The sequence below is a fragment of the Dipteris shenzhenensis genome, chromosome 14 (assembly GCF_047967505.1).
Source record: "Dipteris shenzhenensis isolate YYH24624 ecotype China chromosome 14, Dip_SZ_1.0, whole genome shotgun sequence".
Classification (NCBI taxonomy): domain Eukaryota; kingdom Viridiplantae; phylum Streptophyta; class Polypodiopsida; order Gleicheniales; family Dipteridaceae; genus Dipteris; species Dipteris shenzhenensis.
This window is the reverse complement of record NC_141609.1, coordinates 45,180,834-45,241,781: the sequence shown is the minus strand read 5'-3', so window position 1 is coordinate 45,241,781 and position 60,948 is coordinate 45,180,834. Positions and strand designations below refer to the sequence as shown.

Sequence of the window (60,948 nt, the reverse complement as noted above, 5' to 3'; positions counted from 1 at the left end):
TGGTCAAGTCTAAAATCTCTTGTGGGTCAATGTGCATGATGCCCTATGGACCTCGGAGACACTACAATTGCGTGCGTGTCGATCGGGGCCCAATGGTCTAAAAAAATTGCTTTGTCATCATGTCCCCTTGTTGCCACGAGGCTGGAGAAGAGTGGTAGGAGAACTCAACTCGCTGAATCTCTGTGTCCTGGAGCTCAAGGTGAGTGCTCTCAAATCTATTACTAAGCCAATGAGATCCTCGATCTTGCACCTTGAGCCGCTCTATGGAGGCAAGTTCTCTTGTCAGTGCCCACTCGTGCTCCTCAAGAGGAGTCCTTCGCCAAAGAGCATGAACCTGCAACTCCTCACTGCTCCTCTAGATCGCATCGGCTACCCACAAAGCCCAGCCCTCGCACGGTGCCATCTCTGATTGCTGCCAAATCCCTGCCATGACCTGCTGAATCTCCTTGTCCTACAAGAGGTCCTCTGGAATGCGAACCCCTCTTTGGGGAAGTCCTCCATGGGGTTGCTCTAAGTGAAGTACTATTGGAGAGTGGTATGACATCATGATACTTGCCAAAATCTCCGCCTCTGTGCAGTGACCAATCCCCAACGTAGAAGTGGTCTAGCCTCTCAAGCAGTCCATCAGGTCTCCTCTGTTTGGAAGAGAAGAGGAGGCTATCGGGTATCCTAGTGAAATCTGGTGCTTGCCACCACAGGTCTTTGCAACCACTAATCATGAAAATAAATTGCCAGGTGCTCTGCTCTGCTTTGTTGACATCTTAGAGACAGAGGTGCCTCTCTGTTCGTCCTCCCTCAACTCTAGGTTGTTGAAGTCCCCTCCAACAATCCAGGAATCTACATCCGAGAGCCACTTTGATAGCCTCCTCCAAATGGTCGGGCAGTGCTGTCTGCATGCTGGGGCAAACACGTTTAGGATCCCAATCCTAGACTCTCCCATCCTAACTCCCATCCAAATTGCCCACCGTCCTAGGATAAGCTTGCCCTGATCATAGACCTCTCTTGAATCAAAAGGATGTCCATTGTCCACCCTACCACTGCCATCTGCAACTCCTATTGAAGGATCAGGTACTGCAATTGTCTACGAGCACGGTCATGGAGCTCGTGCATGTTTCAACTCACTATGGTCTAGCTCATGAGGATGAGGATGTAGAAAACAAGCCTCTCCTGTGAGTGGGTGCCTATTCCAAAAGGATTGCCTTATGTGACTTTGCTGAGGGTTTGGAGGGCAAGTAGTTCGTGTCTGTACGTCGACGTACTAAGGTGGACACCAGCACAATGCCAATCTTCTGTGTGCCCACTTCATCATCAAGGAGATTTCCACCGAGAACAAGTCCGCACACTTTTGGAGTGGCCTTAAATATGCCTGATCAGCCTTTGCCTCCAGCAACAATCTGATAACTCCTACTGCCAAACCACACATTGGCTTCTCTCACATGAAGCATAGCTGAAAATTCACCTCTGCACCATGGGCGTGCCAAAGGTCTAGTCCCTGTGGTCCCATCCACTCATCCATCATGCGTGAAATATGATCTCCCATAATAGCATCAAACACCACTAGGGACCACTTCTCTAACCTTGTGGATGCGAACTGGAATCTCCAAACTGGGTGTGTCTGGGAGCCCACTACATTGATCAAACCCCCTTTTTAGGGCTACAAGACCACAAGCGTTACATCCAAGGGTAGAGGGTAAGAGTCCGAAATCTCCAGATAATTCCAGGGTCCCAATCTCCAGAAGTCCCGCAGTAAGGGACACCTAGGCTGGAGCTTAGGAGTTGACCGGGAGGACGAGCCCCTTCCCTTTGGCTCCCTCCCTGACTGGACAGGATGCTATAGTGAGGAAGTGGAAGGGGACGTCATCTTACCCTTGCCTGCTAACAAGGGTGTCGAGGCAGGGGAGGGGTGGGATGCTGAAGAACCTATTGAGGAGGTGGAGAAGGGGGCAGAGGGGGAGGGGGGGGGAGGGAGGCAGAGGGGGGGGGCGGGTGGTGAGGGTAACCATAGCAGGACACGCGGGGGGGAGGAGGGGGGGAGAGGGGAATCTAGGAGGGAGGGGGAGGGTGGAGAATATGGAGGGGAGGGGGGCGGGGGGGAGTAGGGGCGACCATAGGCCCCCCTACTGATTAGGCTCGTCGAGGCTCTGGATTTGCTCCACTGTTGCGCTAACGTCCGTAGCTTCTGCCATCACAGCGTCAGGAGATCCTAGGGCTTGCTGCTGATGCAAGGGTGAGTGTGGATGCTAAACCTCCATCACGGGAGGATCCGCTAGCTGGGTAGTGGCCCCTTTTATTGGGGGAGGTGGATCTCCATGTAAGGACTCCTACTCCTCCTCCTCCATAGGTGCCTCTCAAAAAGCCCTCTCTCTCTCTATCTCTATCTTTGTCTCTCTGCATCTAGCCCTCAGCCTACGACGCTTGTGGGCCTATTTGCTTGGTTTCTTTTTCTTTTTAACCTGGGTCTAGTCCCCTTCTGAGGGGGTCACCTAGGGGGTTTGAGACTCTATCTGCTCCTGCCTTGGGGGGTGCTGGGCTCTAGCCTGCTGACTCTATCTACTTTGCAGGGATGTTGGGCTCTAGCCTATTGACTCTATCTGCTCTGCCTGGGGGGGTGCTAGGCCCTAGCCTACTGACTCTGTCTAATCTGCGGGGGTGGGGGGAGGAGCTCGGCCTCGGTCGTGGGGGCAATCTCTAGCTAGGTGACCCATTTGTTTGCAACGAAGACACTGGCCTGGTAACCCATAAATCTCCACTCTGTGGCTTCGAGGGTCTCTAGGAGGATCAACTTTGGGAGGGACTCTGGGCTCTCAACCACTAGTCTGATCCTGGGGACCCTGTTATCTGCTACCATTGAAGCGGCCGAATCTAGCGGGGCGGAGACTCGAGCACGGTGCCAAATGCCTGACCAATGGAGGGGAGGATGGCTCTATACTCTTTTGGGAGCTCTAGGAAGCGGAGCGTAACCGAAAAATGGGGAACATGGTGTGTCATGTCCATGTCCACCACTGTAAAGCCATGGTACCAAGGAAAGAGGTACACCAAATGCGAGCCAAGGAGGATGGGGCTCTGCTCCACAAGTGTCAAGGAAGTATCAGGGGAGCTCAGCTGGATGAGGAAGATGCCTCTTCCCTAGATGGTGACCTCTTGAATGTGGTCACCCTCTAGTGCCAAGCTCGCCTGGATCCACTCGCACGTGTTGCCTTGTGGGGTGTGAGGCCCACAATTCTGCCCACAATCACCTTGTCCTGGAGGGACTAAATTGCTTGCTATACTTGTTGCTTATCGGCTAGAGAAAGGAGGACCTTAACGGCTATGGGATTCGAGCCTACTGCCATAGAGCCCCTCTGGCCAGACCAAGGGTCACCACCAAGACTTTCTTTCTCCAAACAAGCACGAAAGTTCCCACTGCAACGAAAGAAGAGGGAAAAAATGTAGGGAAGGAGGCGAAGAGGGGGGGCGAGATGAGGCGGAGAGATGGTGACGGAGGAGGCAAAGATAAGGCGAAAGGAGGCAAAAGAAGACAGGTTGAAGGAAGGAGGGAGAAGGCAGGGAGGGAGACGAAGAAGAACCGAGGAGGTGACGGGGGATGGCAGCGAGGAGGGGGCGGAGAAGGCAGGGAGGAGAGTGGAGAAGGCAGGGGGAGGAGGCATAGGGGGGAGGTGAGAGGAACAACAGAAGGGAGCGGGAGAGTAATGGGAAGAGGCGAGGGGTAGTGGGAGGTGCAACAAGAGGAGGCAGAGGTGGAATGAGCATCGGGGGGCGGGAGGAGCAACGAAGGCAGAGGGGGGAGCAAAGGTCAAGGAGGGGCAATGAAGGCGATGGGGGAGGAGGCAGGAACGGAGGGGCAGTAATGGTGGAGGAAGAGGCAGGGAAAGAGGGGCAGCAAAGGCGGAGGAAGAGGCAGACAAGAAGGTGGTGGAGAGGGAGGAGGCGGCGGGAAGGCTGCGGCGGGGAGGAAGATATGGTGGAGGGGGACAGCGGGAGCATCCAGGAGGGTAGCGGAAGCAGAAGGCCCTTCCTGATTGCTCAAGCTTATGTTGATGGTCCTTTTTTACCCCGAAAAACATTGAGACATGGGAGGCTGAAGTTTGATATGCCATTCTCATTAAGGAATTTGGTTGTCGCTATGGTCGAGCCTCTGCAATCAAATATTTAGGGCATCTTGCGGCCTACCAATCCACCACGTACAACCTCCTCGGCATAATAATCCTCTTTTAACTGGGTGCTACAAGCTCTCCAAGACTCACTCGAGTCCTTGGTGAGCAAATTTGAAACAATACATGTAGCATACCTCGAGGAACTTGCCAAGGAGGAAGGCCAAGAAGGCATCGACATATTTAATTCTACCACCCCACCTGCAAAAATCCCACACAAGTATGCAAAACACAAAGGAAGCATGGCGACTTCAATTCGTGGCTAAGGATGGTGACTCCTGTTCATGGTGGTTGAAGATGGCGGCTTCTATTTTTTTGTCAGGACGAATTCTATTTGCAGTTGCTCCAACTCAAACAAGTGATTGCAAGGAAGATGAAGACGTTTTTGCTGATTTTTTGATGGATATGGATTCTGCTAATTCTCAAAGATCCATAACAGTGTTGGAGATCAAGATTAATCATGTTTGATCTCCATGCCATTTTTTCAAAATTCTGCCTTGCCATCACAGATCTCTACCCTAAATGCGCGCTTCTTGATTGGAATTTTGTGCTTGAAGGCGATTAAATCTTTGGTACATTGAGGTTGAGAATTGTCCACCACACATTAAGACATGGATTAATGATCAACAAGATATAGCGTTGCATTCATCTCAAGTTTTAAGTTTCAATGCTCTTCAGCTCTAAGGACACTTATCGCCTTGAACAAGCCTTTGGAGTTTTGGACATAGACATCGACATCGAGGTAAAATCCTTTTTCCTCAAGGTCGACCCATTAGCAAGGAGGATTTGAATTTATGATCACGATGGATGGCAATGCTACTATAAATCTAGAAGAGTTATAGTGCCTGATGACAGAGGCGATCAACGGCAAAGCTTCTGCCAAGGTACTAATGAAATGGGTCAAATAACAAGGCACTAAGGGAGATGTTTGGTGTTTTGGACATGGAAAAGGATGGGGTACTGTCGGTGGAGGATTTAAGGTCCCCCATGAAAATCTCAGGGTGCTGTGTTTCGGAGGGGATAATCGTAGGAGTTGGAGGTGGATCCAATAAGCTTTGCACCAAGTTTGAGACATTAAACATCTTCAAAGTATGATGCAGAAATATCCAAAGCAATCAACTAAGAATTTGATATCCAAAGCAATCAACTAAGAATTTGGAGACAATTAAATCAAGTGACGCACTTATCCAATCTTTAGAAAGACAAGAAAACTTAATGAGCATTAAATACTGTGAATCCTTTTGGCCGGAACAAGCTAGGTCACCAAGTTTTCCTTTGGATATAAATATGTTAGTAGATATGGAGGAAGCAGAGGAATGCCTTTTACCTCAAAAATATTGTGGCAGGAAGGGAGACAAACCCTTACCAGAGTTTATACCATCTAATGAGATTGAAGAGGGTCTATTTGTTGTAGTTTGGGCATTTGATCCAGGTTTAGAGTTGGATGACCAAGGTGGCCCAATTTGGGTTGCAAAGGTTGCTAAGATAGCAAGGGATGACAAGGGAACTCCTATAACATTCACATCTTTATGGTATGAACCAAAGCCATTGAAAATCTCCCGAGAAGATATACAATAAAACAGCTCTATGAGAAATGCTTGCAAAAGGAAGGTGAATGGGTTTCGAATAATGAGGGATTAACAGACGTGGAAGCCAGTAGCATTATTCATTACTGGAAATCGAGGACATGAAGTTTTAAAAAGAAGCATGGATACAATGTTGAAAAATGTATCACAATTCCTGATCCAAGTCGTGTCCATATTAAACATCGTTTGGCAAGACTTGACCCATCAAGTGCAAATACATTACATGAATTTGATGACTCTAAACGAGATTCAGATGCATAAGATAATGTTTTGTATGCTTTTTTCCATACAAATGGTGTATCTATACACCACCAATAAGATAATGTATTGTATGCTTTGTTTTTCACAAAAAGAGTGTATCTATACACCACTTCTATATTGAATTCAACACTCTTTTTTTCCAAAAAAATGGTGTATCTATACACCACTTATTAATTCAACAAACTCTTTTCATATGGTGTCATATTTTCACTTTATCAGTATAGTGTTAAATTTGAAGTGGAGTTAAGAGACTACTATTATTATTATTATAGTTATTAGATGGGAACACCATGCACAAGTTTGGGAATTATAGCTTCATTAAGTCATATTTTTTTAAATTAGAGGTAACCACTTGACTTTTAAGCTTAATAAGGCCATATTTGTATATAAGTGATCCATTTAGTGCTCTAAAAAACCCAATTTTTGAGCTCACTAAGTGAAGTTGAGTGGAGAGAATATGCTCCCAAAAAAAGTCCAAACCAAGAGAGAAAGTCCAAAAATTTTGAATAGTGTGTTAATCTAAGATTTAACGCGACGAAGTGGAAAAATACTATTATGCTCTCACAAGATCACTAACTCAAATCCCTCTCCTCCATCTTTTGTTAAATAAAATGATGTTTACATTACACTTGTTTCAGTCTTTATCTTCTAATGATTTAGATGCAGACATTTTATCTTGTAATTGTTTGATTTTAAAAATTTTATTTTTGAACTCCTCCTCGACCTCCTCTATTTCTTTGAGCGTTACTTATTTATATTATAAAAAATTATTTTCCAAAGGAAGCAATGAGAAATTTTTAAGCCAATGAGAGGAGACTAGAAGATATTTTTGAACGCAATGTAGCTATATAGATCTAAATTCTTTATGCATCACTTCAACCAAGAACATTCGTTCCTAGAGATACATACTCTTGTAAAGTTGAATACAAACATGGATCCCTCATGATACACATTGGAGGGTGTCACTCTTGAACCAAAGATTGAACCAAAGAGCACTCAAAAAGCACTCCCAAGACACTTAAAGAGAGGTATTTGACATTTAAAATAGTTGTTTGAAGTATGTATCTGAGAGTGACAAAGAGTCGTTTGAAGTAAGTCATTAAGAGCCAATGAAGTAAGTCATTAAGAGCTAATGAGAACATACTCCAAAGTATTTCTAAAGGCAATGTAGCTATATAAATCCAAATTCTTTAGGCGTCACTTCTACCAAGAGCTTTCCTTCAAGAGAGACATACTCTTGTATACAAACATGGATCCGTCGTGATAGAGGTGATAGGATATCACCGATGAACCAAAGGGCTCTTAAAAAGCACTCTTAAGACACTTATAGAGAGGTACTCGACACTTATAAGATGTTTAAAGTATGTATTCCACATCATTTGGGGTATGTATTTGCATAAAATGGTTTCTTCATTTTTTTCTTTGTACGATGATAGAATTTAGTGGTCCTTCTGGATACAGCTTGCAAGCTCAACCCAGTAAAACAACCAAAAAGCTAAACTCTAGAATCATGCGGAAAGTGCAGCTGACACGAAAGCTTTCCCAGCAGCTCTTCCCGACAGAGGTCCATGGCATCCCAGAAGCTGCACAGGAAAACAAGCACAAGTCAGACAAATTAGAGCAAGAGCGGATGATCTTTACCTTCGTTGCCCCTCTAGTGAATTTAAACCTATGAATCGTTGAGATCCGCACGGAACACCTATCAGATATTCAAGAGGAAAGACCTTTGCATTCACCCCATCTGGAGCAATCCTGTTCTCTGCCTTCCACTTCAGATAGTCCTGTCGGGAGAATCTCGTGAAGCCCCTGCCATTTCGCCCAACAGTGCATCATTAGCAGTCTGTATCAATTACCATGCATAATAGAAGCTGCAAAGCTTGCGCCAAGTCGAATATGGCATTACCCACCATTTTCTGCTAACGATGATCTTTTGACGACCCGGAAACTTAAACTTAGCCCTCCGGAGGGCCTCTTGTGTCTGAGCTGCGTGAACGTCTCTGCAACGCACTGATAGAAGGACTTGTCCGATGGCCACTCGTGCACAGGTCCCTTGAGGCTTTCCAAATGCGCCCCTCATTCCTGTCTGAAGTCTGTTGATGCAAAACAGCACGGATGTACGTTGTAAAACCTACGTATAGCAGCGGATCATCATAGCTAAATAGTAGTCTGCACCATCAATCGACACCAACCTATCCGCTCCAGCGCAAGAAAGCATCTTGTTGATCCGCAAGACATGAAAAGGGTGCACCCTGACTCGTAAGTGAAATGCATCCTTCCCCGCGTATTTCGTCATATACTTGTTGCAGGCGATTCGTGCCGCCTCCAACGCCTCGCTAGACACGTTTTCTTTCTCCCAACTCACCAGGTGAGCACAAAAAGGAAACTCGTCAACACCCTTCTTCTTCATCCCCACATCGTATATACGTATTTTGGGGTCCGGCACACCCCTGCAGTATCTTGATTTGGGGTATGGCTTGTTTTTTATCTGACGATAGCATCTCGCCGGTCCTGCGACAGCCAAAACCATCAATCACAACTTCACGACTCTACGTTGACAAGGTTATGAATCGCAACAGCGAGCCCCGAAAGTACAAACAGCTACACCTTACGCAGCCCAGACTAGACAATCCAAATAGTAATCCTCTCGCTCCATGCTCAGTACGTAGAGGTTAGCGGAAAATCGTTTGTCACAGGAGAAAATTGCGAACTCATGGGACATAAAATGATCATGGGCCAAACAAGAAGCAACCAGATCAGAAGATCGGGACACACGTCCTCCCAGAAATCTCAGATGCAGAACGGGGTGCGAGCTACATGGGGAAAAGATATGCAAGCGGACGAAAAATCGAACTACTGCGACTGCAGGAAGCCGCGACATGCCGAAAAAAAGAAAGGAAAGTAAGAAAATCAGAGACAGGGAAAGGAGATTGTGTGCTTACGGCGACCCATGTCGGGAAATTGTAAAGACGACGAACGATCGAACGTGTAGAATCAACTGGTGAGAGGGCGGTGCTTGACGATCGGAGTGCAAATTTCAGCTAAGCTTTAACTTTATATAGACAAAAAGACGGTGCTCGAACATACGTGGCAAAGTTGGTCGCCCTAGGACGTTATCTATGGAGTTGCTTCACTCGAAACTTCGTAACTCAGGTCAATCCCCAACCCACCCGTTTAGTCTTCCAAGTGAATAACTTTGTAGCCTTTCTACACTATATACAATGAACTTGCGAAATTTTCATTTTCACTTATAAAATGAGAAAATATTATCTATGGAGTTGCTTCACTCGAAGCTTCTTAGCTCAGATCAAATCCCCAACCCATTGATTTAGTCTTGCAGAGAATACCTTTGTAACCTTCGTCAAAACTCTAAACTATATACAATGAACTTGCGAAATTTTCATTTTCACTTATAAAACAATATTTTCTCATTCGAAAAAACTTGCAACATTTTTTGGTGATTTAGTTATATTTTGGCTACCAAAATCTGTAGATTCTTGAGAAAAACCTTCGAACCCCAAGTTTTGTGATTTGTGCTTTTTATGAACATAGTCCCACACCCCACTTCCTTTGCCTTGGTGCTCCACACCCTTGAACTAATAACCCCACGTGCTTTCAACACTCTCATCATGGCATTTAAAACTAATAATGCCACTTACGCAAACAATAGCATTTCTTTTGATGTCACTTGGTGAACAATGGATCCAATATATAAACATGTAATCAAAATCTAGATGAGCCTAGCCAAAAGGAGTTTCTTTTTAATTAGGAAGTCTCCTTCAATCATTGGCATCGCATACTTAGTGGGTCTCCTCGTTTCTCGAGATTAATAATAAAAATTGCAAAGATATCCCAAAAGAATCTAGAGTCATTGGCAACATAATATGATGGTGATATAAATATAAGCAATTAATTTATGCCTCTCATGAGATTTTATTTTACTCTCTGTCTCTTATAAAATCGAATAAAGGAACTACGTCATTCGAAATGATTTTTGCACTTTTTGTTGCCATGTACAATAACAAATGGCAACCTATGTAGAGTTTTTATACTCAACAAACCCAATATCCATCTTCTAAGAATTTACCTTTTCCTCTAAACCACATTGTTGTCAACTACATGGCCACCTTTTCGCACTCAATCTTTAATTACAACATGATTGGTTTCTAGTATATATGCAAGCATCGATTTCAGGATGAATATTACCAATGCTAATGTTTCTTGTAAGATATAACATTTCTTGCGTGTCACATTTTTATACAAAGGCAATAGAATCAAGGAAAGCTCTTCATTCATTAAGATTATGGTTTGTAGTTCCTACTAACCACCTTGTTGAGTTGGGCATAGAGGTGAACCACGCTTCCTATCGCACACATTATAGGGGAGGGTGAGCGAGTGCTCATTAGACTTTAGGGGGCACTCGAGGGTGTTCACTCAATAATATGCAAGTATAATATGTGTGTTCAAATGTATTCCTTAAAAAAAAAAAAGATAATTTTACAATAATGCATTTACATATGGGGTTTTTAAATTGAATTTTGAAGTGAAAAAAAAAGTTGTAAGTTTGTATATTAAAGAATGATGTGCCTTTAACCATGCAAAATTTACAAATAAGGGGTTTTTAATATACCCCTTACACGTCTTATCTATGGTTTCTTAGTAGTGCACCCCCTGAGAGGGGGTGGTCCCTTACTTTAAATCCTTGCATTTTACTACTATGAACCACCAAATCTTAAGTGCCAATGAATGCAAGTCTTCATGACCCATGGAGGTGGTCCCCTAATCCAACTCCATGCATTTTGGGAAGTTGTGGACCAACAATTTTGAGCACAAAGTATAGGTTCAAAGTGATCCTCTTGGGTCTTGATTGCAAGTTTGTTCTTTTCTTAGAGTGTATTTTATAGGTAGAGATGTCTTGCATTTGTTTTAACATCATGCAGAGGATTGTTTTATGCACTTGTGTATGTGTATTTGGAAGGTGAGCTGTGCTTGTGTGTGTGTCTCTCCTTCCACATGTTGTGCACAACTAATGGACCAAAGCACTATTGATGTAGCCATTTGTTGTGTGGTTTAGGGAATTTATTGCATATAGATAATATGTATGTATGTATATGTGTGTGTGTGTGTGTGTGTGTGTGTGTGTGTGTGTGTGTGTGTGTATGTATATATACTTAATATTTATTTATTACATATCTGTATCCTTTTTGACTTTAGAAGCTCAGCCCAATTTGAGCACCTTCATCAAGGAAGTTTTCTTTATTTGCCTTGTTATTGGGTGGTAGTTCGTAACTTGGCTCTCCACAAAGTGTGGAGTAGCCAATACTCTCTCCTCCCAGATCATTTTAATAGCCAAGCACAACTACTCTATCCACAATTTAGGCAATGGCATATTATAGAGTCTATATCTTGGATTTGACTTTATTAACACCCGAACTCAAAACACATGCAAAGGGTGGACACACTATGGCCATTGGATGTGGCACTCATCTATAATGTGCCCTTGGCAAAACATGCACTGACAACCCTATCACATCTCAAGAGGATAAATTTTGGTTTTAATGTATGCTACTATGACAATCATTGTCTAATTTTTATCACTTACGAGCTATTTTATGATTTTTGCATCCCTCAATTTGAGGTGCATTGTCTAATTTTTCTCAGTTACAAGCTATTTTATGATTTTTGCATCCCTTAACTTGAGGTGCATATACTCTTCTTCACCAAATCCACATGATAGTTGCTTTTCAAAATAGATGTATCTAAGTTCTCTAGCTGTTTTTGAACTTAGCTCCAGGATTGTTAGCCCATGTTGCATATTTGTCACACATGTGAGCTTACTAGAGCTTTGTCTCTACCACTTGGAACTATAACTCGTACCCATTTTGAGTTAAAGGAGAGTTAAAATGATCCAAATCTCAAAAGCTTATTTAATCTTGAGCACTCAATGGTACTCCATCACAATGTGGGATATAATTCCTTGAAAATCTCCTATTACTTGAGCTCTTTGATATCTTGGAATGTGGGCCCATGCTTTTTATGCAAGTTGTTGCACCCTTGTTAGTGGCATTTTTACTGCAAGAATTGAAGGAAAATTTAGAACTCTATAAAAGGTTAATTTGAGAAAATTCCCTTCTTAAAAAAAAAGCAAAAGAAGCATGTTTATATTTTTGGGAAACTTATAGAAGATCCAAACAGAACCATCTTTGGGCGTACCCTCACTTTGTGCTTTTCTTGTCATCATTAGCTCCAATATTATAGACTTAGATGCATCGGAATTGACCTTATTTAGCTCCAAAATTATAGACTTAGATCCACCAAGATCGAGCCTCCTTAGCTTGGCTAGATTTCAAGCATGTTGTCCTAGCTATTGCAATCTCATTAGAGTTGTTCATGAGGCTGCCAGTAGTGAAGATAGACCAAAGTCAGAAAGCTATGGTTTTGGTGGGCATTGGAAATCTTGGATTGTTTATAAGCAATTTGAGCCATTGTTTGGCGCATACTGACATGCACTAGTTTGTGGTGACACACGTTGCAGTCATAACCAAGGTATACATTTATTTTGAATGGAAGTTTTTTGAGTGCATGAATTTGTTAGCATTAAACGAATACTAGTTTAGAAAATTTGCAAGCTCATATGCCAACAATAATGTACATGCATAAGGCCCATCAATACTATCTTTGAAACTTCCAGGTTCTTGTTAGTTTTTAGCATTACAATGCTAGTGTTTGCTTGTAGATGGATTGTTCATTTATGCCGCGACTATTACAATGTGATCTACATTATGCTAGAAGATCATTAAAAATACGGTAAAAGAAAGAAATACATGAAATTATCTAGCTATATGATGAGCTCATAGACATCTATTTGGAACTTTTAGTTGTGTAATTCTTGTGCTTAATGAAATGACTTGAGACTATGTCTTGTCTCTCACATAAGTTTTCTGAATAGTTTCTCCATTTTAGTATAGCCAATCAATGCTTTTGGCCTTAGTAGATGGTTTTAATTTTTAATGATCGCTTTTCTTCCCAATATAGAGCACACATTTTGGTTGAATTTGTGTTTGGGTACATCGACATCTAATGCCGTTTAGCTTTTCATGCATGTTTTCCTATCCTTTGTACATGGATATTACTTCATTCATGGTTGGAGAATTATCTTGAAGTATCCATAATTTTGCATCCTTAGTATTTGCGTATGGACCTATCCTTGTGTTTTCATGTAGACATATCTAGAATTCTATTGTCCATTTTGCTATCCTTGGTATTGCATCTGGACGTATCTTGTGGTATACTTTGTGTCACATGTCCTTTGTATTTGCATCAGGACATATCCAAAATTCTACTATCCTTTTCCTCTAGCTACTAGATGGTTATTCTTTATATTTCCCTAAGTATATGCATAATTAGACCATGAAATATCGATCACCCAATCATCCACTAGTTTAGGATGATGTACATAGTAATTTTTTAAAATGTGCTTGTGAAGGAGTTTAAATAATATTTTTTGAAAGCTACAGATACCACAGGTAGTGCCATGTGACTCAAAACTGGAGACTTTGTACTTTTTATCAAGTAGTCATATTAGGCTATGGTCAATTTGAGTGAAAGTTCTAGTATTTCTTTTGATTGCTTACAAGTTCCAATGTTATGTAGAGAGATTGAATAGAAAATTAGGTCATTAAAAGGTAAATTGCATCATTCCAATCAGCCCATTTTTACTGCCACTTCAAATTTGAGATTTTGTTTTCAATTTAGATTGCATTCACATCATCATTCATGTCTTCTACCCATTTTGATCTTGGTTGCTTTCTATCACCTATTGCATCAATTTTGGTTGCATGATGACACACAATAGCATAAGATGATTAAACCATAGAATTGACTTGTGGTATTATAAGTAGTTCACTCAAAATGGCGCTCTTTGGAAAATTATTATTTAATTGTAAAACAATATATTCTAGGGAGATACTTTGTGTTACTCATAATAACATAGGGATAAAGAATACTATATTTTAGAGCCATGGTAGGAAATGCTATCTTGGATCATGTTTGTTTTTTGTGTAACTCTTAGTAGTGCGCATGAAAATTGATGCCATAATTTCCCTTAATGAGCCAAAATTATTATGACTTCTTTAATATTGATGAGCCAAGATTATATTGATTTCTTTCATATATTGATAGCATCCCTTGTGGAGGGAGATAATAGGCGAGCTCTTACCATTAAATTTTCTCTCTCAAATGGAGTGTGGTACTTTTGATGTGGATTGTTGCTCTTTTATGCATGGTGTTTAAAGTGTGGTTTTTATTTTATTTTTGGGCAAGCAGTGGGTTTCTTATTTTGCAAGACTTATAGCTACAAGCTAAGTATGTGTTTTGGATAAGTTTCCTCTTGAGTGATATGATAAAGATTGTCTTTGGATGTGGAAATATAATTATAAGCCTAATCTAATAAATTGCTTATAAGATTTTGCTTTAGCAATGGACAAAGTTATTTTTCTACTAGCATGTTTGCTCTTGTTGTATAGGATGATTGCCTCTTTCGTGTGGGCAAGCTATTTGGAAGATAATTTATTTCTTTTTTGCAAGATTTAGGTGAAAGGGCAACTTCGGTAGCATATTTTTGTGTGTAAAGTGTGAGTGGTATGATAAAACATTCTTTGAATATGAATCTTGTTTTTGAGATTGTATCTTGATTGGATAGGGAAGCTCCCTTGGTTTTGTTTCTTCAACCGGTAGATTATACCCTTTATAACTTATCCCTCAGCATGCTCTACTCAATAGGTATTAAGAAAAATCATGATTACTAAAAGACTTGCTTAGCATGCCTTTCTTAATAGGTATTAGGTGGAATCTATATATTTATGGGACTTATGAAATTATCCTTTCTTTGTTTGAATTTTGGGCATATGAGAGTTTCCCCCCCCGCTTGAAATTTAGGATACAAGAAGGCCACATGACAGTATTTATTAATCCAATCCTCTATTTTTTTAATTTTCAATGATGTACAGGTTGATCATCACTCATGACATCAAAGCCTCGAAGGTATTTGATCATGGGTCTTGTGAGAAAAAGCTATTGGGTTATGTTAGAAGCATGGGGGGTTGTACTTGTATTGTAGTACACAAAGAGATTATGCGAGACGGCATTGTTAGTGATGCTTTGCAATTTGTCATCAAAGATGAAGAACACTAAATACAACCCAACAAGAGGGATAAGAAGTTGAGAAAAGCAAGTGTATTGATATTATAAGAGAATATTAAAAATGGTTTATGCGAGTGGGCCTTCAAAGCATTTGTGTAGAAATTAGGATCAAGCCATGGAAGCTACTCATGAATGCAAGTGAAGAAGATGATCATAAGAGCATAATCTTGAGATGATAATTTTGAGCTCATTATGGAAGAAGGCAATGATAATCCTTTAATCCATGTGTGCATGTTTCTTTCTTTCAGGCAAGACATTTTTAGATTTGTAGGAGACAAGGATTTGTGTTGAGAATATCTACCTTTTGGTGGTTGAAGCTTTGTGCCATTATACCTACATGAGGTCTATAATGTCTTTTTATAGCTCTACTATCCATAACTATGTATCAAAGTAGAATTTAGCATATATATCATTCTAGATCTTGCGAATGAGTGAGTTAGACCTGAACTCTACCATTTATCATTGCTTGCTTTGCATATAAAAATAATGGATAGTTTGATGACAATATTATTTAGTGCTTTTAGGTTCTTTTGTTGTTCTTTATAAGGAACAAAAAATGTATTTTTGAAATAGCCAGAGCTATAATGAAAAATTATGTGTACTATATATTTTGTAGATTGAAATTTTGTGTATTGATTTTGGAACTAGCCCTTCCATTAATTGTCCACAAGAATCATGAGATATGTACTTATCTCATGGATGCTTTGATAATAAAATCTAGCCTAGTCTACTGTATATTGGGTCCTTTCTAGTCAAATCTATGTGGATACTTGCTCTTTCATATCAAAGAGGTGTGGTGCAAGTGATGCTCTTGTCCATGTGTATGCTAAATGTCATGTGTTGGAACAAGCTATCATTAAATGCAAGCAAGGTGTTGTGAGGACATTAATATCCAAATACAATAACCTCTAACTAAAACTTGAAAGCCTAGGTCATCAAAAGAGCAACACAAACAACCATATAATCCAAGAGTTGTCTTGAAATTGAAATAACCATACAAGCCTAGACTTGAAACTTCCAAAGGATTGCTTTGTGAAAAATAGACATCATAAGATTTTTTATGAGCTCTTGAACACTTGATTCCGATACTATTTAGGGTTTTGATGCTCCATGCATGGAACCCACTCTAAGAGTTATCTTGATTGTATTGCCTTGTTTGCATTATAGCATGTATGGTGTATAACACTTGATCTATTTGCTTTATATTCTTGACAATGGTGCTATATTATATGCACATGCATCTCATTTGATATGATTGATAGGAGTGATTTGGATGTGTATGTATTGATGATGTCTATATAGTTCATGTCTTGTACCTTATATCCTTGTATATAGTGTTTTGATTAGTGGTGGGTACAAATTTTTTATGGTCACACCATATCAAATTATAAGTTCATACATTTCTCTAAAATCATCAAATTGGTTCTAGAGTCAAGGGAACCTCTAAGAAGAAAACACGCATCAAAACAATACCATTTTCCTAGTTTTTCAAGAAAATTTCAGAAGGTCACGGAGTGGGGCACACCCTTATCCACACTTGAATTCCATAAACATCATCAAGTTGTTTCTACAACCGGGTTCATCTCTTACAATAAAATAATATCAAAACAGGGCCATTTTCTGAAGTAGTTTTTTAAACCCACTCAAGAGGTGGTTTTTTACTATTTTCTTTACCCATATAGCATGGGCATACCATATCAAAATCTGAATCTCATACATTTTTTGACAAAATCATCAAGTTGGTTTTAGATTTAGTTGACCTCTCTCAAGAGAAAAGAAGCATCGAAGCAAGGACTCGAGGTGGGACTATTAGACGATATAGTTGATTTATTTGATGTTCCCTTTGCTAGTCCATATCAAATCTTATTACTAGTATGCCATCACATTTTGGACCATACTGGGAGTACAAAATTAAACATACATCAAAATTTGTTAGAAGCTTATTTATAAAGAAAATATGAATGTGGCCAGCCCTCATCTACTAATGAGGGTTATTGTGAATATATTAATGATGTCGATATAGTTGTATCATATTCTTTATGTCCTATTATATGGTGTATTGGTCAATTTTGCATGCAGTACATGAAACCCAGCGAAGGTCTTGATTGTATTGCTCAGTATGCATAACATCTATGCTGTGTAACACTTGATCTATTTGCTAGAATATTCTTGAACTAGAAGCATGCGAGTTACCAAATGAGGAAATGACACAAAGAAAGGTGGTTTGCAAAAAATGATAATCTTGCAATATATTCATGAATATATGCTTGAATATTGTCATCTTGCAATTTGTTCTATGGAAAAACTTGATAATATGATCCGCACTATGGCAAGACTAAAGAACTGATGCTAAATTATCCAGATGTTAAGGAGTAATCTATGGTAGGATTGAAGAGCTGATGTTGAATTATCCTCATGCTAAGGACTAATCTATGATATGAACTGGCAAAAATCGAATCCATAAACAATTCACTATGGCATAGATCTCCAAAATCTAGTGGGGAGGTAAGAGCCTTATGCTGAGAATGACCTCCTATATTTTTAAAATTTCAAGTGTAATATATAGGAGGTTGTTCTAACAAATAGTTTGCCCCCCAATTTTCAAACCACCTCAATATTTCACCGTTAAGCAATGCACCTTCAAAAGTGATGTGTATCACAGGTATTCAAAGACATTTTTAAATGCCTTCTATAACCTCTTTTTCACTATTTTATATATTCCAAAAGAGAATGGATGAGATGTTTAAGGAGCAGGTGAGCATAATATTAGACTTCATTTCGAAATTGCAGAGACTGTGAGTGATGATGTGCCATATAACATGACAGTTTGTTATTGTAGAGATTGTGTGCAACGTTGAGCCATAGAACATAACAGCTTATTAGTAGTATGTTAGGCGTTTTAGACTATGCCGTTTATAATTTAAAAATATTATGCTTTCATTTTTCTTTGTTCAAATTATTTATGCACTTACATTTCTTTAAATTTTCTGTAAAATATTAGGCCAATCTCCTCCTAGGTCTACATGTTCATTCATGCAAAAATCAGCTTCTCCACCTAGCCTTGCATCAACACCTTTATCAATAATTTCTCCAAGCAAGGCCCCAAAAGAAAGTTTGCTCAAAGCCTCTCCTATTAAGAAAGCTTCTTCAAAACGATCTTTAAAAGGATCGTTCCAAGCCATTATTGAAGAGGCATATGCCCAAGGTGCAAATATCAAACTTATGCCTTCTTTTGTTCGTAGAACCTACAACTCATAATAGGTTATTTATTTATTTATTTTCCTCAGTGAAGAAGCTTGTGCGAAGACATTCGGAGTATGTGGACTTTAGGTGTAAGATTAGCACACGTGTGGTTCGCTCGAAAATAAATGAAACTCCTAAAAGTGGCTTGTGCAAAATGAAGCCAACCATTGTTGATGTCATTAATATTGACTCTGATTAGGAAGAGTTTGGCTTTTAAATTAATAGTATTGGAACTTCTACCAATAAATTATTACATGGGAACTCTATCGAATTTGCTTTAGAGTTTGTAATACTTTGAAGTTATTGTGATTGAAATTGATAGAATATTGTTTGAAGTAACAAGTAAACATTTCTATTCTTGTAATATGAGATACATAGTTGAGAAACTAAGTATTGAATAATTTTTCAATCATGTACTTTCATTTAAAGAAGATAATGCAATGAACATGAAAGGATTTGTTCTAATGTTCACAAAAATTTTGCTTCAAAAGTGTTCAAATAAAATTATTGATTTCTTCTAATGTATGCAAACACTCTCCTTTATAATAGTTGTACTTCTAAATGTAGTTAGCAAACAAATTATCTTAAAACAAGATGGAGAAGAGGTAAATTCTTACAACGGAGGCAATTACAACAACTATCAAGGAACCTCTCATGGCTTTTCTCCAAACACAAAAGCAATCATTCCTACGAAAGAGAATTTTGTAGGAGGTGGCAATACATTGGTGTCACTAAGAATCGCGCAATTATCCGAATGTGTGCCACATAGGTTTGTCTTTGAAGGAAAATTGTTATGCAAGTATGGAACATACAAGGTTCCAAATCCAAAATATCCCATCTTGTTGAAGGGGGACTTGATAGACAAGCATTGTTCTCATACTATTACATTGCTTGTACCCTCTACATACATCCACCAATTTGTGAACTTCTTGCAAGTTGGAGAATTTTATCGAATAGAGGGAGCAACTATAGTTCCAAGAGGTGCAAATGAAGGTGGAACCTCCAAGCTGTCCTTGCTCATTGATGCTACCACTTGCATTATTAGAGGAGAGCCATTTGATGGCAACCTTCAATTGCTTCCAGACCATCCTCTTTGCACTTACATCTCTTGGGCTGCTGAAATGGTCAATCTTTCCAACTCCAATGTTGCGAGCGTGGTTGGCACAATTGGCGTTGTCATCATCAAGGTTAGCAACGATGACAGTAATGCTGGTCAAATTATTGTGGCGGATGGGCCAAGAGACCAAGATAGAGTAGCAGTAAGTTCAAACACCACTTTTCCTAACTTTTAACTTATGTGAAATAGCAAAACCATCTAATTGATTGTTTTTTTGCAAACAACAGCTCTCTTTTATCATGGAACGCAAGCCTACACTCTCACATCCTTAATCCAAGAATTCAATGAAGAAGGGGTTGTTATGTATGTTCTAAAAAACATTTCCTTCCTCAAAGCCAAAGGTACAATATGTGTCTTTGATTTCACCATATTAGATGGTCCAGTCAAAGATGCATTGAAGACAACATTTTCTAGCCAAGTTGCTTGTTTGGGCTATGGAACAAAGGTACTATGTCCTTTCTCAACAAAAAAATGCTTGTTAGCCAAAGACAAGCACTCACTTTTTTTCTTGGAGTGTTGCATTTCACCAACATCAATGCAGACTTGCTAGAGTATGAGTGTGACTCTTGTAGTGGATTACGCGTGAGCTGTGACGAGCTTCAACCTTATTGCTACTCATGCAATAGTGTCCAAACAGTTGTACGGGTGCCTTGTTTGACGGGTGATATTTATCAGTGCGATGGGGAGCGGATGCCAGTGCAGCTCAAGGGACCATACGTAGACACAGTGCTATAGTTGAATGTTCCTTTTCTCGACTTTTATGAGGCAGATATTATGCTGGCACGTGGGAAGCTCAAAACAACGAAACCAAGCGGGAGTTTCACAATCAATAGCTCTAGTTTTGTTATTGCGTTCCAAAATAGTTTGTGATTTTTGCTATCATCATCCTTGTACTTTCAATCCATTGTGACAATGAAATAGCTTTTAAAAGACTCTTGCTTTATTATTGCACTTCAAAAAAAAATATCAATGTGTTATTTAAAATCAATGAATTGTGATAGCATGTTGTGATGGAATAGTTTCAAAAAATAAACGTCATTTACATTCCAACATCTTCTTGCATGGGATTTTTGGTGAATCAACTTTGAAACAATGGACTTACATAAAGCCCTTCAATGAAAAAACTTCATTGCTGATCTTGCCTTAAAATTCCCTTCAAATGAAGATTGTTTTTTCTGCCTATTGCATTTTTTTCCATCTTTTACATATCAACAATTGTTAGATACTATGTTCAATAACATTATGGCCATGATATTTGTAGGCAACAATCCATGGCAAATGTTGAGTGTCAAATCAAGCAATTGTGGTTTCGATATTAATAATATGCAAAGAATTCTCACATCTTCCTCATCATACACAATTATTGTTGATGTTTTGCAATGTTTCCATAACTTATTTGAACATTCTTTCAATTTGCTATGCTTCAATGGCTCAAAAATAATAAAGAGGGCCTTGATAGGCAAAGTTGGACAAGCAAGAAAACACTCTCTATTAGTAGATGAGTCAAGACCAACTTGGTTGATTTTTACTTTGGTTGAAGTGCTGTTAGATCGCAAATATTGCAAGTGGACAAAAAAAGATTTGGCCTTGCTAAATGAAGTTTTAATAAAACATTTTGCCTTCTCAGCAAAAGATATTGCTACATTTATCAATCACTTGAACTGGAGAGGAAGTACACTATGCAAAGCACGATAAACAAAATATACAAAATGAGAAGAATAACATGGGTTTGCATGCAAAAAGGCCAAAAGAAGAGCCAAACATGGGTTTGGCTCTCCTTTCCTCTACATGGGTTTGCATGCAAAAAGGCCAAAAGAAGAGCCAAACATTGAAAGTAAAAGATGCTCTACTCAACACAAACATAGAGAAGTTGTTGCACTCCAACATAGGATACAGAGACTTTACACATCTACATAGCTCTGCAGACTACAAGTACCAATTTAAAAAAAATGTATTTGCAATGTTGTGCCAACTTGGGCCACCAAACTTTCTTTGTTACGCTTTCTGCAGTAGAGAAGCTATTACAACCATTACTTCACTGCCTCCATTAACTGAAGGGGACGAGCATTTTCTGAGCGAAATCTTCCGAGCGTCCGAGCGAAGGAAAAAAAAAGCTTCCCACTATGCATAAATATGGCAAAAATCGATCAGAAGAAAACATAGTTTCACTTAGAAATATGCAAAGTATTATAGCAATGCCTATTTTATACAAAAATATTTAGGTGAATCTGTAGGAATGGTGAGAGCATAATGGGATGGCTTTTGAAGAAACCCACATGTAGAGTAGACTTCTCTATGAAAATTCCCTTATGATCCTTCTTACAACTTTTACTTAATAGGGGGTGACATTGAAAACCCTCTCTCAACCTATCTTCATGAAAGAGTTTCTTCAAAGAAAACTCATTGAAGTAAGCCATCCAGGTAGTTTCGCCAGCGAAACCCCTTTGAAGCAAGTCTCCCAAGGTAGTTTCGCTGGCGAAACTACCTTGGACAGCACTTTTAAAAGTGACATAACTTTCATATCCAATGTCCAAATATAGTCATTCAACCACTCAAATTGATCGGAACACCCCATTTGAGCACATCTATTAAATGAAGTTATATTTTCGAAAATCTTCCATATATAGTATTAAATATTACATGTATTTTGTGAGAGTGATATATAAGCCCAAGTTAATACTTATTTATAGTAATTTAAACTTCTTTAGAAACATGTCCATAAATATGCTATAAAAACACTAAAAAGATATTGCCATATGATATAAATGTGTTAATAAGTAATTATATATGCATAGTATTATTACATTGAGAGTGATTATGAGGAATGTTTCTTAAAGGAATCAACACTTTTTTAAGGTAATAACAGGGGTACAAAGGGATGTCTCTAAATAAGAAAATTATGTTGTGTAAAAATGAATGAGTGACTAGTCTGTATATTTTTATGATAAAGGGATCTAGTTCTAGTGAAAATAAAAGTGTAAAAACCATGTTTCCTAAAGAAAAACATTTTTAAAAATCTCTTGAAAAACACGCTCGGATAAACCTGCTCATAGGTTTTTGCTCGTAAAATTGACGCATCCATAAACTGAAGGGGGAACAAGAAGAAGAGAATCAAGCAAATGAAAGAATGGCCACTTGCAATCTTATACGTTCAGATCCGATAACAACAACACAATACTACGTCCACAAATTTCGATGTCTCAAAACTTTGCTACGCAAAGACGCCACTATTTTGGGGAAGTTAAACGATTTTTTCTTTGTTATGAATTCCAACATAGAGGAAGCCAACATGATCATGGGCTTCTATGGATTGAAAATGCCCCTATCCCTAGAATTGTTGAGATATCGAGCTCCACTCGTGATATGTCAGGGTGACCGTTGTGCATTTATGTCACTGACTTGTTAGCTATGGATGTGGTTGGTACACTGCCCATGAATAGTAGCTGGATGACAGCTATCTTTATGTACTCTAGTTAGTGGCTCAGTTAGTATGCCGCCTTAGTTAGCTGAGTTTGGTTTGAGACCCACATATAGGGTTCACCTATTCTTTTGTACTTAGAGTTCTTTTGGCTTTCACAACTAAGAAGAGGAAAACTGTTTTTAGCCTCCACCTTTGTGTATATTCCCCCATTGTGTATGTGAGAAAGCTGCAAGTGAGACTCCTTCCTTCTCTCCCACTCTCTTTACATGGTATCAAAGTTCGGTTCGTGGTAAGGAGCTCAAGAAAGCAAACCAAGTTCGTGGTGTCCTAGTAAGAGGATCAGTGTTTCCTTTTTTTCGAGTTTGGGAGCAAATCTCTACAGGTAGTATAGCCGGAAAGTGCAAGAGTGCACTGTCTCAGATTGGGATGCCTTTCGCGGTGTGGCGAGAGGGCAGTATATGCTATGGGCTGAAGCCCTTTGTGAAATTATTTTTTTGATTCGAGGCCATTTCGGGGCCCGTTTTAGTGGCGGAAGTTTTCGCAAGCACTTAGGAAAGTGCCATGTTTTTGCTATGCAACCACTGTTCTATAGGTCGGTGAAAAGTTATCGCAAAAATTACATTGTATGCCTGTGCACAAAGATATTGGGAGTGACAGAATCATTCTTATTGCATGTTGATGCATAATCGTCACTAGGAAGTGACTGTGTGTAAGATGAAGGATTTGGGAGAGCTACGTTACTTCTTGGGCATTGAGGTGATTAGATCCACAAGTGGGATATGGCTCTTGCAAAGGCAGTATGGATTGGACATGCTATCCAAATATGGGATGGCAGGCTGTAAGCCTATTTCAGTTCCTTTAGAGCAGAATGTGAAGTTGAGCGCAGATGCAGGTGAGCTTCTGGAAGACCCTACTATGTATAGATGCATAGTAGGAAGTTTGATTTATATGACTATCACTTGGCCATATTTGAGCTATGTTGTTGGGTTGGTAAGTCAATTCATGCAGGCTCCAAGGAAACCGCATTTAGATGCAGCTAGACGCATACTAAGGTATGTGAAGTCCACATTGTAGTATGGACTATTTTATGAGACTGGGGTTCAGATACAGTTGCATGGATACATTGATGCTAATTGGGCTTGTAGTTTTTTTGATAGACGATCTACTAGTGGATATGTGTTCTCTTTTGGGAGTGCTGCAGTCACTTGGAGCAGTAAGAAACAGCCTATAGTTGCCTTGTCAAGCACAGAGGCTGAGTACAGGCGTGCAACAATGGCTGCATGTGAGGTAGCTTGATTGCATAAGCTACTTTATGATATGCATTAGTCTATAGATGGGCCAGTTGTCATTTATTGTGACAACATGAGCAGTATTATACACTTGGCAAATAACCCAGTCTATCATGCTAGAACAAAACACATTGAGGTGGATTATCACTATGTGCGAGAGAAGGTTCTAGTAGGTTTTATTGATCTAGTTTATGTCAGCATAGAGGATTAGGTAGCTGACATATTCACGAAGGCATTGGGTGTAGAGAAGCTACGCAAGTTCAGAGACCTGCTTGGAGTCCAGGAATTGGGATTGAGCTCGAGGGGGAGTGTTGAGATATCGAGCTCCACTCATGATATGCCAAGGTGACCGTTTTTATGTCACCGACTTGTTAGCTGTGGATGCGGTTAGTACACCGCCCATGAATAATAGCTGGATGACAGCTATCTTTATGTACTCTAGTTAGTGGCTCAGTTAGTATGCCACCTTAGTTAGTTGAGTTTGGTTTGAGACCCACATATAGGGTTCACCTATTCTTTTATACTTAGAGTTCTTTTGGCTTTCACAACTAAGAAGAGGAAAACTATTTTCAGCCTCCACCTTTGTGTATATTCCCCCATTGTGTATGTGAGAAAGCTGCAAGTGAGACTCCTTCCTTCTCTCCCACTCTCTTTACAAGAATATTATCAAACAACGACATAGAATCCTTTGTCGATAAGTATATATCAGAATACATCACAATATTTATTCAACAAATTGAAATTCAAGCACACAAGCATAAGAAAACCTGCTACAAGAAAAAAAACAAATGTAGGTTTGGCTTTCCTAGAGCACCAATGCATAAAACAACTATATTGATGCCGTTACAAGAGGAAGAAAAAACAAATTCATTAAAACAAAACATGAAACACATTAAGTTAATTCTTGAAGATGAAAGAACGATGGGGATGACTCACGAACAATTTCTTCTAGCAATTTGCCCGACAGAAAATGAATACATCAAAAGTTTGTGCTCGAGTATCTCTCAACCTACCTTGTTTCTTAGAAGAAGTCCCAAGAACATTTTCACTAACAACTTCAACCCTATAATATCAAAGCTGTGGTGTGAAAATACAGACATACAATTTATTTTGAACCCACATGGAGCAGCATCCTATTGCATATCATACATCACAAAAGTAGATAAGGAAACGTCTGATGCAGTAAAGGCAGCGTGCAATGAAAGCATTGCCTCGAAAGCTCCCCCAAATGAATGTATTAAAGTTGGCAATGCTATCCTCAATGCACAACACATAAGCTCTCAACAAGTGGCATACTTGGCATTGTCACTGCCACTAACTAGCTCCACCAAACAATTTCAATACATCAACACAAACATTGCAGAAAACCGAACACTTCTATTAAAAAGGTCACAATTGGAAATGATGCATCCAAAAAGTACTGAAATATTTTTTGATGACATCATTGTAAAATATTGTAAACGCCACTCAAATCTAGCTCCTATATGCCTAGCAGAATTTGTTAGTGAATACATAATCAACAGCAATAATGCCACTAAGAGAAAAAACGCAAAGATTATAAGGTTCAACAACTACAACGAGCATAAGGATCCAGAAAACTATTTAAAAGAGTTGTGCACCCTTTTTCTACCTTTTCATAACAAAGAGCCTTCTCTACAAAGTACAGACCAACATGGCATGATTTGTACATAGAATACAAGCACATATATTGACATACAAAGAAACAAGTTTAATAAGCTCCCAAGAAAAGCTCCTCTTCCACTACTAAAAATAATTCTTCTACCACAAATTCAACATCTAGAGAAATACGATCTCGCACTTGACATAACGAGGCAAATAAGAGCAAACCAATTTTTGAACAATTCCTCCAAAAAAATAAAAATGCTTTCAAATCAAGCGTACTACAACATAGTTAAACAAATGAACCAAGAACAACGCTTGCTTTTAGACGACATAATGTTCAGAAAAAGAATTGACAAAGACACAAAATTCCACATTTTTCTCACTGGAAATGCAGGAACTGGAAATACATTCACCTTGCTAGCCATTGTGCAAGCTCTAATGCGGCATTAATGACTCACACAAAGAATCATCCAACATTGAACTTCCAAAAGTTTTACTTCTAGCCTACACAAGAAAAGTAGCATTCAACATTGGTGGAAGAATAATTCACTCAGCACTGCACTTGCCCCTTATGGCAAGTCATTACACAAGTCTATCTGTTGAGAAACTTCAAGAATTATCTCTTCTCTATCAAGACCTACAGCTAGTTGTGATTGATGAAATTTCGCTAGTTGGGCATAGCACACTAGTAGCAGCAGACATGCGACTAAGGGAGATAAAAAACGTCACACACAACCTTTTGGCGGTATTGATGTACTCTTGTGCGGGGACTTGTGCCAAGCAAGCCCAACAAAAGACTCATGGATATTTGTGAACAATTTAAGTACTACATCCTCATTTTCATCATATCGGGAGAATAATGTAAACCAATATGAATTGCTAATTCCAATGTGATTAAAAAAAGACTAGCAAACATAAACCTCTAAAAAAGTAAGATCCCATCCAATCGGACTCCAATTCAACAAATCACTAGAGAATTCCAAGTTGGGAAAAACAAACTAAACACCATTACACGAGTACAATTCCCAATTTGACTACCTGCAGCAAGAACAATACATCAATCACAAGGCCTCACAATGGATGCACTGGCATTCGATCCCTCTAACACTAATCGCATGGCCTCGTCTACCTAGCATTGTGACGCGTGAGGGATCCAAAAAATCTATACCTTGTAAACAAGTTGGAAAGTAAAAATATAAAGGTAGACAAAATAGTTCTACAGGAAATGGAATGCTTCAGAACATCGCATCAATGGTTGCCAAAACAAATCAACTTCAACAAGCAATACTTAAATTGCTTCACAATACAATCATTAAATACGAGGTCGCTATACACTCACATGGATGACATCTTCACGGATAAAAGCCTTAACAATGCAACTATTTTGTGCCTCCAAGAGATACACACAAGCAATTCCATCCAACATAAATTTCCAAATTTCAACACAATAGAAGATACATTAGAAGCGGGAATAACATGCTACAAAAACAAAATTCTCCTAAAATCTACCAATTCGATTGTTGATAAAAAATGCCAGCTACTTCTCACAACATTCTATGACAAATTTGAACACTTTCGCAATAATCAATGTATACAAGCACCCAACAACTCCAACTATAATATTGATTGAAATGTTGAACATCCTCTTATGAAAATTGGAAACAAATGCAATTACAACTATTCTTGGAGACTTCAACATAGACTACAATACCAAGAATACAAACTATCAAAAACTTCAAGACTTCATGAACCATCACAAAATGACACAATTGATAAAGGACCCTACAACTACACATGGATCTACTCTAGACCATATTTGGGTAAGCAACACTGAATTACACAATATCCATGGAACTAACTACACTTGTTTACACAACACTACATTTACCCAATTGGCAGGCCTTCTGAATGAAATTCAACTTTTTGTAAAGTTGATACTCTTTTCTCCACTTTGCTTTCATTTGCATTGCATATGTGGGGGCAGATATGGAAGTGGAGGTGAAGCTGCGTTTGCCTTGTTACCAAGCTCACCAGCAGGTGGCTGATCTTCTTGCCCCCTTCCACACCATCAGCCATCTCCAAGAAAACATCTTCTTTGATGGCTCCAATGCTCAACTTAGCTCCCATCGCGCCGTCCTCCGCCTTCGATTCTATAATGGTGACTCCAGATGTGTCGTTTCTCTCAAGGGTAAAGCCACCATCATTGATGGTATTAGTCGCGTCACCGAGGAAGAAGAGGACGCCGATGTCGCCCTTGCCCGTGCCTGCGTCGCGGAGCCTTGGAGGATCTCATCGCTTGATTGTAATCTCATCCGGAAGGTGATGTCTGAGTATGACTGTAAAGAGTTTATTTGCTTAGGAGGCTTCAGAAATGTCAGGAACGTTTTTGATTGGCAAGGCGAGAAACTGGAGCTGGACGAAACGCAGTTCGACTTTGGAACTTGCTATGAAATCGAATGTGAAAGTACAGATCCAGAGAAGGTGCGATCCCTTCTAGAGGACTTTCTAACTAAGCACGGTATACCATATTCCTATTCAACCACCTCTAAATTTGCAGTCTTCAGATCAGGAAGACTGCCGGATTTGTGATTTCCGAAAAACAGCTGCTGCATTTTGACATATGTTCATTGTATACTCTTACTTTGGTGGGCATCGATATTTGGCATTCAGCCAGCGTTCTTTTGGCTCTAATTACTATTATCGTCAGGATAGAGGGACCGTTGAATGCTTGAACTGTAAAAGACCTTAATCTGAAATGCATCAGACATGATGAACACGGGCTTCTGCATGCTTTTGCGTGCGTGGACTTAACAGGGTCTATATGAGGATAATGTTGTTGGGATCACCAAGCGTGAAGATTTTAGCTCGTGGGTAAGATTGCAGCACCTCAGTATTATTTTATACACTTATTGGAACATGTTATCCTCTTTCTTTCATTCTTCTTTCTTTCTGAAGTTGAACGTGGCTTAAGTAAACGTAGTGAAAAGTTTCAAGCTCCATTTTTTCTTAAGACGTATTTTCAAGGAAAACTTGGACCTATCGTGCAGTAGCTCTGCATTATTTACAGCATTTAGATGAGAGTTCTTTTTGGTGCTTTTTGTCTCCAAGTTAGGCTACTTCAAGTACGCTAACCACCACCTGTCATGAGGGATGATAAAGTTAGGAGCTGTAAGCAAGGAGGCAGAATAGGATGTCATCGTTGTTTTCTTTGTTCAGTCCATAAGTTTTTCCAGATGTCTTTATACAACTCCATGATTGTGCAGCATTCAAAAATTATAGTGCTCTTAAGCTTTATAGCTTTACCTTGCACATATATCTTGTTATGTTTTCAATTTCATGCAGTCTTACTTGTAAGTTGTTTTGTTTACTGCTCTAGAATGATCTCTTTAGAAATTCTGGACTTGATTGCGAGTTTGCTGCCAGTTCTTGGAACAAAGGCATCCATGTGTTAACTTACGTCACTGTCATTTTTTGGGTTTACATCACTGTCATTTTTGGGGTAGAAACTGTGCAGCTATATTTTTTCTCATCGTCCACTCATATGCAGGCTTCAAGCCAGAATGGAAATGTTTTGGAGAGCTTCTATGCAGCAGTACATTCATGATGATGAGAAAATTTTGTGTTGCTTGTACCTTGCAAGTTAGAGAAATTTTATGAATTCCCTGCTTCCACGTTTTAGATTACAGATGAACTGAATTCAGTGGATTTAACAAGCATTTGAATGACTGGAAAGCTACAACGCTGTCTTTGGACGATAGTTTTAAGCAGGTTGAACTGTCCTTTGTCAGTTTGTGTGCATGGTTGTACTGATTCATCAGCCTGAGCAGGCCATCATGTGCACAGGTGGTCTCTTTGGGTTGATGTGTCAGCCTGGGCAGGCTGTATGGGCTGATTCATCAGCCTGAGCAGATCACTTTGCTGGTGTTTGGGCTGATTCCTGAATCCTCATCCTGAACTGGCTGTAGCAGATGGATATTGCTGGTTCATCCAGCTTTGCAGTGCAGAATTACCCTTTACAGGTATGCATGCAATAGGCTTATGGGGCTCATCAATTCTAGAAGCATTGAGCCTGATTTGAACATGTGAACCATCTCGAGGCTGCAGCAGATTGACAAATCTGTTGGTTTTTGGCCGGTACTTGCCTTGCATGCATGTGTGTGGCTTTGCGTGCAATGTGTTGTAGTAGCAGCTTGTGGCATGTGGAGTCCATGCATGAGTGCTAGTTTATTTTTGTAACATGCACAGGTGTTTTAAGTTTGCATGCTCATGCATGGGCTCGAATGTCATGCATGTAGAAAGGAGTATTTGCATGTAGCTTTTTGGTCCATGTACTATGTTTCTTAGAGTGTGCATGAGATCATGCATGGGCGTGCACTAGTTACTTTGCTAAAACGCCGATGCATGAGTAGATACGTGGCTTACATGTAGCACTCTCGTGCATGCAAAGGATGACACGAGTTCCGCACATAAGCTCGAGTGCATAAGCAACTCTACAAGCTTGTTTTCTGGCAGAATTTCACCTTTGCCTATTTACACTCCAAATTGCCTTCATCACCCTAGCTTGCCTTGCCAAGTAGCTTTGCTGATTCAACTATTCTGCCAACTTCTCTATTCTCTGTCTCTTTTATATCTCTTGTTTCAATTCTCTTCTAGCCTTTCTCTGTGACCAGTAAGGCATTGTCTTCTGATCCTCTGCAGGTGCCTATGGATGCAATACGACAAATAACCCCCCCCTTAAACCGTTGGTGGTTGAAACGTTTGCCAGTGATTATGCCATCAATGCAGCCTGAGTTTCACGAGATCCGGACTGATCTTTTCTTTCCCTTAAAGGTCCGTATGAGGAATATCATTACTTCAACCATATCTGTCAGTAGATCTAGGTTGGGGGGTGCTTAGATGAACCAGGTTTAAGGAGGAGAGAAACTTGAGGTGGATGATCTTTTATCCCGAAAAGGCTGAAGTCTGCATACCAAATGTCCAAGACACAAGGGAAGAAGTCCCCTTCAAGTGTCATGACACTCCTTGTGTTGGACATCTTAGTCTCCAACGTATGTTGGCTTTGGTTAAGTAAGATTTCTATTAGCCAAGATGCGGGCTGATGTTGAACATTACATTGGAGAATGTCAACAATACCAAGCTAATAGAGCAGAAGGCTTAAGACAAGGTGGCTCGTCCATGGAAAATATAGAAATGGAAAGCAATTCCCAGGATTCCATTGTTGGATTGCGATGAAGTAAACATGAACACGATGTAGATAGATTGACCAAGATGACCAAGTTTATTCCAACAAAGATTACAATCTTTGCCCAACAATTGGCACACGTATTTGTGGATAAATTGTTTAGTATACAAGAAGTTGTACACTAGGGCCTAGGCTCAGCATGAGTTTTATTTGTACTTCTGGAGTCAAATGGGTAGATGGAGCCAATTAATCAGATGCTTGATGATATATTGTCTCTCGGAAGCAATGTGCTTGGGAAGAGTATGTTTCCATGGCCGAAGTTGCATATAAGAGTGCAAAACAGACAGCCACTAAGCTGAATCCATTAGTCTTTATGTATGGACCTAGCCTAAGGCTCCATGGACCCTTGGTCTGCAAATATGAAGGTTAGAGCAGCAGTTAATTTCTGCAATTGGAGACATGTTGCAATTTGCGAAGGAAAATCCTTGCATAGTGTAGAATAAGCTCAGTTTTATGCAACTCAGTAGTGCTCCTTGTCTATTTGCAGAGGAGTAGTTTGCCGATCTCAGAATCCTAAAGATTTTGGATTTCTACGAAATGGTGAAGTCTATAAGCTTGTCAGCTCGTTATTGTGGACCTTTTAAGGTTATTCGCATGATTAATTACCGTCTTCTAAAAAGAGAAATCAGGCACAGCTAACAACTCAGTTTTACCAGATCAGCACGCCCAATTACAAGATCTATTGATATATATGCCCCATGAACCAGATGTAGTTCTTGATTAGAGGGAGACCTCTGAGAAATAGGGTGGTCCTTGAACTCTTACCAAATGGAAGGACAAATCTAGTCACAACAACTTTGGGAAAGAGTTATGTCTATGCAGCAATAGTTTTCCGATTTCCTAGTATAGGTTGTTTTGTGATGAGAGAAATGTCATGACCCCAAGGTTATAGCATGATTTGGCATTAACATTGGGGTAGGTCCAAGGGATGGACCCTTCAAAAGGAGTTGGTTAGTATTTCCAATGTATGGGTGCCTTTATTCTTGCTTGTAACAATGCCATTTTGGCAGCTCTTTGTTGTTTCCTGCTTTCGTCTCAGCTCTCTCTGAGCCTATCCCTCCTCTCAGCCCTTCTTAGAGTCCTCTCAGCTCCCTTCTCAACCTCCCTCAGCCCCTCTTCTCTTCTCTTAGCCCCTCTTTCACGTTTCTCTCCTTCTTCCCCTTGCTTTGCTGCTGCAAAATTTGCAGCCCCCCTTTCCTTTTGCTACATTTTTTTGCACCTCAGCTGAAGGCCTCTCCACAAGGAGGGCAGTCGAACAGCCTCATCTCAAGCACTCACAATGCAAGCTCCTTTGGCGTGGTTCAAGGAGCATCAGAGCCAACGCCAAAGGCTCATTCCAGCTTTGTCTCTCCCTCCTAGCCTCCTACACACTCTCTGCCTTCTCTGTCACTTGACCCTCTGACCCATCTCACTCCTCCATGCCGTCAAACTGCCCACCCTCTGGGCCTCGTCACCTGCAAGCTTAGGCCTCCTTTTTGCCGCCATGTCTTCCCTCCCTTCAGAGCCCATCAAGCTCTCCCTCTCTAGGTCCATGTGTGGCGCCTTCTCTAGATTCGGCTTCCTCTCTTTCAGATTTTGGATGCAATCCCCATCTAAACTGACCACTCCCATGGGAGTTCTTGCAATTTAGATCAAACAAAAGTCTCCTTGACCAAGTGTGGGCTCATTTATTGGAAGTAAAGAGGCAGGGCATCACCCCTTGCCCTTCCGAGATCTCACAAGTTTGAAGTCAAATTGTAGAGAGGTTGGACAATATTGCAACACGACAAATTATTCTTGATCCTCAAGATTGAGCACTGGTAGTCGTAGTTGCAGCAGGTTTTGGAACTTTGTTCTACATACAAATGGGTCTACCACTTCGCCAGCGCTGAGAGTTGTACATGAGTTGTACATGCTAGCGTCATGGCCTCATCGCATCATAGTAGGGCATATGTAGATGTAGAAGGGATGTTTCTTTCATGGTGCAGATGGACCCATGGTAAAAGCTCATGATTCTCACTTCATTGATATGGTGAAGGAGATCACAGCATTCATACCATCATTCAATCCTCCCTCATGCCCTCCCCTATGCATTACAATTTCAGAGATTGAGAAATCCACCATAGAGCAAGCTTTGAGTCCCATCAAAGAATTATTGCTGAGATTTGCTGTCACAATGATGGGAGAGGGATGGAGTGACACACTAGGGCCGCTCTATGTAGGGCATCATTGCATACCCTAGAGGTGCTAGCTTTTTTAATAACGTTATTGATAATCTGGATTTGAAAGTCAACCGAGAAGTTGGTTAATATATGGATGGAGGCCATTGAGTATGTGGGTGTAAACAATGTGATTAAGTTGGTTTCCTATGGTGAGAACTCCAACATGGCAGCAAGGAAGATTCTTGAGGATAAGGACTCAAATCTCTTGAAGTACATTGGTAAATTGGATGGACTGGAGCCTTCCATTGAGACACGTAATCATGTTATTACTTTCATCACGTATCACTAATATATTTTGACAATTTTTTGCCAGCCATCCCCAAAAAATCTCGACACACACTTTGTTTACAATTTCATTATGTTGAAACGTCTTTATAAGCTTGTTTCTTTTGAGTGGGATGCATGGTGTGAACATGACTCTCTGAGGGGTCAGAGACTTAAATTCATTGTTTTGGATGATTTTTTGGGGGGATGAGGTTGGCCTATTGCTTCAAGTCACAAAGCCTATTCTTCATAGGGGTGATTGTATTTGGAAGGTGTTTGAAGGGTTGGATAGCATGATTGAGAAAATTCCAAGTTTAGATGATTTGTATGGTTGGATGGAGGAGTTGAGAGCAGTTGCAACCTCTCGATCATTCAACTTTGGAGGTTGCAGCCTATGCTTCAGGTCACAAAGCCTATTCTCATTATGTTGACGCTTCTTGGTAGGATGAGCCTTGTATTGGAAAGGTGAATGAAGGGTTGGATAGGATCATTGAGGAACTTCTAGGTTTAGGTCACTTGTATAGGAGTTAAGAGCATTTGCAACTTCTCGATGGATAGAATATTTTTCAACATTGTAGCCTTGTTTTGGATCCATAATTTCAAGGGAAAGGGTAAGAAAAAAAAGTTGTGGTACAAGTATGGGAGATAATAATGAGATGACTCTTCTCAAACATGGATGATAGAAGGGGAGTGAAGGAAAAGCTCTTACATTACATGTTTGGTTTGAAGGATGTACATGCCAGGTTTAAGATTTCCTCTTTTTGTTGGTGGGAGGTCTATAGAGCAGCCATTCTTGCAGAGATTGGACATTCACAAATGTAGCCAAGGCAGTAGCTTTTTGCAAGTTGATCGTGCAAGCCTTGGGTTCAGAAGGCAAATGACATTGTATTTGCTAATGCAAATTTGTGTTTGCTTGACAAGTTTAAGGTAGAGTGCTGTCTTGGACCATATATTGGATTTTGACCCTGAAGAGAGAGAGAGTCATTAGTAGAGGATACTCTCGAGCATGAGGATAAGGATCAGGGCCATGATGATAAGGCTTAGGAGAAGGGGAAGGCCTTTATCACTATGCTACCTTCAGATCTTTAGGGGTTGACTCTCTCTTTTTCCATATATCGTGTACTTGACTCGAGTCTTGAGCTTTACCTTTTTGTCTAAGGCTCGAGGCATGACCTTCTTTCTTGCATTTTGTATATTTATGTGCTCTATGATCTATACTTATTAGTATCATGATCCTCTTATGCCATAATGCAATGCACATTTCTATGGATTTTTGTGTGGTCTAAAGTATAAAAGGGATATTTTTTCATATTCTGGTAGATTTCCATGTGAGTTGTTGATGATGTGTCATATAATGTGGCATTTCCATTTTGGGTCTCCACGTTCCCTTCACCCAAAACATTCTCGTTTTGGCATTGAACTTTCCTTGAATCTTCTTGCTCCCTAGTAACTAAGGTGCCTTGCCCACCCACATCTTTGGTTGCATTCTAATACATGAATGTAGTGACTTAGCAGCCCTATAGCATATGCGATGTGTGACTTCTTAGATGAGATTAATCAGTGCAAGTAGTGTCTTTGTAAAGAGTACCATCCAACTTTCACCATTGCCACACTACATAGTGTGATATTCTTTTCTAGCGAAGTGCCATGGGATTAAGGTCTTGGCTTTTGCACTTGTGCAAGAGACTTCTAGCATACTTTATTAGCGAGGTTCAAACCATATATAAAGTTAGTCAAAACTTAATGCTCAAACAATATTGCAATACAGGAAATCTGTGTCATAAAATGTATGTAATCTTCCATACAGTTTTCTTTGGGACAGACTAAAACAAAATGCTATTTTCTTCACATGTAGTAGTAGCTTGAGAATTCATACAACTTTTGGATTGGCCTACTCCTTTAGTACTAGCCTTTGTCATGGCTGAGTTTTCTCTTCGTGTCCAATGTGTTGACAAAAACTCAGCATACATACATGGATGCTCGTGTGTGTGTGGATATGTGCATATGTATGACATCGTATGCTTATACTGTGCTATATACACACCCTTGGCTATTTATGACATCATGGGGAATGCCATACTACATAGTCCGTGCTATGGGAAATGGAGTTTATGGTTTGCAATCTTGTGGTGATTGTTATGAGGTTGAAGTTGCATTATGAGAATGCGGACAATCAAATTTGTCCCTTCTTGTGGAATATGCTAAGTGGGAGGTAGGAGGGATGACATTTTGATGCTCCATGAGCACATGCTTTTGGTAGCAGATATACAAGGGAAAGGCAACCTAGGGATAGATTGTTTGGTCCATGGCACCTGATCATGGTCGACATGTTTGCATGTCGATTGGGCCAACTATGGCTTCAGATGTCTTGATCGGGATTAGCTTACCATTATCAAGAAACTAGGGTGCTTTGTAAGATAGTTGATCATTATCCTACTTGATGTGGACGCGTGGGTTGTCACTGATCTAGAGGTGAGAGTTAGTCTGGTGGTGCAACCTTCGAAAGATCCATGCCCAAAGTGGGGAAGTTGGGAGTCTATTTCTCCATTGGGGGGCTGGCCATTTTGTGTCCATTGTTGTGCAATTAGAAAAGTTATATTTCCTTCTACCCAAGCTTTTCTATCTTGCGTTGATACTGGTAATGATTGTCTGAACAGTCTCACTTGATAATGCTTACACTTGACTTGACAGGTCGGTTTTTAGTTGACTAGACTAACCAACTGTTTGGTCTTGTGGCCCATGGTTGGCCTTGAAGGCTGGCTCTGGTGGCTAGTGTTGTGCTTGGTAGGGACTAGCGTAGGAGTGGCCTAGTGGTGGCTGGTCAACTCATAAAGGCACATAATGATGATGCAACCAATCGCCTCTTCCCTCCCCTTCTCAAATTGGCCATCTATGCATGGTAGCATACTAGTATCATGTCCATATGCATTCTAGAAGGGATGCTTGTGACAATAGAACCCTTGAGATTTAGGTAGCCATTGTCTTGTAAAATTGAAAATAGCATTTGTCACACATATCATAGACAATATAGAGTGCATTTGGCAATGGATGACAAGCCAAAATATATAATATTCCTTGTCACCCACATCTTATAGATTTAAAGCTGATTGTAATAGGAGAAAAGTCAAACAAATTGACATTTTCCACCTGCATGAACACTGTATATAGCTTATGTAACCTATCATGCAGCCAAGTGCAATCAAAAAAACAAATAGATATAAAAAGGAATAGAATACCTTAAAAAGTTGGTCCCATTTGAATAAACATGATATCATATTACACTATCGTTAAGTCCCTAACCCCTAAATTTGGGGCTGTTGGGCATAACATGAGGCAAAGCAATCCTAGTTGGAGTCAGATTTTGTGCTTGAATGTGGAAGGGTGTGAAACACGAAAGAGGGGGTCATGATGGTGTAAGGTGACAAATGGCTTCATCGACAAAGTACAGATAGTTCCTATAATACAATAGGTTGTCATTTCTTTCAGCCTTAGGTCAAGTAAAAAATTTAATCCTTGTTCACCAATACCCACTGGAGAATAGTAGGTTAGTGTTTCCATCTTAGGTTCTAGATAGCTCTAGGTCTTAGCCTAGGTTAGGAGCCCAGAAGGGCCCCCAAAGGGTTGCACCAAGTGTGCTCCCATCAAGGAAGAATGGGTTGGGGAAGGGCTGCCTTTATAGGTTGCCATGTGCCCCTCCCTAGACAGCAAACAGTGGTAAAAGAGCCCGACCAACCACCCAAATTAGTCTACCAGTTGGTCGGCTTGTTCGAGTTGGCTCTCCCCATAGCGCCCTATTCAAAGGGGAGGCTGGTGCCCTCATTTCTCATTCAGACCCCATCAATCTAGCCCTCAGTTTCCATCCCGGTGCAGCCCTCAGCCCCTCCAAACATCTCTTGCAAGTCAGCAATCAGTTTAGTAGTAGCAGGTGATCCAGGAAGGTGTCCATGTAGGACCATAGCTCGGCTCGGAGTTGAGGTTAGGGGTTTTTGGTTCGACAACTTTCTTTTATAGTTTTCAGCCCTTTTCTCAATTGTTTCATAGTTATCTTTAGCTCCATCTCTCTCAGGTTTCATATAGATCTCTCAAGCTCCATAGTTTACATTTTCATCTTTCCTTCATCTCTCACACTCACCACAAGATCCACAATAATAAATGCAACGAGTCATAAGATCCCCATACATTGCACCACAATAATAAATGTGAGTGGTCAAAAGCTCCACTGCCTACATTGCACCACAATAATAAAGGTCAAAAGCTCCATTGCCTACAACAGTTCATAAAAACAAAGCTCCCTTCATAGTCTCAATCCCCCTTTTTGGCATTTGGGTGAGGCTGCTCCAAGGGCTTCAAGCAAGCAAACAACATGAGATCATCTCTTTCAAGAGAGACGCAGTGTCTCGCTAGCTTTGCACACGCATAGGCCATGTTGCTTGTGCCCACAAATGCATCAATGACCACATCCCCGTCCCTAATGAAGGTGTGCAAGAAAAACCTGCAAGGAAGATAGATTTTTTAACAACCATTAATGTCTTTGGTTGCAAGAAACACAAGGCACCAAAACCGGTTGCAATCACCTGTTCAAGTCCAATTGTCGCTTTGCACCACCCCATAGAATCTTGCGCCCATCCCTTGTGACTTTGAAGATGTCAAAGGGAGACTCCCTTACCCAGTTGCACTTAGCCATGCAAATCACCTCCCCAAGTTTGATCTCTACTAATCTCCTATTGTAGTACTTGGGTACTTTGCTTCCTTGGCGCTCGAACATGGCTAAAACCAGTCAGTTGATCTATCACCACCAACACACAACATGATAAGTATTATTGTGCATTCTTTCAAATAGCTAAATGGTTTTCTCTACCTTCTCCTTGGGGTCATCCCTCACATATCCACACTCGATGAACACCATCATGATGTAATATAGTATGAATCCATTTTCCATTACCCTCTACTGCACATTATATACATATGGTCTAGCAAAAGCATGTCATAATCAGCCAACCCCCATCTCCCACCACCTGGAATGCCAAGGCTGGAATAGCATCGACAAGAATGAAATTCAGGGTGTTCCAGTCTAAAACTTCAGTTCCAACGGCACACTCAACCAGTGTTGATGTGGGAAAGTTTGCCCACATCAAGCTCGTCCTGCCTTGCTAGGTGAACCACTTATTCTAAGGGATGGAAGTGTGACTAATTTTAAAATTTTTCTAAGTTTTACAAAATCCCTACATAAACAGACCATAGCATCAATACTAAGATTTAAAGTTCTCAAAAAGTACTTCTATTTCTAGGCTCAACCAAATGGATAGCTGTGATGCTTTCCTTCATCCAAGAGCATGTACACCTCTATCAAGTCAGCTTTAATGACTCGATGGTACACCTCCACCTCCACCTTTGCAGCAAGTTGTCAAGAAACACCCTACATTGATCGACCAACCTTGCTCACAAGAGAAGATAATGTTCTTTCATGCTCACTTACCCTTTCCTGGATCCATATTGTCATCGTCATCTCCCTTGTCCTACATGTTTGTATCATCTCCCCCAACTGTCCGTCCTTCACCACCACTAGGCCCACCTTCAAACTCCAGAGTCCTTGCCACCTTTGAAGTGCCCTCATCATGTCTTGCCTTAGTGCGTTTCTCCCTCGTTGTGGTGGAACCAATATCCGTTGTCTTCTTTTTTTTGCAAATCCATCCAAGCCACAAACTTTGGGCATGCACAAAGATGAGTCTGAGTTCCATTAGATGGCTTCATATATGAATGGCACATACATGCATTAATCGAGTCGAAACAAGACAAACATACCTTCGCGTAGCTTCTGTTGGGTGCAAGGGACCTTGTTCCCTCGGTACTCTAGCCACCATGGGCATCTTTGCATCTCCCACTTTGTTAAGCCACACGGGCGATTCTAGAACGAGTCAGGAAACATATACAAGGGCCCTGTCCTTCACCAACCAATCATTGCACTCATGTGGTAGGTTCTTCAGCTTACCCACATCAACAAGCAAGCAGAACCACCTACAAGCAATTCACATAGGCTAGAAACCAACACTTACCTCCATGTGACATGTGGAGAGAAAAGTCACATGTGACATTACCTATTCACCAAGTGACACATTGACATAAGCATCTATGGTTTCTTGTTACCAGGTGTTGATCTCTTCATGTCCACGTTGCTATTTTCGAGAATGTGTCTTGGAAGTGTAGATGGCGGCATGCTCTAAAATACTTGATTACAGCTCTTGGAATCTATATGACTAGTGCATTAACGTCTGGATTGACATGCTCTATCAACTCACATGCTAGCTCCACCATTTGGGCCCAATAAGTCTCTCTGGCAATGTATCGTCTCCATTCCTTCTTTTCTCTTGGCATGCCAAGCTCCGCCTACAATGATAACACGCAACACCTCATTTTTCTCGCCATTAGAAAAACCATTATTCACATTGCATTGTAGAAACATTTATAAATACAAGCGTGAGTTCCATTGCATGGCCGCGTAGAACACATTTGAGAATAGGAGACTCCAATATAGTATACTCCTCTGGAGTTATCTTCGTTGTGCCCAACATGCTGAGCTTGTCCTCAGTCATGATCTTTCCTCTCATGTCCAAATTTATGCCGAACAACACAATAAAGAAACCCTCCCCATTAGTAGGATTGGCAATGGATTGCATCTTGTAGCCTTTTTCTTTGACCTTGTCCTCTGCACTCTATAGTGCTTTATCTTTCATCTTCTCACAGTCCTCTAGCATGAGGGATTAGGTGTCCACTTTGTCCATCTCCTATTTGAACTTCTGCTAGTACTCCTCTTGCACATGAGCCACAAGTGTTTGAGATATTATGTGGCAAAGGATTGCAATGCAAGGAATGAATAACTCTAAAGCACTTACCCTAAAAACAAATTGTGCAAGAACAACCATTGGCAAGTTGTACCAAGCCTTGGTATGCCCACTCCTCTCCTGTGCAAGCATGGCCTCCACGAGGGTTTTGTCCTCATGGGCAAAATGGCACATGTCTCTCTATTTGCAATTTCAAACTTTTGCATCATGAAGATAGCATGCGCTATTGTGTGAGGGACATGTAGACAAGCAAGCTTGCACAAAGAGATGCAATGGGTGAGATGATTGTTTGCACTATACACAAAACATTCCAAAGCAGAACACCAGTACAATCAAGTGGTATGATACCTATTCATCTCAGCAAGTGCAAGCAACACCTCTCCCTCCTGTGCACGCTCGAACTACAAGAACTTGCAGCACACTCTAATGTGTCGTGGGTAGTCTAAATATACTATAAGAAAACCGTAATTTGTAAGTGCCCAATCATGGGAACAATGAACACATGGCAGCAAAGAAATGTCAAATAAACAAAAGGCAAGACAAGGTATATGTGTTGATCCACCCTAGCCTGGGACTTCAACCTATGGTTGCTATCCCAAACCAAGAAAAATTTTCCCTTTAGGTGCACCCAATCTGGTTTGGAATCAAGGTCATTCTCAAATTCTTGGTTTACCAAGTCCCACAACGGCCTGCTGCCATGTCAGTCCTCATCGATCCATACAAGGTTTGGCTTACCCAGATGCCCAAGCGACACAAGAAAGTCACCCCTACTATTGATGTATCCCTGAGAATCAAACCTGTCCACAAGAACTCCTAGCTTGTCGTGCACTTTCTTAATGGCCTTGTTTATGGCAAGCCTACACAAGGGTACCAATGGGAGCTCTGAATTTGCTCTCATCATAATGATGTCCATCACTTGTTGCACCTTGATTTGTTTCCCATAACGGGTACCCAACTCTCTTGGATAATGAATCTCCCCATGCTCCTTCTCCTACATGTCATGTGTGCCACCACTACGCTCTACTACTATTGGTCCCTTTCCCTTACTCGGAACATCTCCACCAATACTCTTTGGTTCCTTTCCTTTACTTTGAATAGAGGTTTGCACGTTAATGTTAGAGATCAAGGAGGTATCGTCGATATCTTCCTCCAGCACTGTAGCCAAGGAAGAAATCTGTGAAATAGGAACTTCTTTTGAAGTGACCTCTGGATGGTCGATTCGTGTATCTTGATGTGAGGTGTCTTTTGATTTATACTGTGGTCACAACGGGTACCAGGAACCTTGACCACTCCTTGATACCATCTGTAACACAAGAAATCAACGTCGAATCAGGATTTCAAACAACAAAAATAAAAGAAGTTCTACGGCCTCACAATGGTTATATTTTAGTTATATTTTTTCATATATATTTTATTTTATCTTAGATATTTGTACTTATAGAATTTTTTATTGCATATATATAGATAGTTAAATTTATATATTTGTAGATGTTTAATTTAAAGTTTTTTAAATGGTTAGTTATATATAGTTAGTTACTAAGTTAGTTATATATAGCTAATTAGTTAGTTAGAGATAGTTAATTAGTTAGTTGGTTAGTTATCTATAGTTAGTTAGTTATATATAGTTAGTTAGGTAGTTGGCTAGTTGGTTGGTTAAATATAGCTAGTTAGCTATATGTTAGTTAGTTAGGTGTTAGTTAGTTAGTTAGTTGGTTAGTTAGTTGGTTAGTTAGTTGATTAGTTTGTTAGTTGACTAGTTGGTTAGTTAGTTGGTTAGTCCATTAATTTGCTAGTTGGTTAGTAGTTGATTAGTTCGTTAGTTTGCTAGTTGATTGGTTGGTTAATTATATAGATGTTAGTTAGTTTAGTAATGCGTTAGTTTAGTTAGTTAGAACTAAGTGTTAGTTGGCTAGCCAGTTAGGTGTTGAGAGGAGCAACTTTCTTGAATGCAACTTTTTGGCAGTTGGCATTCAAAAAATTTGCTCTCTTTGTTAGCTAAATGAGTGTTAGTTAGGTGTTAGTTCTTCCTAAGTTAGTTCTGCAACTTAGTTAGAACGTTAGGTGTTAGTTCTCTACATGTTAGCTACGGGTTAGTTTAGTTAGGTACTTAGGTCTTGAGGAACAAATTCTTTTGAATGCCAACCGCCAATTTGCAGCAAAAACCCCAAATTGGCGATTGGCATTCAAAAGAATTTGCTCTTGTTTTTTAAGTTTGCAGCATTTTTGTGGATATATTTTCTCTTTTTTGTTGCCCTTTTGGTGGCCATTTCTCTTTTTCCCCCCAAACAATGACGCAAACATGCCTTCGACTACCCCACCCAACCGTAATGCAAGCCCTAAATTGCCTATAAAGCCTACATCTCCGAGCAAAAACCCCAAATTGGCTGGGGCCACCCATAGATGGGACCTACACATATGTCATGTCAAGCATGCCAAATGAAGCAAAAGCTTGTCACAACCTTTGAAACACCTCGTAACGAGTGGGAGACGGTCGACAGGACATCACATGCACGGGAGATGACCGCTACAAGGGCGGGTCTTGAGAGTGCAAGGGGCAGGTGAGAGAGCAATGGGCGGAAGTGAGAGCTTACACGGGCCGAAGGTTAGGTCGAGAGGTGAGAGTGCAACGAGAGGAAAGAATGTAATTGAGAGGTGAGTGATAGGGTTAGTTGGCTAGGGTTGGTTAGTTAGGGCTAGTTAGGACTAGATAAGGTTAGTTAGGGCTAGTTAGGGTTACATCGATCTAGCTAGGACTAGCTAGGGTTGGTTAGATTTAGTTAGGGTTAGTTAGTTAGAGTTCATTAGGGCTAGGGTTACTTAAGGTTGGTTATAATTAGTTAGGGCTAGTTAGGGTTAGTTAGGGTGACGGTTAGTTAGGGTTAGGGTTAATTAAAATTAGGGTTAGTTTGGGTTAGGGTTAATTATGATTATGATCAGTTAAGGTTAGGGTTGGGGTTGCATTGGGTTAGTTAGGATTAGGGTTAGGGTTGGTTAATTAGTTAGTTAGGGTTAGTTAGAATATTAAATAAAACTAGTATAAGATATAATTAATAACTAGTAAAAATATAATTAAAAATAATAACTAATAAAATAATACATTTAAAAATATCAAATAAAAAATTTCATAATTAATAAATATAAAAAAGTAACTTTAAAAATGTAAACAATAACCAAAAAATAATTTGTATAAATATAACATATAGCTATGATATGTAGAAATATAACAATTAACTATAATAACTAATCAAATTTTAAATCACCAAAATAATGAATAAATAAATTACATAATAATACAATTTGAGAAAAATAATAACAAAAAATTTACAAACAATAACTTTTAAATAATTGTAAAAATATGAAATATGTAGAAATATAACAAATAGCTATAATAACTAATAAAAGTATAAATAAAAAATATAAATAATAACTAATACAACATATAAAAATAATAGCTAACAAACATATAAATTTAAAAAATAACGAATAAATAAATTACAAAATTAAGAAATTAAAAATAAATATAATAACTAAAATATACAAGAAATATAACTAGATTGAAAAACATAACTAATATAAAATGGACATAAAATATATAAATATAAAATTACCCTAAATCCCACATTTTCAAGGGTTAACCCATGTTTTCCAGGGCTAACCCTAAATCCCACGTTTTCAAGGGCTAACCCAAGTAACTACGGGGGCCCAAACCCTAAACCCCAAGTACTAAGAACTACATACGTATGAATCGTGAACCTCCACATCCCACTAGCTCCCTCCCAGTTCCCTCCATTCTCATTCACACCGTCCAAGCTCCCTCCCAATCTTTTCTACACCCTCCCAACTCCCTCCTAATTGCCTCCCCACCCTCCCAACTCTGTTCCAACTCCATCCCTACCCTCCTCCCCACCCTTCTAGCTCCCTCCCAATCTCGTCTACACCCTCCCAGCTCCATCCCCACCCTCCCAGCTCCCTCCACACCCTTCCAGCGCCCTCCCCACCCTCCCAGCTCCCTCTGAGCTCCCCTCCTCTCCCATTCTACCAGCTCCCATTCTCCTCCCTTCCATTCTTGTCTACACCCTCCTAGCTTCCTTCCATTTCCTACGGGTACCTTTGCCTTGAGCTAAGTACCCAACAATGAGCACTGCAACCATTGCATTTGGATTACAATGCTTGTTGCCAGATATAGAAATTCCATTAAAGGATGGAAAGTTTAAACTTTCTTAGCAAAAGTAAGATTCTTGTAGGGATGTAGTTTGATGGATTGAATGCAGTGATTACTGATCCTGTAGGTGGTGAAACTCTAGTCCCAATGGTGGAGCAAAGGGACATGGAGGGTGCTTTCCATTTCATTGTGGATTAAAGCCTAGCTACTAAGTACGTAGTATCTGCAAAGAGGCCATCCTCACAAGGCAAGGGTAAATCCTAGGTAAATGTGCTATAGACACCATCTATGTAGAGGATGACATAGACAATGAACCGATAAGCGTTGGAACTATCCAAGTGGAAGAGGATGACGGCATGCAATCCATAGTGGATCAAAAATCCACAGTATCGGGGTCCTCTCCCCACATGCCAATAAATATATTGGAATCGCCTAGGAGTAAAGGGCCCACAGCGATTGGGGGATTTTCTTTAAGGCTACCACAAAAAGCAAGTACATACGAGATTGGGTCATCCACGAGGATGCATTTTCCAATTGTTGATGAAAACTCTCGAATGCACTCTACAGTAGAGTTAGTGGAAATAGACAAGGATGAACCATCCTTTGAAATTCCTAGATCAAGCAAAAATGCAAAGTATACTGGGCATAGTGTTGTAGCTTACATACATTCTCCATGTGCATCAACAAGTTTGGGTGACTTGGTGAGAAGGATCTGGCATGTCATGAGGTTGGATGAGCTCCCACATGAGTTCAATGGGGATTGTTTCTTTGAGCTAGCCTCCTCCGGTAGGGAACGGCCAATGGAGGGGATAGAGGTCAAATCATGGATGATTTTTTGAAGTTATTTTGTTAAGAAGCTAAACTTTTATATTGGCATTGAAAATTTGTAGGCAATAATGTTTGAAACATTCTCCTAGATTTGAAACTTTATGCAAAAAAATTAAAGTTTCGCTAGGATTTACATTTTTCCTTCAAAATTCAAAAGAAAATATGTAAAAAAGTACTACATTCCACCAACATTGTGAAAATTAAAAAAAAGAGCTTGAAAACTTTCGCCAAGGTTTTATATTAATATATAAGCATAGCTTGGATAAAAACATCCTTGGCTCAAATATGATGGCCATTTGTGGATAGAACCAATAACTTGCAATATTGCATTTGAGGGCACAATTTGCAAGTTCATGCACAAGCGTGTTCGAATGTTGCAACCCATCGTGCCCAAAACTATAGAATACCAAGATGAAGAATGATGCACTCTTCAAAAGTCTGCTTGGATAGAAGTGCCCCATTGGGCTACTAGCTACCACTAAGGACGTAGGATCATTGAGGTGTCATTTTTGCAAGACATTAACGATGTGTGTCAGGATGTGTGAGAGTATGGCTCATTATGTGATGCCCTAGGATGCAACATTGACCAGGTTGACGATGCATGTGGTTTTGTGCACATTACAAGTTCTTCAGTTGTAGTTGATTTCCATAGGATAGATGTTTTGTCATCAATATGATCCAAGGAATGTCAAGAAAGAACTTGATGAAGGTAACATTGTTGGTGCATGCTTGTATGTATCACAAAATATATTCTATAGAGTGCATGTTGGTTTTATTTTCTTTCTTTGTATTTAAGCTTGCACAAAGTGCTCACTATAGCCATGTGTGAGATGAAAGAAGAAGATACAGAGGCTCATATAATCTTCCAGGTCATGCTACGCTCCAGCCATCAGAAGGCAAACTTTTATGGATTCATGGGTGGCTGATGAAGCATAGGTGGGGTGGATAGCCATACGATAGATATTTAATGGAGGTCTTGAGATGGAAGGAAGGGAGCGATCATACCTATTCCATTGGGAGAAAGTTTGCACCACCACCAAGCCTATGTAGCGACTGCCCATCATCAAGACCATAACAATTTGTGTGGGCGATGGTGTATGAGTGAAACAAGGGTAGAGGTAGACCAAAATTTTGAAGAGATACGGGCATTTTGGAGGCGAGGAAATGTTCAAACAAAGAAATGCATTACATGGAGAGCTGGCTTAGTTGGTGGGGAGTTAGGATTTACCATTGGGGAAATTTCAAAGGAACGGTATGAGATGCAATGTCTGTATGATCTATTTGATGATTTGTTAATAAAGCTTATGTGTATTACTAATCATAGTTTCCATTGTTTGCAGTAGGTAATCCAAAGCCCTGATGCAACCCCAACACCGATTGTAAATCTATCAGAAACCAAACACCATAATTAGCTAACTGGAGAAGGTTTCAAAACCAAGATCTCCCTGTATGATGTTGATGTCAATGATCTGTGCGATGCTATCATTCAAAGTGCAAAGCAACATGCCTATGATGAAGGATGACAGATAGGTCGTGGTCCATCTATTGCCACCTTGCAGCATCAAAGAGCAAGGGAGGGCAACACATGCAAGCCTTTAGAGGTGGTACATGTTGTTAGGGATGTGATAGCTAGAACCTTGCTATATAATGAGAGAATGCACTTGGAAGGTAATATGGAGATTGTGCAGAAGCAGAGAAAACCGGTAAATTGAAACAAACCTTTGGAGGGTAGTAGCCATAGGCCTAAATATGATTATGTCAATCAGCCTAGGTGAGGTAGAGGACGTCCTTGAAGGATATTGACAGGTGAGGAATAGACTAGAATAAACACCACCTTGCCTCACCAGGATGGGAAAAGGTTGGTGGAGCAAAAGGTGGCAGACGCATTTTGGGCAATTCGAAGAACCAATCAAGGGAGTCGGGTTAAATGTCTAGGGTGGACAAATGGCATGGTTCTACAATACCACATGCATAGATGCTTGGAATGTTGACTCCAACATCAGTCCAGTACTAGATACCATCCCAAATGTGTGGCCTTGCAAGAAGGAACCTCTCTTACACAAGAAGAGGTTGACTCTCTTACAGCAATGGGATTCATGATGGAGACAGCTGGGTTTGGAAGCAATGAACAAAGCCCTACATGTGAAGGTGCAAATAGCAACATGGGCCAGGAAGACAGAGGTCTTTCACCACCATGTGCATACTATAGGTCAAAAGTGTCGAAGGCAGCTTGGACAAAAATTGAGCTTGCAAAGACCCTTGATGCATGTATTGTGCATGAAAGGGCTAAAGTTGACTAAACATGTAGTTTTTTTGTTAGAAAGCAAGGGTAGCAACTTAGTTGGTGGCTCACAATATGAGGTGGTGGCAATAAAAGAGACAACAATGTGCACATGTCCAGACTTCAAAGAAAGAACAAGGGGTAGGAAATCGTACTTGGCACGCAAGCATATGTATTTTGAGTTTCTACGGTCTTGGGGCTTTTTGACGCAAAAATGCATAGGTTCACCCAACAGCTTGTGCTGAAGAGCCAAGAGGTGAGGCTTGCTCTCACAAGGGAAAGACCACCTTTCTAGTAGGCCATGACATGTACATAATCTATGAGCCCACCCTGAAATTTTGAAGAACTCAAGGTTGAGGCATGCCAAGACCTATTTGTTTTAAGTATGGGAAAGGACCTCAAAACTACTTAATCTTATCAAAAGTAGTTAATTTTGATGTTGCCTTTAGCTGTCTTGGGTGGTAAACCTCATTCATGAAAGCAATGTTTTTATTGCAACTTAGTGATTCAAATTGTACTTTTGCACATGGAATGCTCCTTTGTTCATTCGTTATTCCCCCCCCCTCTCTCTCTCTAAGATTTCCAAGATATTATGCTTCGGGATGATCTTCCATTGGAGCTTCTTCCTCATAAACCCAAGGACCATCAAATTGAAGTAGTCCAAGACTCAAGGCCTCCCAGTAAGTTTCCTTACCAATTATGTAAGACTATGGAGCCAGAGTTAGAACAACAGCTCATGCAGCTATTACACAATGGGTTTATCTAGCCATCCTCATAACCTTTTGCGGATCCAATTCCATTTGTCCAGAAAAAGGATAAGACAACACGAATGTGTGTTGACTATAGGGGCTGAACAAAATCACCATTAGCAATAAATTTCCCATGCCCCACATAGAGTATATCTTAGAACGCTTAAATGGTGCTATGTATTTTTCCAAGCTAGACCTTAAGAGCAATTATCACCAGGTATGCATATTCAACACTGACATCCCAAAGACATCGTTTAGGATAGAGAGAGCTCATATGAGTTCATAGTCATGCCATTCAATCTCAAAAATGCACCACCAACATTCAACAAGATGATGTCGTAGGTGTTTGCTGAGCATATAGGAGTGTGCATGTTCATCTTTCTAGATGATATCTTCATCTTCTTAGCCACAATGGAGTAGCATATATGGGATGTGTGTAAAGCTATTCAGCTTTTACACGATAATCAATTATATCTCAATGCTAAGAATAGTAAGTTTGGCTTGATGGAAATCTAATATTTGGGTTACATCGTCAATGCCAATGGTGTTTGCTTGGATCCTGATAAAATTCAAGTTATCACAAGCTAGGAAGACCCCACTAGTCCTAGGCTGATTGATTTTGGATATTGAAGGACATGTTGCAATCCTCCTTTAATTGTTGCAAGGCAGGGTCTTCTTCAAACATCCGCTACATTCGTGTGGAACTTTCTATTGAAGAGTGTGAGGTAATTTACTCTTCTACTCTTTCAGGAACTTTCAAGAATTTAGAGGCTCAAATGATTGCCTGGTGCCTTGGATAGATTGTATGAACTCCTTTGCTTGCTTTAACTCTTTTCTCAGACCTTTCTTAGCACTCGTGCACAAAGTTTTGCACCTTGATAAGGCATCATTTCTCTACCAAGGGGTTGGGGCATTCATCATGATTTTTGGTCCTTGTGGCTCTACCATGGATAGGGGCTCTTAACGATTCCTTGACTTCTTTAAAAGGAGGGTTGATCAAGCCTCCATTTGAGGAAGTACCACCAAAAGAAGAAGATGTGGCCAAGATGGTAGTATCTTCATTAGATCCATTTTAGAGGACTCCCTTACCATGGCCCTTTCCAATCTTAGTGGCACATTTATCATTGCCGTGTGTAGATTGAGTTGCCTCCCTAAGTGCACAATGGGCACAATAGTAAAAAAATAGGTGAGGGTTGTTGGGCTCTTCCCTTATTTCTCCTCGTTTCAATTGTTAGCTGAATTTAATAGGTTGGTAGCCAAGTCCTCCATATTCATGTCTTTAGCAGTCATGGCTATCTTGTTTGCTTCACCCCAACTTGTGGCCTTCAAATTCTGTGATGCCTCAGATGAGATGGATGAAGGCTTTTGACTTTGAGCCTTTGCCTTCATTTTATCAACTAGACATATTGTATTCTTGCGGCACAACTCAAATGATGTGGGATTCATCGTTGCAAATAGATGATCATGAAGGCAAGAGTCCAAACCTATGAGGTAGCACGGTAATAGTTGTGCATCGCTTATCCTCTCATGAGGTTCACATAATGAGTTTAAGTGTTTAATCCTGGTGATGTAGTCTCTAAGAGACTCTATTATCTTTTTCTTGACCTCTTATAGCTAGTTGATAGGAGTCGAGTTTGGTCGACTTTAGGCAAACTCTACTATGAATGCCTTGCACAAGGTGTCCCAATTGTTCTTCTCCTCTTGATTCAAAGCCCTGAACCACTGTCCAGCCTTGCCATCAAGACTCAAGTCAAAGGTATTGACCCTATTTAAATCACCAATGTCACCAAATGTCTCACAAATTTGTTTAAAATGCTCTACATGTGGGAGACTGGGTCTCCCTCTCCTAGGAACCTAGTGATTAATTTGGAGGTTGTGACGTGTTTACTTTTGGAAGTGTTCTGGTCTCTTCTCATAAATGTTGGAGGCGTGGCCCCCCTTCCTAGTGCTTGCACTAGGATCCTCATTGCCTCATGATTAATAAGTATTGTTTGTGGAGGAGTAGGCTGAGCTTGAGGATATGGTGACCCTGCTCTATTCTTGATAGAGAGTTCCATATATTTGGTTGCTCTACAAATGCAGGATTTGACAACTCTAACCCACCTTTGCAATGTGACTTGGGTTGGTTGGGTGTAATAGGTTGGGCTGAAGCCTCCTCTAGGGAAGTGGCATATTCACCCCAGGCATAGGCCTACAAGGGGTTGTGATTGGGAATTGCATACCTCCCATGTTTTGTGGCCATGTAGGAAATGATGGGACTTCGGATGTGGGGGGCCTTATTTGTGGGCCTTTTGGATTACTCCCTTGTCCACTCTGTTTTGGCATTTGAAACTCTTGGGGGAGTATGGGGCCACATTGACCCCTATATGACTGACTAAATAATGGCTGTGGTGGTGGTTGATTTCTAGTAGATACAATGGGACTTTGATCTCTAAATATTTCTTTTGACACCGAGGGTTGGGATGACACATGAGGTTCTACGAGCACTCTAGTCTTCCTATCAAATAGGTTTAACATATCTATCATTTAGTTAGTCCAAGTCTACCCATCATATTGGAAAAGGTTTATCTTAGTCTAACTGCTATAGAAGGGGTGGGAGACTGGGGATCATTAGAGTTGGAGTTTGGAGCCACTAAGTCTCTAACATTGGATGGTTCTCCCATGTCTCCGTCTAGGCTAATGGATTCAGTCGAGTTAGATAAATCACCTTGTGGTGGTTTGTTGATGGTGTAAGAATTGATTTTTGAGCTTGTTGAACTTAAGGATGCAAAATTACGTGTACAAGATGGTATTTGTGGCACTATCCTCAAGCTCAGAGTTAGCTCCTAGGACTTTTTATAATCTCAAGTGCATGTGTTGTTCGGTGTAGTTGAGGATCCAATTCTAACTTGCTTCCTCTTTATCATCGGGTCAAGGGGCAACAAAGCTAAGCCAACGTGGTCAAAGCTAATATAGTGACCTAGCAAGAACTAGGCTATACTACAGTGTATGCTGCATTATTAATTCAACGTGCTTTGGGTAATTAATTTAGTGTGAATTGGTAATTAATTCAGCGTGCATGGACTTTCCTAATTAATTAATTTAGTGTGAATTGGGTAATTAATTCAGCGTGCATGGACTTTCCTAATTTAGCATTGACTTTTGTAACCCAACATTGAATTTGATAATGTAGCATGTGTTGGGTTGCTAACTTTGCATGCGCTGGGTTATTAATTTAGCATGTGCTGGGTTAGGGGTTGACTCTATTTTGGATCAGATTTGGTGCATTGATTTGGAGATTGTGACAGGTTTGCTTCTGGAAGTGTTTTGGTCTCTTCTCATAAACGTTAGAGGTGTGGCCCCCTTCCTAGTGCTTGCACTAGGATCCTGATTGCCTCATGAATAAGTATTGTTTGTGGATTAGGCAGAGCTTGAGGATATGGTGACCCTCCTCTATTCTCAATGGAGAGTTTTGTGTATTTGGTTGTTGTACAAATGCAGGATTTGACAACTCTGACCCACCTTTGCATTGTGACTTGGGGTTTGTTGGGACTAACAAGTTGGGCTAAACGTCCTCTAGGAAGTGGCATGTTCACCCCAGGCATAGGCCTACAAGGGGTTGTCATTGGGGATGGCGTACCTCCCATGTTTTGTGGCCATGTAGGAAATGATGGGACTTCGGATGTGGGGGTTCTTATATGTGGGCCTTTTGGATTACTCCCTTGTCCACTCTATTTTGGCATTTGAAACTCTTGGGGGATTCTGGGGCCACATTGACCCCTATATGACGAGCTTCCATTAAATAATGGTTGTGGTTGTGGTTGATTCCTAGTAGATACAATGGGACTTTGATCCCTAAATATTTCTTTTGTCACCGAGGGTTGGGATGACACATGAGGTTCTACTAGCACCCTAGTCTTCCTATCAAATAGGTTTACCATATCTATTGTTTAGTTAGTCCAAGTCTACCCATCATATTGGAAAAGGTTTATCTTAGTCTAACTGCTATAGAAGGGGTGGGAGACTGGGGATCATTAGAGCTGGAGTTTGGAGACACTAAGTCTCTAACATTGGAAGGTTCTCCCATGTCTCCGTCTAGGCTCATGGATTCTGTTGAGCTGGATAAATCACCTTGTGGTGGTTTGTGGATGGTGTAAAAATTGATTTTTGAGCTTACTGAACTTAAGGATGCAGAACTACATGTGTAGGTTAACAAGAGGGTATTTGTGGCACTATCCTCAAGCTCAGAGTTAGTCAGAGTTAGCTCCTAGGGCTTTTTCTAATCTCAAGTGCATGTGTTGTTCGGTGCAGTTGAGGATACAATTCTAACTTGCCTCCACTTTGACGTGGGGTCAAGGGGCGACAAAGCTAAGCCAACATAGTTAAAGCTAACCCAATGTGGTCAAAGTTAATGTAGCATTCTAATTAACCTAGCAAGAACTGGGATATTATGTAGTGTATGTTGCATTATTAATTTAGCGTGCATTGGGTAATTATTTTAGTGTGAATTGGGTAATTAATTCAACGTGCATCAACTTTCCAAATTTAGCATTGACTTTTGTAACCCAATGTTGACTTTGCTAATGTAGCATGTGTTGGGTTGCTAAATTTGCATGGACTGGGTTATTAATTTTAGCATGTGCTGGGTTAGGGGTTGACTCTATTTTGGGTCAGATTTGGTGCATTAGCTATGCCATCTTGTGCCATATCCGTTAGTGTCAGAGTGAAGTAGCTAACCCAACATGGACAACACTAACCCAACATGGTCAATGGGCTAATGTAGTGTACCTACTAACCTGACATGCATTGGGTTATACTACATCATACATCGGGTTAGTATTAACTCAACATGTCTCTCCCAAAGTCTATAGTTGATGGAATTTTTAGAGTTTTGCAAGCTTTTGGAGCTTATGTGTAGTGTTGGGAGTGCTTGGAGACTACTGTTTTACCTACTCTACTTACAAACATGAAGTAACAAAAAACAATAAGAAAGAAAAACTTTTGAAGGAAAAATGGGGAGTTTTGCAAGAAGTGATAGTTTTTTCTTTTCGAACCAGCTTGAAAACCACTCCTAATAACAATTCTTTAGTGTTTTTGTTGTTTCTTAGGCTAAGTGGCTCCATGATGAGGCCAGGGGTGGCTTTGGGATGCAGATGGTTAAGCCCTCATCCAAACCTACCCCCGTAGTACGATGTGCTTGTGCATCTCCAAGGAAGTCATTGGGAGACTTTATAACAACACCCAAACTAGAAAAGGATTTGACTCCACAGAAACATTCTTGTAGTACTAGTCGATTATTAGAGTTGCAAGGTGATGCTATTGGCCCATCTAGCATTAAAAAAATTGGCCCTAATGAGAAAAATTTGGGAAGATAGCATTGGCACTGCATGTGGAAAGTGCAAGTATTATGGCAAAGAGTCCCTATGCAAGGCGATAGACATTGTGGATCAAGATGCAGATTCTTTACTACCTTGCTTGTTTGCAATTTTGAATAAATACCTTTCTTTGTTATTTATTTCTATCCTTTTTCTTTTTGTTTGCAGCCAACTATGATAAGGAGGCACATCTTAGAATGGCATCTTAGTGGGTCAAGTCATTCTACTGAGGTTGGTGCAAGTTCTTCCATCCTTTCATCCAATTAGAACTTCACTCTCCATTTGGGCTAGAGTGACACGAGAAAATTGAGAATGGGAGTACATGTGTTGCTATGTCTCATGGGAATAGGAAACACACAAAAATCACACCCTCTTAGGCTAACTTATAGTTGAAGCGATACTATGATGCACATAAATCAAAGGAAGCACAAGGCATTGCCTTTGAGAGCATTGTATTACAAACTTGAGCTATGCATGGGTGGAAAAGAGCCAAGCATGTATCACCCACACATAACTCAAGTGATTTGGATGAGATTCTTTATGTGTGATGCATGAATATACACTTACACTTTGGACAATACCATTTTAATGAAGAAGATCCATTATTGATGCTTTGATGCAAAGAGAAGCAAACTATGTAGTTATCATACCTTCTTTTTATTTTTAATTTCATGTAACTTGTTAAAGGACATGAAGATGTGTGATAATAATGGTTCTTTTTAATATATACTTCTATGTGTGGACTTCAAAAGTACCCATCATTTGAGATGAATTCAAAGAACATTAAACTTCTTTCAATTATTCTTTTTGTGCAAAGTCAAACATATCTTCTTATGGGTGGAATATCTTCTTCTTTAATATTTTAGTATATGATAAAAAAATGACATTTGCTATTCTAATTATAATCTTGTTAATGTTTATCAAGTTCTTGCAAGTATGGTTAAAATCTTATGTTCTTTTTCTTTTTTAATTTCACGTAACATGCTAAAGAAGGATGTGAAATTGTCATTTAATGCAAAATCAATCACATCTTTGTATAGGGGAATATTCTTTTTTTAATGGTTTCTATATATGGTGAATAATTGAAATTTGATATTGTAATTTTTCTCTTGTTAATGTTTATCAATTTCTTACAAGTTTGTTAGTTTTCTTATATGGTAAAAATTGATATTTGATATTGTAATTTTGCTCTTGTTAATCTTTATCAAGTTGATAAAGTGTTCCTATATGGTAACAAAATTGACATTTAATATTGTAAAATTGTGATTGAATTTGAGTTTTTGCAATTGATTCCTCTCCATGTTATATAGCTCATTCTTAAAATGAAGGATCTTAAGTTGCATATTGATGCCTTGACATTGGTATACCTACTTAGTTTGAAAGAGCTATTTGAAAGTGAAGGAGTCTAAAGTGTGTTGTGATGCCTTGACATTAAAGAATTTGTATACTTCTTGGTTTGAAAGTGCTATTTGAATCATGTTGAGGTTTATGGTAGGTGTCCATTCAATAATCATAGGGTACCTCAACATCAAAATCACTCCACATACTAAGCATGGATCTTAGTTATGAAAATGCTCACCACCAAGCATGACTCAGGGTAGGGGAGGTAGCAAGAAGAGTATGGGAGGATCTTCTTGACAAACGTGAGTTGGAGAGGGATTCTTGGATAGTAGCAAGGATGGAGGCAAGAATGCAAAAATGGCATGCATGCAAAGAGGAATGAACGGGAAAGATTGTGAAGATTGTGGAGAAGAAAAGGATGAAATGATTTGCCTCCCCAAAGAAAAAGAGATCTTAATATATGAGGAGGAGATCTCTAAAGATGATTGATGTACCTAAAAAATATTGATGTATTATTGAGATTCAATTCATTTGTTTGTCTCTTGTAATTAGATTTAGTTGTTTGTTTCTCACTTTATTTTTAATATTCTTTTAATATTAGCATCATCTACTAGTGCATTGATTGAGGTTTTCAATATAGGATGCACTTGGTATTGTCACCACAAATTGTATTGATTGATGTATCCAATCTATTTCAAAAACCAATTGTGGAATCCACACCATATACACATTTGATACAAATGTCCCACATCATCAATGAATAATATATGATACATATCTCCCATGTTGACAATAAATATATGAGCTTTTGTTGCATTCTTTAGTTGAGATTGTATACATATGTGCTTACACATAATTGTACACATACATGCTTACACATTATGCTTACATAAATATACTTACACATAGGTACATATACATATGTACTTACACATAGTACTTCATGAAACGTAAAAAAGTTTAAGAATTCTCAAAGAAAGAATGCATGTATAACCCAAAACAAACAATTTTGAAATATATCAGGAATCCTAATTTTATTTTCTCAAACATTACATCCATTTTAACAATAGTTGGGTAGATGCAAAAATGTAATATCCTGAGATAAGGTACCTTTGCAACGTAACTAGAAACATAATTTTATTTTTTCAAAGTTTACATCCATTGCAAGAACAATTATGGATGTGCAAAAATGAATTATCCTAGACATATGAACAAATGACTCATTTGATGAGATTTTGTTGCATTGTTTGGCATGCTTTTATAGGGGGATGTAGGTGGAATGTCCACTAAAGTGTGTTGATCTCTTGTGATGGACCTTCTCAATAAATGGGAAAGCTCTTTGGATGGATCATCCAAATCCATCATCAAGGCTTGGAAATCTAGTGTCGGGTGAAAAGATTTTTTTGCAACACATGCCTTCATCTCCTCCATGACAACAATGTCTCGTGCTAGAGTTGCATGCGCATGATGCAATAAGTATTCATCATGTCATAGATAAAGGCAAATTGTTTAACAGAGAATTTATGGTCTAACATGGGTAATAAAGTACAAATCTCACACAACTACTAAGTACATAAGTTGAGATAATGTACTTTCACAATTTATCTTCAACATTACAAAAAAATATGAAATGTTGATCTATTCTAGGGACACCACTCTATAGGGTGATCATGATGGTGCAAGGCATACATGATATCATACCCTCAAGATGTATGTTTGAGCCACCAAATTTGTCATCAAGCCCTTGATGCTGATTTGCTTCCATCATGCATTGCACCTCTTCTCTCTCGATTGCTACACAAACATTTGGGTGCATTGTAGCTAGCTTTAAAATCGAGAACAAACACATATTCTAAGTAGCAATAAGCGGATGGAAAAATGTTCTCAAAGAAGGACCTTTTCAAATATTGGGTGTTATAGCTACATCATATAAATGATTTGCCTCTGTAAGCACTATCTGCAATGGGATACCAGCAAGCATCATCACTTTTACTTGGCTTTTGCAAAAATTTCCTTTATGGGCCCATTCACAATTACAACAAGCCCATTGGTTGCATGCACTATCTACATGGTACAATGTTACCTCCTTGATCTACTATGAACACATACAATTATCGAATAATATTTATTAAGTTCCACTTTTGAGCCAAGGATGTTTTGTCCCACTTGAACTATTTTGTAAATAGCATATTCCACATTGCAAATTTGCACAAAACCTTGTGACTTGAGCATACTCATGTAATAGTAGTATGAGTTGCACCCAATTAGGAGATTATGTAATAACCAATCCACTCACCTTCCATGGATACCATTCAAGAATCATGACTTGGAGGTGCCATGATAGGATTCGATGGCCCCATTTGTACCTTGCTTTGCAAGGATAAGAGTGTGTATGTCTTGTACCCACATGCCAAATCAATCTAACAAATGGATAGAGAAAATGAAAAAAAATGGATAGAGTAAATGAAAAACAAAGGATAGATTAAATGAAACACTACTTGAAGATGGCACTGACGTATTGGTGGAAATCATGGGGGTAATGTGGACACTCTACCTCAGTTGGGCTGTTCATTCATTGACCTCTATGATAGCAGCATCCTTCTTGCACACTCGACTCTTTTGGATGCAAGATCCAATGGGAGGTGGAAGCTTCATTATTAATAGTGTTGGTTTCATGATTGCATTCGAGCCATATGCTTGATGTGTGCTCATTTTGAAGCACTACTATTTCCATTGTCTTGTGTGCAAATAAAAGTGACATTTGTGATGATCTTATGTTCTCATGTGTTTTCAACAATGAAATACAAGTTCTTCCAGCCATATTGTCTTACATTTTTCTGTATTAACACAACGAACACATGAATTTTTTTGTCTTAACAAATAGATAATTACAAATCATATTTGGATGCATATGGCACAATTAATTCAGATGAGTTTCTAAAGCATCATCCGCACAATACAAATGTATTACATTGTCTATAATTCTTCCATTCACACTTGACTTATGAAATGCATTTTGAGATGCTTTTAAAGAGTATAACTGACTCTCCCAATCCAACTACAATACCTTGGTACAAACTAGCAAACAACGAGACATGACAACAAGTGGCCCTTACCAAGACAACACATAGTAGAAATACTTGAGAAATGCTCCAACTCTAGATCTTTGCTTATGGATTCCTCGAGATTATTTTATACTATCTTCAATGAGTCTTTCAAAGTATTGTAGTACGATGGACATAAAGTGACTACAATGTTGCACATGGGTTTGGATTGCATAAGATATTGCCATGTTCTAATAGTTGACCTCATGATAGCTAAACTAGTCATAGCTCCTTTATTTTGTTTATCCCAAAGGAGTTCTTACATTCCTTCGACTCAAGAACACAAGGATCAATCGTGAATGACCTTAGAAATCTCTGTTGGAGTAGCATGGTGACAAGGTAGAGGCAATAAGATGAACAATGAAATTTGTTTATTCATTGAAAGAGTGTCATTATATAGACATTCAGTACATCCATAGATTACATCATATGTGAGATCAATAGTGAGCATCTAGATCCACAATCAACTCCATGAATCTCTCAATCACACACCACACTCCTAGATGCACTCATTCACACCTACTAACTGACACATTATCAGTCACACCTAACTCAGGCACACCTACACACACACATGTTTTCACACACTCACTCACATGATCACTCACAACCATAGACCTTGGTATGATCCATTACATCAATTTGTCCTTCATACCCTCCCACAAATTGATGACCTCAACCCTAGCAGTAGTCCGTGGGAAACTTCATGGCTTGCCCACCTCTAGTGGCAACACACATGATCCACAAGCTGGCACTCACTCTAGTTGCATCAGTCGTAGACTCATTTGGGCATCCTCACCCCAACATGATCTCACTCTGACTTTGGTCTCTTGGTTTACAATTTAGAAGACTGGACAATGACTATACATGGGAAGTCCCCATAGGTATAACAAGGTAAAACTTACATAAGACTAACAATCATTTGAGGGGGACATCCCAAGGTAGAGAACTTTATTGACCACACACATACACAAAAATCTAGTTTGAAGAATGGAAGAAGAAGGTGGAGGGTGAAGGGGAAGATGATGACATGGCTCAAGGAGGCTCAAGGAGGGAAGTATGGCTCTGATACCACATGTGGAGTAGCATGGTGAGAAGGTAGAGGCAACAAGATGAACATTGAAGCTTGTTTATTCATTGAGAGAGTGTCATTATATAGACACTGGGTACATCCATAGATTACATCATATGTGAGCTCAATAGTGAGCATCTAGATCCACAATCATCTCCATGAATCTCTCAATCACACCTCACACTCCTAGATTCACTCATTCACACCTACTAAAACTGACACATCATCATCAGTCACACCTACACACACACATGTGTTCACACACTCACTCACATGATCACTCACAACCATAGACCTTGGTATGATCCATTACATCAATTTGTCCTTCAATCTCTCCGTCAATCTTTGCTAAGATCTAGAGAATCTGGGATTTTGGATTGCCTATGGCAAGTCAAGGATACCAAATCCCATTTTCCCCTTGGGACTTGCATGTCAATAGTACACATTGCATCAATCTAGAAGCACAAACAAGCCATGATGTGCAAGCATGACATGGACCTAGCAAAAGGGAATGGGGCACCAACTCTTTTTAGCCAAAATACATAAAAGCAACAAATGATTCTTCTTAATTTTTTTGCATTTGATGTGGAACTTTGACATTTGAATCAAAGTTGAAGAAATTAGATGACATAGCTTGGTAGTTCTTAATCCAACACAAACTACAAGCACATGCTATTGACTAGAGAATAAGATGTCTATGCTCCCTATGTATGATGCAAATACGCAAATGTGAGGTTTCCATACTATGCACAAAGAACATGGTTGTCACTGATCCAAAACCATACACAAGCAAACTAAATGACATCAAGGATTGATTAATATCAATTAGGATTCCATTTGCTCAACTTAGAGAGCTCTCATATGATGGCCATATGGCTTGCGTGGCAGCATTGTGAATGTCTTTATGGAGGCCGATAGAGCCCAGAACATTGATAAGAGAAACTGAAGGATTGTGAATGACCACTATGATAGCTATTCAACTCACAAACACAATAAGAGCATTGTAGATGAACCCATAACATGTATATTTCATCAACCTCTCAATCACTTGCAACATCCCATGCTCTCTAGACTGTGCTCTATTGGGAACATAATATTCACAAACGTAATATAGGAAATCCTTCCAGTTGATTTTCCATAAAGAAAATCATACATAATGATTGGCAAGAGGATTAGCACTGATGTTAGAGAGCACTTCTCCCCACATATCCAATCTAAGCTCTACAAGATAGGAGTAGTCTGCCCTAGTCTCCTATTGTATTCTCAATTTTAGACCTCTTTTTTAGCATATTTAGGCTCCAACTTCTTCTAGAAAGTTGTAGAGATCAATTCAACTTTGCAAAAAGGCTCTCCCAAATCTGAGCTACATATTAAAATTTATCACCAAAATTTTGATTATTGCTTTGTTTTGGGAGGTGCGATTGTGTTTTTCTATTTGCATGCTCTTTACCCATGCCTCCATTGGCCTATCTACCATTATTCCATAATCAACAATCAATTTCTATCATCATGAAAATAAACATGTAGTCCTAGCATGCAGAGCATGACCTAAGATGTACAACAGTATCAGTTCCACCTAGTTCCTATCACTAGCAGTTCAAAATTGGGGTTCTCAAAATTTG

General features: G+C 39.7%; 2 protein-coding genes across 7 annotated transcripts; one reads left to right on the top strand and one right to left on the bottom strand.

The window, feature by feature from the left end:
• Positions 1-7,348: 7,348 nt before the first annotated feature.
• LOC147894701 (large ribosomal subunit protein uL16-like) lies at positions 7,349-9,014 on the bottom strand. The gene is made up of 5 exons (XM_087384542.1): positions 8,938-9,014; positions 8,188-8,506; positions 7,906-8,088; positions 7,723-7,804; positions 7,349-7,581 (listed from the first exon to the last, which is right to left on the bottom strand). Exons 1-5 carry the CDS (start codon positions 8,945-8,947, stop codon positions 7,507-7,509), a joined length of 669 nt encoding a protein of 222 aa, XP_087240668.1. The 5' UTR covers positions 8,948-9,014; the 3' UTR covers positions 7,349-7,506.
• An 18,799-nt stretch (positions 9,015-27,813) lies between these two features.
• LOC147894700 (adenylate cyclase) lies at positions 27,814-29,943 on the top strand. 6 transcript variants are annotated; one of them, XM_087384722.1, is made up of 3 exons: positions 27,814-28,370; positions 28,704-28,760; positions 29,437-29,943. In XM_087384722.1, exons 1-3 carry the CDS (start codon positions 27,876-27,878, stop codon positions 29,491-29,493), a joined length of 609 nt encoding a protein of 202 aa, XP_087240848.1. In that variant the 5' UTR covers positions 27,814-27,875; the 3' UTR covers positions 29,494-29,943. The 6 variants fall into 6 exon arrangements, with proteins under 6 accessions (XP_087240848.1, XP_087240849.1, XP_087240847.1 ...); XM_087384723.1 differs by lacking the exon at positions 29,437-29,943 and adding an exon at positions 29,002-29,181; XM_087384725.1 differs by having other exon boundaries at positions 27,815-28,407; positions 29,437-29,451.
• Positions 29,944-60,948: the final 31,005 nt, after the last annotated feature.

Bases quoted from the DNA above. Each gene is read 5' to 3' on its own strand.
- LOC147894701 (XM_087384542.1), bottom strand. The intron at 8,089-8,187 runs GTTGGTGTCGAT...TTGCATCAACAG, and splicing joins TCTTGCGCTGGAGCGGATAG to ACTTCAGACAGGAATGAGGG. The intron at 7,805-7,905 runs GTGGGTAATGCC...GCGAAATGGCAG, and splicing joins ATCATCGTTAGCAGAAAATG to GGGCTTCACGAGATTCTCCC.
- LOC147894700 (XM_087384721.1), top strand. From the start codon at position 27,876: ATGGAAGTGGAGGTGAAGCTGCGTTTGCCTTGTTACCAAGCTCACCAG. The intron at 28,371-28,703 runs GTGCGATCCCTT...TGGACTTAACAG, and splicing joins AAAGTACAGATCCAGAGAAG to GGTCTATATGAGGATAATGT.